The sequence below is a fragment of the Salvelinus sp. IW2-2015 genome, linkage group LG1 (assembly GCF_002910315.2).
Source record: "Salvelinus sp. IW2-2015 linkage group LG1, ASM291031v2, whole genome shotgun sequence".
Lineage (NCBI taxonomy): Eukaryota > Metazoa > Chordata > Actinopteri > Salmoniformes > Salmonidae > Salvelinus > Salvelinus sp. IW2-2015.
Genome location: NC_036838.1, coordinates 27360468 through 27432556, shown reverse-complemented (window position 1 = coordinate 27432556; position 72089 = coordinate 27360468). Strand labels below are relative to the sequence as shown.

Sequence of the window (72089 nt, the reverse complement as noted above, 5' to 3'; positions counted from 1 at the left end):
TTCAGTCTCCTGAGGGGAAATAGGTTTTGTCGTGCCCTCTTCACGACTGTCTTGGTGTGCTTGGACCCTGTTAGTTTGTTGGTGATGGGGACGCCAAGGAACTTGAAGCTCTCAATGCATTCCTCTACATCGTGCAGTGGCTCAGGCGGTGAGTGGCGGATGGCATAGAAGCAGCTTTTTTATGTAGAGGGACTATCGGCCCGATAAATTGGCTCGTCAGAAACCAGTGTAATGTCACAGTGTCAGTCAGTGCTGGGACTGAGGCCAGGGTGAGGACTCAGGCCAGGGTGAGGACTCAGGCCAGGGTGAGGACTCAAGCCAGGGTGAGGACAAGCCAGGGTGAGGACTCAGGCCAGGGTAAGAATTCAARGACAAAACACTTGAAGCCAGGCAGCAGTTTGAGTTGTGATCATTTTAACACAGACACAGAAGCTCCTCACTGAACATCATCTGCACAACATTACAACATCATGGATGATGTGCCAGAAACTCTGAACACTCTTAGTGTTCCTTACTGTCTCAATGGGATTAGGGAAAACTGCCAGGGAATCAGGGAATGTCCTGCGAATGTCCTGTGATATAGGGCGTTCCCTTACTGGGAGGATGTTTCTGGAATTACGCTCACAACACATTGTTCTGTACATCACTCATGCTACATGTGATGTGAGCATTCTATACATCATGGGACATGTCCACGCTTTCCTGTAATGGCCTCTTTGCCACACAACAGGTCAAACCTTTATAGCATAANCATGTGATGTGAGCATTCTATACATCATGGGACATGTCCACGCTTTCCTGTAATGGCCTCTTTGCCACACAACAGGTCAAACCTTTATAGCATAAGCACTCTCAGCTCCATCTTTATATTGCAAAGGCATATTCAGCATTGTTCCAACTGCTTCTATTCATGCACTTGTGCGTGCTTAAGCTAATACGTTCTGCTGCCTTTGGTCCCTGTCAGTGAAAATATTGAGTAACCATCTCTGTTTTATCAGTTGTAGAGGTGGTTATCTCCTCTTTTGTTTGTTGTGCTTTTGTTTTTGTGAATGCCCCCCTCTTCAGTATTCACCCTTTTCTGTGCCATCTCTGCAATGCTAAAAAGCCTTCCACCACTGTCACCGTAGCAACTGTCACTGCCAGGTCGCTCAAGATCCAAGGCAAAATTCCACGTCCGTCCAGGTACCCAGGAGATTACTTCAAAACCGGCCAATAGGGGCAACAGTGAGCGCTATTACCATCAAGCCGGCTCCGAGATTTGCTTGTTCAATCCCAGTGCTAACCCTTACCTTAACCATTCAGAATTAATGCCTTCACTTAACCGTCAAGTTGTTTTTGTTTTAATCCTATCCCAAACCTTAGCCCTTACCTTAACCATTCAGAATGAACCCCTAAACTTAACCTTCAAAGTTTATGGACAAATGTCGGATTCGGAAGTGAGACTGTGAGAGCTTGTTGACTGTCACTGCTGCAATGCTTGAACTCACTGCTGTCTTTTCCTGAGGTAATCGGCTTGTGGTGTGTTTATTGTGTGTGTGTGTGTGTGTGTGTGTGTGTGTGTGTGTGTGTGTGTGTGTGTGTGTGTGTGTGTGTGTGTGTGTGTGTGTGTGTGTGTGTGTGTGTGTGTGTGTGTGTGTGTGTGTGTGTGTGTGTGTGTGTGTGTGTGTGTGTGTGTGTGTGTGTGTGTGTGTGCGTGCGTGTGTGCCATGCGTGTGATTTGTCTGCCTGTCTGTCTAGGTATATGTCTGTCTGTCAGTCGTCTTTGTTTATCGTTGATAAAGGTTGTCTCTGGTTGTCTCTGGTTGTCTTTGTTATAGTTTAGATTATGCCAGTAACCTCTTCTACATGTCTTAGAGACAGTATCTGTCTCTAAGGGTCACATTGATTCTGTAAAACTCATTATCACTTCACACATCCTGGCTGAATCTCAAAATCTGTTTTGAGGTGTCAGACGTGTGCCAACATCACKCTCACACACTCCTTGCAGGTGATGATCAGAGCTTCACAGAGAGCTGAATGACTGACTGGAAGATAGGAGATGGTAACATGGACACAGATCTGTTTGTGCTGACCCACTCCTACGCAAATGTATCTGGGACTAGGCTAGAGGGATTTTCGATTTCAGCCTGTTTGGAGCCAGTGTGGCCTACAGAGGAACTTTGGTGTAAGCATCAGCTGACCAAACACGAGGACTATCACTGATCTCTAAGCAACCGAGCTGGACTGTATGATAGGAGGGTAGATTTGGCCAGTGTGGGTTTGCCTGCGGTGGACAGAGTTGGACAGAGCAGAAAAGCTCTGTAGCCAGCTGGCCTGGAAGTTGAAACCCTCACCAAACAGGGGAGGACCATCACTAACTAGGTTTCCATCCAACCATTTCATGTGGATTAAAAAAGTAATGATGGAAAACGGAAATGTCGGTACAATTTCTTCAATGTCCACAGACAATTTTTTCGTTCGACATGGTMGGACCTTTTAMTGTCTGTAAAATGAATTATGCAAGGAATGCAGATGGAAATACCATCTGCATTCAAATATTGATATAATAACCATCATGTCTCAGTAAACTTGGAGTCACGCGGTAATATGTTGTGTGGTCCTCCCACTATGACTCGGCAATGCATTTCAGGTAATTAGGCTACAGATMAAATCAATTATGATGAACTTCACAAGGTGGTGAAGATGCACGGTGATGAGCTTGATGCTCCTTTCCAATAAATATCGAGGSTCTTATTATGGTGACATGATGATCAATGCTTGACTGCTGTTTGACAAGTAAAAGTAATCTTGCTCTTATCCATAATAATCTCATCATGTAGACTATCCTACCTGCACTGTATATGCGATTTGTTGGCTAAAGCCAGAGTGGGCACATTTGCTATATAACGCAATTTTTGTTGTCGTTGATGAAACCATCGGTAGAGTTGAAAATGCGCTGGAAACCCATTTAACGTGTATATTTTTRCGGTACAAGGGAAAGTACTTTTTATGTGCACTACGTTGTGCACTACGTCATCACACACAGTCAGTTTGATGGAAACATATCAATGTTGGAAAAAGGCCCCTGTTGTTTCCAATTGTCTCCAATTGGATGGAAACCTAACTAGTGTTGGTCACCCACTTTTGGTCTAAAGCAAATGTTGGTAGATCTGCCAAACATCAGCATCCATCCATTTCCCAGTGTTTCAGCTCCGCTCGACAACTCCACTGTATAAGCCACTCTACCATGTCATGGTAAGTGAATTCACAGGAATTTTTGGSCCCATGCCAGAAAGGAGATGATATCCTGATATCAGTTGTGCATCACATAAAAACACATTTTCGCTCATACTTTAGATCTGCTACTAAAGGCAGCCTAGAAGCAGCAGCATCATTGCGGGTCACTCTTCCTGTCCCCTCCAGGTTTCCATCCTTCCTGTCTCTTACCAGCGGGAGCAGGAGGGTCTGAATGTACACACACACACACACAACCCCCTCCCCCGCCACCCCCTCCCTACACACACGGTTCTAACTACATCCTCTTCCTGATGGGATCACATCAGTCTCCTTCAGACCCTCAGCGGGGGGAGCAAGGACCAGAGGACCAGGCCCACAGCGGGGGAGCGAGGACCAGAGGACCAGAGGACCAGACCCACAGCAGGGGGAGCAAGGACCAGAGGACCAGACCCACAGCGGGGGAGCGAGGACCAGAGGACCAGATCCTCTGCCTGCTGCTTCTATTTATAGGACTCCCCTGGGCTTGCGCCATGTTTGTGTGTGTGTGTGTGTGTGTGTGACAGGCCGGGAGTCCATGAATGGTATAAATATAGACCTCTGCTGCGTTTTGACTCTCCTCCTCATCTTGCCAGGCATGAATAATTGAGAGGAGAAAGGAGATGGAATGGGAATGGTTCAGGAGATGAAGACGAATGGTTCAGGAGATGGAGACGAATGGTTCAGGCAGAGTGGCTTTCTATCCAGTCGCACACACTGATTAGTGACATACTGACTGATACTGTGCTAGGTGTGTGTCAGAGAGGGAGAATGAGAAAGAGAGACTGGAGGGTGGGTGTGTATGTGTGTGAGAMTCCTACGCAGATTATTTGGTGATCACAGCTGCATTCTATCCCTGTAGTCTCCGGGGCGATTTGGCCACAGCTGTATCAACAATGCCCCAGTCTTGGCTGGTATTTGGTCTTCTTGGCTGGCTTGTGCGCTTGTGCCTGTGTTTATGCATTTGTGTGTGTGTCTGCTTGTGRGTGTGTGTGTTTGTGAGTGTGGTTGGGAGTGTGTTGCTGTGTGTGTCGTTCAAGCCATCACGCTGTGGGAAATGTGGAAGACACGATCTCCTCCCGTATCCATGGTAACCCTGTCCCTCCAGAAAGGCAGGAAGGGAGGGAGGAAGGGAGGAGGAGAAAGAGAGKGGCCTAAACTGCTATTCACAATTAGGAGGTTGTATTACGCCACATTATCTAACGCTCAACAGTATCACACAGTGTCACTCGGATGTTGCCAACCGCTGCATGGCTTCTAGCAACCTGGATGAAAATAGTATGCCATTTGCAATGAATCATCATATCCCAATGCATATGCTGTGATTTTACAATGAGGCGTTCAAACACGGAGCAGCTTGCAAAAATCTTGTGAGTCATGTGCTGCTGGCAGTTCCCTGTACAGTGAGCTCTCAGAGGGGTTGTGAAGAGCATGGATGGATAGTTCCTCCAGCTAAACATATCACTGTCACGATCAATACAACTGTTTCATTCGAACATGCAGTCGCAGACCAGTTCAGGTTGACTGACTTTCTAACCTTCTAGGTTTCTAAACAGTAACCATAACAACAAAGAGTCTCTAGTTTATGTGTCAGCTGAGAAAGGAATGAAATAATGAGAGGGGGAAATAGAAAGGTCAAAGAAAGACAGAGAGAAGAGAGGAAGCAGAGAAATGGAAAGAGCGAGGAGAGAGCTGAAGGCAGCGAGAGAAAGAGAGAGAGAGAGATAATGCTTGCGTGTGTATGTGTGTGTGAGACTGTCAAACTTGCTTTTCACAAGCAGCTCCAAGTAGCTACCTCCTGTCGAGCATCAAGGGGGTTGTCATGGCGAAGTCAGCCCGGCCCCCCAGCCTCTGAGAGCATGGCATGATGTACCCATGGCCGACATAGCCATCCCTGGCCTAGGGAATGATGGGAAACTGGAGGTCAGGGCTCGACCGGAAATATATTTTGATCTCAACCTAAGTATCTTGGTTTTTTTCTCCTCTTTTACTCTCTCTGCCCTATAGGCTACATGAGAGAAAGAGAGAGGGGGAGATAGAAAGAGAAACAACATGAGCGATATCCCTGGGTAGTCTCACAGCTCCTTGAGTGCCTGTTGTGTACTGTGAGTTTAGTGACGATGACGGAGGAGGGATTCTCAGGAACAGCCTGGTTAGAGCACAACGCACACACGTATAGCACTCAGCTGGGCCTGCTAATGAGAGGGATGCCAGTCTGAGCACTGGGAGTTTCTTCCTGTTGCATGGCCCTCTGGGACGGCAAAACACTTCCCAGGGTGTACACTCCTGTATAACACAGGAGTGCACATCAGAACAGTCTGAGCTGTAGCACACTCAAAACACACAAGCAGGACTGTGAGCTCTATATTCCAGGTTCAAGGTTCAAAGTTCAATAAAGCTGGGGTTCAGAGGTGTGTGAGACATGCAGACAGAGACAGTCAGGCACCTGACCCTGAATAACGCACGTACAGGCAGACACGCACGCACATAGAGCAGAGGATGAATCATAGCTACTGGGACTCGACAAGCATGGCATCTCCTGAGAGAGGGGAGTACACAGTCTGTATGAGAGAAACAGAGAAGCAACTGAAAACCGAACTGTTGTCAGGAACTCAAGGAGTGAATTAACATGGAAAAAAGAGCTAATTTTAAAAGGGTTTGGATGCTTGCTTTTCTGTGTAATGCAGGAGCATCTTGAAGGAGGAAGTAGTTGTGTTAAGTGGTACACATCCTGTAATAATACACTGTAGAACCATTATACTGTCAAGCCTTTTAGAGACAATCAAAGTGGAGCATCCTGTACAGAAAACTCTGTTTGCATCCCCAACAAATCAAATGGAGAAAAAAATGGTCACATGCACCGAATACAACAGGTTAGTCAAGTTAATTTGTAAAGTGACTATGCATAGATAACAAACAGCGAGTAGCAGCAGTGTAAAAACAAAGGGGGGGGGTCAATGTAAATAGTCCGGGTGGCCATTTGATTAATTGTTCAGCAGTCTTATGGCTTGGGGGTCGAAGCTGTTAAGGAGCCTTTTGGTTCTAGACTTAGCGTTTCGGCTTGCCGTGCGGTAGCAGAGAGAACAGTCTATGACTTGGGTGACTGGAGTCTTTCACAATTTTGGCACCCTGTTTCCTATGTAGTGCATCAGTGCTCATAGGGCTCTGATCGAAAGTAGTGCACTATGTGGGGAATAGGGTTCAATTTGGGATCCTGTGAATCTTATCATCATAAAAGATCTTCAGGGTTTCATGAATAACACTTTCAATGAGCTTCCATTTAATTTTTTTATTTAACTAGGCAAGTCAGTTAAGAACACATTTTTATTTACAACAACGGCCTAGGAACAGTGGGTTAACTGCCTTGTTCAGGGGCAGAACGACAGATCTTTACCTTGTCAGCTCGGGGATTCGATCTAGCAACCATTCGGTTACTGGCTCAACGCTTTAACCACTAGGCTACCTGCCGCCCCATTTCCTTTGGCTTAGGTCGTCATTGTTTCAAGGAAACATCACTCGAGTGCGCATCTTGTCAATGACACAATAATACATAGTATATTACATTACTCCAGTACAATATTAGTGACTATTAATGGCTGTATGCTGGCAGACTACCCATTCCTTCAGAGCTGTTTGGTGTTGTGTTGTCTGCTTATCTGGACTGATACACCCACCAACAATGTCTGGGGAATCTTCAGAAATAGCTTGTTGGAGGTTGGGACAACCTTGTCTAATACAATGTCTAACAGAACATTCTGTCTACTATACTGTGTGATGAGAGTGCTGTGGTGGGCCTGGTGTGGTGGATATATGACAGTTGACGAGAGGGCTCCGGGTGTGTGTAGTCTCTGAGTTGCAGGTGCTGTCAATCTGGTGTGTCACAACCAGCCATATCCAAACCCCTGGCTCTCAGCTCTGTCTCTCTCTCCCTCCATCTCTCTCGCTGTCTCTCGTCAATATTCACTCACATAGCCCATTGACACACAGACAGCATAATACATATAAACAAACAGCAGCAAATATTGGTGCGCTCGGCTCACGCTTACTCATTTTAGACAGATCACCTGGGGCTACATAGCCGCTATTTTTAGACAGACAGAGAGTTTCATCATGCATGTTGCCTTAGGGTCCAGAGTAGTGCATATCACCAGTCTGCCTTGTTGTTTACTGTCTGCTGTCACAAACAGTAGTACAGCCAATTACTTTCTCTGTGTGTGTGGTGTGTGTGTGTGTGGTGTGTGTGTGTGTGGTGTGTGTGTGTGTGTGTGTGTGTGTGTGTGTGTGTGTGTGTGGTGTTGTGTGTGGTGTGTGTGTGTGTGTGTGTGTGTTGTGTGTGTGTGTGTGTGTGTGTGTGTGTTGTGTGTGTGTGTGCAGGTTGCCGCTTGAAGCAGTTGTTTACTTCCGACTTGTCATGTTTGTCTATTACAGTGGGATTACTAACTACCCACGGCTCTCACCGCTGAGAGAGAGAGAGAGAGAGAGAGAGAGAGATGAGAGAGAGAGAGAGAGAGAGAGAGAGAGAGAGAAGAGAGAGAGAGAGAGAGAGAGAGAGAGAGACAGAGAGAGAGACAGAGAGAGAGACAGAGAGAGAGACAGAGAGAGACCAAGCAAAACAGAAAGGTAAAGAGCATCATGTGTAGAGGGAATTCCCGTTAGTTGGCAACAAGGGCAGGAGGTACCAGAGGGAACACAACACAACACTGGCTTTCCTCCTATAGTGGAACGTGACCTCATAGCCACAGCAGCAGCAGAGGCAGCAATGTGCCAATATTAAACTCCTTGTCTTAGCAACCTTTTTATAGCAGCCTCCCAATCCTATTAGCTCTATCCTTTCTTGTCCTCACGGACACCTCTTTCCCACAGGCCACACTCCCGGGGGCCACACACACACATGCATAGACACACACACAGTCACGCTCCAGGGGACCGACATACACGCACACACAAACACACATGCACACACACACAGACACACACATTGTATATTTAAGTGGACACATGGCGCAAGGATGTCTTTTATCGTCATTCTCCATACCTACACACACTTTTACAGTAATAGACACACTAACATATGTGTAACATACAGTTTATAATGGACACTACTGTATAATCTTACACAGCCAGTCAGTCATAATTTAGATGGCGCCGACAGAGGTGGGCTGCCTCGCTTCTAGTTCTAAGGAAACTTTGCAGAATTTTGTTTTTATTATTTCTTACATTGTTAGCCCAGAAAATGTTTTGTGTTTTTACATACAGCCGGGAAGAACTATTGGATATCAGAGTGCCGGTAATTCACCAGCATTACCAGCATTACAACCAGGAATAAGACTTTCCAGAAGCAAATTCTTTGTTCGCACCAGCCAGGGCAATTGAACTGATTCCAGAGGCCGACCCAAAACAACGGCGGTGGAAAAGAGGGAATTGGAGGGGTCTTCTAGTCCGACTTAGGAGGCGCACACACCACCCACCGCTTCCGAGTATATTACTAACTAATGTTCAGTCCCTGGATAACAAAGTTGACGAGATCAGGGCAAYGGTTTCTTTCCAGAGAGASATCAGGGATTGTAACATACTCTGTTTCACAGAAACACGGCTCTCTCGGGATATACTGTCGGAGTCGGTCCAGCCATCTGGATTCTCAGTTCATCGCGCCAACAGAGATAAACTCCTCACTGGGAAAAGGAAGGGCGGGGGTGTATGCTTTATGATTAACGACTCATGGTGTAATCATAACAACATACAGGAACTAAAGTCCTTCTGCTCACACGATCTATAATTCCTTACAATCAAGTGCCGGCCATTTTACCTACCAAGAGAATTCTCATCAGTTATAGTCACAGCTGTGTACATTCCCCCTCAAGCAGACACCAAGACGGCCATCAAGGAACTTCACTGGACTATATGCAAACTGGAAATCATACATCCCGAGGCTGCATATATTGTAACTGACGATTTTAACAAAGAAAATTTGAGAACAAGGCTACCTAAATTCTATGAGCATATTGATTGCTCTACGCGCATGCGCAATACCTCGACCACTGCTACTCTAACTTCCGCGATGCATACAAAGCCCTCCCCCACCCTCCCTTCTACAAACCGACCACGACGCCATCTTGATCCTTTCATCTTATAGGCAGAAACTCAAACAGGATGTACCAGTGACGAGAACGATTCGACGCTGGTCCGACCAATCGGAAGCCACGCTTCAAGATTGTTTTGATCATGCGGACTGGAATATGTTCCGGTCAGCCTCAGAGAACAACATCAACCTATACGCTGACTCGGTGAGTGCATTTATAAATAAGTGCATTGGAGATGTTGTACTCACTGTGACTATTAAAACCTACCCTAACCAAATAAACGTGGATGGATGGCAGCATTCGCACAGAACTGAAAGCGCGATCCACCGCATTTAACCATGGAAAGAGGTCTGGGAAAATGTCTGAATACAAACAGTATAGCTATTCCCTCCGCAAGGAAATCAAACAAGCAAAATGCCAGTACAGGGACAAGGCGCAGTCGCAAGTCAACGGCCCAATGAGATGTATGTGGCAGGGTCTACAGGAAATCACGGACTACAAAAAGAAATGCAGCCATGTCACGGACACCGACGTCATGCTTCCAGACAAACTAAACACCTTCTTTGCCCGCTTTGAGGGTAATACAGTGCCACGGTCACGGCCCGTTAACAAGGACTGCACCCCCCCCCTCCCCCGTTCTCCGTGGCTGATGTGAGTAAAACATTTAAACGTGTTAACCCTTGCAAGGCTGCTGGCCCAGATGGCATCCCTAGCCGCGTCCTCAAAGCATGCGCGGACCAACTGGCTGGTGTGTTTACGGACATATTCAATCGCTCCCTATCCCAATCGCTCCCTATCCCAGTCATGCTTCAAGATGGCTACCATTGTTCCTGTACCCAAGAAGGCAAAGATAACTGAACTAAATGACTACTGCCCGTATCACTCAATGCTTTGCATCAAAGCTGGGACCGAGAAGCTGTTTTTCAGTCTATCTCAAGGCCATCAGACTGCTAAACAGCAATCACTAACTCAGAGAGGCTACTGCCCACATTGAGACCCAATCACTGGCCACTTTAATAAATGGATCACTAGTCACTTTATACAATGCACTCTAAAATAATGCCACTTTAACTTGTTATGGCTGCAGGGGCGTATTGAAAAACTGGAAAATATGTGCCCATTTTCAAACGGGACTCTTACTCAATTTTTGCTCGTACAATATGCATATTATTATTACTATTGGATAGAAAACAGTCTCTAGTTTCTAAAACCGTTTGAATTATTTCTCTAAGTGAAACAGAACTCTTTTACAGCCCATTTCCTATCCGGAAGTGAGATTTCCAAAATCGATGTCTCTCTTCAAGAGCTTGTCTATAAAAGGGCATGTCACTTAAGACTGTAGAAAACGTCATACGCCTTCCCTGGGTGTCATGCGGAAGTGAGAGCAGAAATGACTTGATTATCTCGTCCTGGGATTGAACACAACCTCTTGGAATGAGAGTTGCGCACTTTAATTTTTTTCTGGGCGCGAAGTAGGACCTGGACTCGGCTCCTGGAAAACCCTCGTTAAAGGTGAATATGATCTCTGGCTTCGATTTTATTTGATACATGTCACAATATCATCCTAAAGTATGTTTTTTCAATTAGTTTAATTATATATTTGAAATTTATTCTGGACTTTAGACGTGATGCGACGCAAGAATTTTGTCAAGACGGAGAGGTTAGCACCGCACGGCCAGTGTGCTTGCTAATTCAAGAGGGAAATCGTTCGTTCTGGATCCAAATAAAGACGTTCTGAACAAAGGACCCCTTGGAGAACATTCTGATGGAAGATCAACAAAGATAAGGACCCAAATTGGGATGCTTTTTCATATATCTGTCGAACTGTGCTATCGCTACCGTTTGACTAGAATCAATGCTGCTGTGTGCTAGCTATTGTAGTAAGCTAATATAACGATATATTGTGTTTTCGCTGTAAAACACTTCAAAAATCGGAAATATTGGCTCTATTCACAAGATCTTTGTCTTTCATTAGCTATCCACCATATATTTTTCTGAAATGTTTTATGATGTGTAATTAGTAGTTGACGTTGGTGTCTGTATTTTCTCTGGCTACTCCCGTGCGATTTCTGACTGTAGCTATGATGGTAGCAGTAATGTAAAACTGATTTATAGCTAAAATATGCAAATTTTCTGAACAAAACATAGATTTATTGTGTAACATGTTATAGGACTGTCATCTGAGGTAGTTTTTTCTATGTTATTTAGGTTGGTTCTAGGTTAGTTAGGTTGGCTTGTGCATGCTACTTGCATCCTACTTGTGCTGTGAAAAATGTCTGTCCTCTTTTTTATTTGGTGGTGAGCTAACATAAATATATGTGGTGTTTTCTCTGTAAAACATTTAAAAAATCGGACARGTTGGCTGGATTGACAAGATGTTTATCTTTCAAATGCTGTATTGGACTTGTTAATGTGTGAAAGTTAAATATWWWAAAAAAATAGATTTTGAATTTCGCGCCCTGCACTTGAGCTGGATGTTGTCATAGGTGTACCGGCGTCGGGCTGCAGCCATAACAGGTTTTAATAATGTTTACATATCTTACATTACTCATATCACATGTACAGTATATACTGTATTTTATACCATCTATTTCACCTTGCCTATGCCTCTCGGCCATCGCTCATCCATATACTTACATTTAAATATTCTCATTAACCCCTTTAGATTTGTGTGTATTAGGTAGTTGTTGGGGAATTGTTAGATTACTTGTTAGATATTACTGCACTGTCGGAACTAGAAGCACAAGCATTTCGCTACACTCGCATTAATCTGCTAACCATTTGTATGTGACAAATAAAAGTTGATTTGATTGGATTTGATTTGAGAGAACACCCCATTTTACTTGCCCTAGCAGAGCTGGTTAGGCTTTTTTCATGTTATCCAGAGCGTTGGTGACTGTAAATCTGCTGCTGGCAACAGTTGAATCACGCTTTGTTGCCGAGGTTTATTGACACCGGGCATATTCAACAGGTATTGAGCGTTCAAAAATGCATCAGTTATTCTGTGCTCTGGCACACTACAATGAGAGTCTTCTGTTGAGAAATGTAGCTAGATAGCTAGCTAGGTAAACAATGAATCCCAATGCATGACGTAACGTTAGTTAGCGAGCCAGCCAGGTCATGTTAGTTAGCGAGCCAGCCAGCTAACGTTAGCTAGCTAGCTAACAGTACACTTTAGCTTGAAATGAAAATACTTTGTCAAATTTAGAGTGGAGTCTTTTGTTAAGACATGTAGCTAGCTAGCTAAACAATGGACCATAATGACAACTCATGACGTTACTACCCTGCATGAATCTGCTAACCAACCAGGTTCTATGGCTAACGTAAACTCACTCACTTCTGTACATCGCCTTGGTCCGTACAATTGACCTTATTTTAGCGCCCCAAAAACGTAATACTTCCAGATCAACTGTAATGTCAATACCATTGTAAAGCACAATTTCTCCCCTTTCCAACAGAATCAATTACATGACCAAAACGCTGCCCGTTTCTGCATGATTCAAGACGGCAATGAGCCCCGTCGGGTCTTTTTAAAAATGGCGGGTGGGGAAGCGAAACTAATGCGTGATAGTGAGAAGGAGAGATGTTGTGTGGGAAAATTGCTTTTTTTRCACTCGATCTGTCCAACTTATCACCTTATCGCCTCTAAAATGTAAATTAAACACTATAAAGAGTTTATATAATGTGTTATTACATATCTATTTGAAGGTTTGTGTCGAATTTGAGTCGGGTTTTTAGGGCAGTGCTAAAGTGATCTTAGAAGTAAACAGCGGCTTTGAGAATGATGATCGCATGCAAAGATGACACAAAAAATGACTAGGTATCCCCCCCTTACCCCCGTCACTGTCCATTTCTTGTTTTTAAAGCATGAGAGAAGTGTTACACCTGGTGGAGAGAGATTGTAAGACAGAAATAGTTGCTTTATGCGTGCTGTACGTTACGACATGACAAGTCACGATGTAACGGAGGGTCCGTTTTTTCAACTTTTCTCCAATACTATAGAGCCATTACCATGTCGATCAACGCTTGAATAGAAACGTAGTTCACACCCCCGATTTTGAAGTCAACACAGTCGCTACAGTCCCATTAGTTTTCTTTGTAGCCTCGTTTGAATGTTGCACACATTTGCACGGAATGGGGTGAGTTTACGTTATAACTAGTCAAGCAAATGTGTCTGAGATACGAAGAATGAGATCATACACATAACGTCAGCTAGCGACCCAGCCAGCTAACGTTAGCTAGCTAACGGTACACTTGAAATGAAACCACTTTCTGTCAAAATTAGAAACGTGTAATATCTGAAAATCTTTCCAGTATACATCATGGTTGGACGCTTCTCCTGTCTGATGCCATGCATGGTTGCCTTAGTTTGACGATGTAATCCAGACTCGTGTTTTCTCCATCTCCTTAGCTATCATACTCGATTTCAAAACACGGTCCTCCAGAAAGTGGAGAGCATACACATAACGTTAGCTAGTGAGCCAGCCAGCTAACGTTAGCTAGCTAACAGTACACTTTAACTTGACATTAGGTTTATGCAGTTTTACTACGCGATACATWTTTTTTATAAAGTTGCGTTCAACACGATTACCTAAACATGCTGACTCATCTCTCGGCTTGTCCAGCCCACTCATTATCTCAGCCAATCATGGCTAGCGGGAAGGTTGCTCYCTTTTTCTGTGGCGAAACCAACTAGGCTCGTAATTTAACAATTGTATTCATATTTACAGATTGCATACAAGTTTGATATTAAAGCACATGAAAGTTCACATGTTTGAGAAGGCATTTCTGCCCAAAAACATATTTTGATCCCAAACAAATTTTACATTCAAACAGCTCTCCTGTGAAATCGTGACTTGCGATATACACCGAGTTTCCTGAATCGGGTCACAAATGTCAGTTGGCTTTTCATAGCTGAGCATTCAGAGTTAGAGACAGCAGGTGCGGTAGAGAGAGTGAGTCGAAAACAGCAGGTCCAGGACAAGGTAGCACGTCCGGTGAACAGGTCAGGGTTCCATAGCCGCAGGCAGAACAGTTGAAACCAGAACAGCAGCACGACCAGGTGGACGGGGGACAGCAACGAGTCATCAGGTCAGGTAGTCCTGAGGCAAGGTCCCAGGGCTCAGGTCCTCCGGGAGGGGAGGGTGAGGGTATTTGAGGGAGCATACTTCAATTCACACAGAACACTGGATAAGACAAGATAAATACTCCAGATATAACAGACTGACCCTAGCCCCCCGACACATAAACTGTTTAGCATAAATACTGGAGGCTGAGACAGGAGGGGTCGGGAGACACTGTGGCCCCGTCCAACGATACCCCCAGACAGGGCCAACCAGACAGGATATAACCCCACCCACTTTGCCAAAGCACAGCCCCCACACCACTAGAGGGATGTCTTCAAACAACCAGCTTACTACCCTGAGACAAGGCTGAGTATAGCCCACGAAGATCTCCCCGACGGCACGAACCCGAGGGAGGCGCCAACCCGGACAGGAAGATCACATAAGTGACTCAACCCACTCAAGGGACGCACCCCTCCTAGAGACGGCATGGAAGAGCACCAGAAAGCCAGTGACTCAGACCCCATAATTGGGTTAGAGGCAGAAAATCCCAGTGGAGAGCGGAACCGGCCAGGCAGAGACAGCAAGGGCGGTTAGTCGCTCCAGTGCCTTCCCGTTCACCTTCACACCCCTGGGCCAGACTACACTCAATCATAGGACCTACTGAAGAGATGAGTCTTCAATATAGACTTAAAGGTCGAGACCGAGTCTGCATCTCTCACATGGATAGGCAGACCATTCCATAAAAAATTGAGATGTATAGGAGAAAGCCCTGCCTCCAGCTGTTTGCTTAGAAATTCTAGGGACAATTAGGAGGCCTGCGTCTTGTGACCGTAGCGTYAGTGTAGGTTTGTACGGTAGGACCAAATCGGAGAGATAGGTAGGAGCAAGCCCATGTAATGCTGTGTAGTTTAGCAGTAAACCCTTGAAATCAGGAAGCCAGTGTAGAGAGGCTAGCACTGGAGTAATATGATAAAAAAATGTTGGTTCTAGTCAAGATTCTAGCAGCCGTGTTTAGCACTAACTGAAGTTTATTTAGTGCTTGTTATGACTGTTAAACAGCCATCACTAACACAGAGAGGCTACTGCCTACATACAGACTTGAAATAATTGGCCACTTTAATAAATGGATCACTAGTCACTTTAATAATGTTTACCTATCTTGCATCACTCATCCCATATCTATATACGGTATTTTATACCATCTATTACACCTTGTCTATGCCGCTCTGTCATTGCTCATCCATATATTTATATGTATATATTCTTATTCTAATCCTTTACTTAGATTTGTGTGTATTAGGTAGTTGTTGTGGAATTGTTAGATTACATGTTACATATTGCTGTACTGTCGGAAACCCTCTCTCTGGCTCTGAGACACAGAGGCACAAACTTGAGAGAGAAACCCACCAGCCCAGCAGAGGCTAGTATCCCCCAGCTTCACACCTCTGGCCCATGGGAACTCTGTTGCTAGGGGCAACTCTCTCCTGACCTGTGTCATGTGACCTGGCCAGCCAATCAGTGGCCTAGCCAGGGGCAGGAGAACCCCCAACACAATCTCTGCACTCTTCAGTTGCATTTTGGAGCCCAGGTTGAGCACATCCTCTAAACCTGGCTCCACACCAACTCATCAGCTGGACCTTTCTTCCTGGACAACCCTACACCCTGGACCTCCTACCTGTGTGTTAGTGTGTCACTAACATGTTATGATTCATGTATATATTTAATATGTCTGTACGTTATAAGCTCCATAGTACGATAACTGCATGTTTATACATGCCTTATTGATGTTAGTATGTTGGTATTCATGCCTGGGTACAAGTCATTTTATTGTCCCCTGTTTATGCCCTCATGGCATAGTTTGTGTGTCTTAGCTATTCAGGTCATGTGGTAAAATCTCTCCCCATTAGTTTATTTTACCTTCATTTAACTAGGCAAGTCAGTTAAGAACAAATTCTTATATATAATGACGGCCTACCCCGGCCAAACCCTAACCCGGACAATTGTGCGCCGCCCTATGGGACTCCAAATCACTGCCGGTTGTGATAGAGCCTGGAATCGAACCAGGGTCTGTAGTGACGCCTCTAGCACTGAGATGCAGTGCCTTACACCGCAGCGCCACTCGGAAGCCCCTATGGGTCAAGATGGCTGCCAGCCAGTCATTGGTCACACTCACCCAAAATGGCTTGTCTATGATGTCATCACGTCCCAGTCACTTCCTAGCCCCATCCAAAATGGCCACTTAACTTTGGCCAGTTTACATCTTAGCATCTGAGCATGCTTTCGCTAACAATTAGCCCCACTAGCTGCTAACTGTACTTCGCATGGGGTTTACACAGCTCTCCATGCTGGCCTACAGCTTGAGGCCTACAGCCCTGGCCTACTAGCCTAGTTTGCTGGTCTCTATTGCACTGTATATAATGTATGCTATTACCTATAGCCTGAGACTACTACCCTAGCATGCTAGCCTCCACTGTACATACACTTTCAAATCCAAATTAAATCAAATGTTATTGGTCACATACACGTGTTTAGCACATGTTATTGCGGGTGTAGCGYAATGCTTGTGTTTCGAGCTCCAACAGTGCAGTGATATTTAACAAGTAATATCTAACAATTTCACAACAATACAAACAATTCACACAAATCTAAAGTAAAGGAATGGAATTAAAAATATATAAATATTTGGACAAGCAATGTCGGAGTGGCATAGACTAAGATACAGTAGAATAGAATACAGTATATACATATGAAATGAGTTATGAAAATATGTATGCATTATTAAAGTGACTAGTGTTCCATTATTAAAGTGGCCAGTGATTTCAAGTCTATGTATATAGGGCAGCAGCCTCTAAGGTGCTAGTGATGGCTATTCAACAGTCTGATGGCCTTGAGATAGAAGCTGTTTTTCAATCTCTCGGCTTCGATGCACCTGTACTGACCTCGCCTTCTGGATGATAGCGGCGTGAACAGGCAGTGGCTCGGGTGGTTGTTGTCCTTGATTATCTTTTTGGCCTTCCTGTGACATCGGTTGCTGTAGGTGTCCTGGAGGGCAGGTAGTTTGCCCCTGGTGATGCATTGGGCAGATCGCACCCCCCTCTGGAGAGCCCTGCGGTTGAGAGCCCTGCGGCTGTTGCCGTACCAGGTGGTGATCCAGCCCGACAGGATGCTCTCAATAGTAAATCTGTAAAAGTATGTGAGTGTTTTACGTGCCAAGCCAAATTTTTTCAGACTCTGTGTGGTTGGACCATTTCAGTTTGTCAGTGATGTGTATGCAGAGGAACTTGAAGCTTTCCACCTTCTCCACTGTGGTCCCGTCGATGTGGATAGGGAGGTGSTCCCTCTGCTGTTTCCTTAAGTCCACGATAAGCTCCTTTGTTTTGATGATGTTGAGTAAGAGCTTGTTTTCCTGGCAACACACTCCCAGGGCCCTCACCTCCCTGTAGGCTGTCTTTATTGCTGGTAATCAAGCCTACTACTGTTGTGTCGACTGCAAACTTGATGATTGAGTTGGAGGCGTGTGTGGCCACGCAGTCATGGGTGAACAGGGAGTACAGGAGGGGGCTGAGCATGCACCCTTGTGGAGCCCCTGTGTTGAGGATCAGCAAAGTGGAAGTGTTGTTTCCTACCTTCACCACCTGGGGGCGGCKCCTCAGGAAGTCCAGGACCCAATTGCACAGGGCGGGGTTCAGACCCAGGACCCAAAGCTTAATGATGAGCTTGGAGGTTACTATAGTGTTGAATGCTGAGCTATAGTTAATGATCAGCATTCTTACATAGGTATTCCTCTTGTGCAGATGGGATTGGGCAGTGTGCAGTGCGATAGCGATTGTATCGTCTGTGTATCTATTGGTGCGGTAAGCATATTGAAGTGGGTGTAGGGTGTCAGGTAAGGTAGAGGTGATATGATCCTTGAGTAGCCTCTCAAAGCACTTCATGATGACAGAAGTGATTGCTACTGGGCGATAATCATTTAGTTCAGTTTCCTTTGCTTTCTTTGGTACAAGAACAATGGTGGACATATTGAAGCATGTGGGGACAGCAGACTGGGATCAGGAGAGATTGAATATGTCCGTAAACACTCCAGTCAGCTGGTCTGCGCATGCTCTGAGGACGGCAGCCTTGTGAGGGTCTACACGTTTAAATGTCTTACTCACGTCAGCCACGGAGAAGGAGATCCCACAGTCCTTGGTAGCGGGCCGCGTCAGTGACACTGTGTTATCTTCAAAGCGGTCGAAGAAGGGGTTTAGCTTGTCCGGAAGCAAGACGTTGGTGTCCGCGACGTGGCTGGTTTTCCCTTTGTAGTTCGTGATTGTCTGTAGGCCCTGCCAAATACATCTTGTGTCTGAGCAGTTGAATTGCGACTCCATTTTCTATACTGACGTTTTGACTGTTTGATTGCCTTACGGAGGGAATAACTACATTCGGCCATATTCCCAGTCACCTTGCAATGGTTAAATGGGTGCTTCACGCTTTCAGTTTTGTGCGAATGCTGCCATCTATCCACGGTTTCTGGTTAGGGTAGGTTTTTAGTAGTCATAGTGGGTARAACATCTCCTATACACATCCTGATAAACTCAGTCACTGTATCAGTGTATTCGTCAATGTTATTCATAGAGGCTTCCCGGTACATATCCCAGTCAGCGTGATCAAAACAATCTTGAAGCGTGGATTCCGATTGGTCAGACCAGCATTGAATAGTCCTTAGCACGGTTTCTTCCTGTTTGAGTTTCTGCCTATAGGAAGGGAGGAGAAAAATGGAGTCATGACCAGCTTTGCAGAGGGAGGGGGCAGGGGAGGGCCTTGTAGGCATCCCGGAAGATGGAGTAGCAGTGGTAGAGTGTTTTAGCAGCGCAAGTACTACAGTCAATGTGTTGATAGAACTTCAGTAGCGTTTTCCTCAAATTTGCTTTGTTAAAATCCCCAGCTAAAATAAATGCGGCCTCAGAATATGTGGTTTCCAGTTTGCATAAAGTCCAGTGAAATTCTTTGAGGGCCGTCGTGGTATCGGCTTAAGAGGGAATATACACGGCTCTGACCATAACCGAAGAGAATTATCTTGGGAGGCAATACAGTGGTATTTGATTGTGAGGTATTCTAGGTCGGGTGAACAAAAGGACTTGAGGTCCTGTATGTTATCACAGTCACACCATGAGTAGATAATCATGAAACATACACCCCTGCCCTTCTTCTTCCTATCTGCGCGATGAACTGAGAACCCAACTGCTGTACGGACTGAGACTGAGTATGAGTATATCCCGAGTGAGCCATGTTTCCATGAAACAAAGTATGTTACAATCCCTGATGTCTCTCTGGAAGAAGATCCTCGCCCTGAGCTCGTCAACTTTATTATCCATAGACTGAATATTAGCGAATAATATACTCGGATGAGGTGGGTGGTGCGCACCTCCTTAGTCAGACTAGAAGTCCAATCTGAATACATCTTCTCCGCCGGAGGTGTTTTGGATCAGCCTCTGGAATCAGTTCAATTGCCCTGGTGGATACGAACAAAGGATCCAATTCGTGAAAGTCGTATTCCTGGTCGTAATGCTGGTAATGCTGGTGAGTTAGCACCACTCTGATATCCAAAAGTTTCATGGGTTAATAATGTAAGAAATAACACATAAAAAAACAAATACTGCAAAGTTGCCTAGGAGCTAGAAGCACGGCTGCCCAATCTGTCGGCGCCATTTTACATTTGGGCTACTACCCAAAGCCTGTGCCCTGCTAGCATATTATGCTAGTTTATTTTGTATATCTTGTTAATCATGCTAGTCACTAATTGTATCCTGTGTATTACCCTATGCTATGCTAGCCCAACTTTACAGTGCATTCGGAAAGTATTCAAACCCCTTGACTTTTTCCATATTTTGTTACGTTACAGCCTTATTCTAAAATGTATTAAATCGTTTTTCCCCTCATCAATCTACACCCGAAATACCCCAGAATGACAAAGCAAAACAGCTTTTCTTTTTGCGAAATAATGACATTTACATAAATATTCAGACCCTTTACTCAGTACTTTGTTGACGCACCTTTGGCAGCGATTACAGCCTTGAGTCTTCTTGGGTGTGACGCTACAAGCTTGGCACACCAGTATTTGGGGAGATTCTCCCATTCTTCTCTGCAGATTCTCTCAAGCTTTATCAGGTTGGATGGGGAGCATCGCTACACAGCTATTTTCAGGTCTCTCCAGAGATGTTCGATCGAGTTCAAGTCCGGGCTCTGGCTAGGCCACTCAAGGACATTCAGAGACTTGTCCCAAAGCCTGTGTTGTCTTGGCTGTGTGCTTAGGGTCGTTGTACTGTTGGAAGGTGACCCTTCTCCCCAGTCTGAGGTCTTGAGAGCTCTGGAGCAGCTTTTCATCAAGGATCTCTCTGTACTTTGCTGCGTTCATCTTACCCTCGATCCTGACTAGTCTCCCAGTCCCTGCCACTGAAAAACATCCRCACAGCATGATGCGGCCACCACCATGCTTCACCGTAGGGATGGTGCCAAATTTCCTCTAGACGTGACGCTTGGCATTCAGGCCAAAGAGTTCAACCTTGGTTTCATCAGACCAGATAACCTTGTTTCTCGTGGTCTGAGTCTTTAGGTGTCTTTTGGCAAACTCCAAGCAGGCTGTCATGTGCCTTTTACTGAGGAGTGGCTTCCGTCTGGCCACTCTCCATAAAGGCCTGATTGGTGGAGTGTTGCAGAGATGGTTGTCCTTCTGGAAGCTTCTCCCATCTCCACAGAGGAACTCTGGAGCTCTGTCAGAGTCGGGTTCTTGGTCACCTCACTGACCAAGGCTTCTTATTGCTCAGTTTGTCCAGGTGGCCAGCTCTAGGAAGAGTCTTGGTGGTTCCAAACTAAGGTCACTGCATTCTTGGGGACCATCAATGCTGCAGAAATGTTTTGGTACCCTTCCCCATATCTGTGCCTCGACACAATCCTGTCTCAGAGCTCTACGGACAATTTCTTAGATCTATGGCTTGGTTTTTGCTCTGATATGCACTGTTAACTGTGGGACCTTATATAGTTAGGTGTGTGCTTTCCAAATTATGTCCAATCAATTGAATTTACCACAGGTGGACTCCAATCAAGTTGAGGAAACATCTCAAGGATAATCAATGGAAACAGGATGCACCTGAACTCAATTTCGAGTCTCATAGCAAAGGGTCTGAATGCTTATGTAATAAAGGGAAAGGGAAAGGGAAATACCTAGTCAGTTGTACAACTGAATGCCTTCAACTGAAATGTGTCTTCCGCATTTATACATGCTGTTCTCTTGTTTGTTCTTGTCAACAACCACTATCACTATTCAATACCATCAGTCAACTTCCTGTCTGCTGTGTGTGTGCGTGTGCCTATCTTGAGTGTGGCAATGAGGTGTGAATTGTATCCCTGTCTCCTACTGGTCATTTCCATCCTATTACCGGGATGCTGGGACAGTTGCACCTATATCTAAACCAGCACCTCTATCGGTGACCACGACATGGTGGCGCTCTCTTTCAGTCCTTATTTAACGCTTTCGACACCTTTTAGAGTCCATGCCCTGAAGATTTGAGGATGTTCTGACGGCAAAAGGAGGGGGGTGGGCAACTCAATATTAGGAAGGTCTTCCTAATGTTTGAAATACATCAAAACTATGTATATCAAAACTAATTTCACACATAATAGGGTTAGCCTAAAAACATGATTAAATTGACAAAATTCTGATGAGTGAGTGCCAAAAAAGTGACGTTGACAAGTTCTCCTACAGAGTCACAAGCAGGTCATAATGTATCAGAAAAAGCAGATTCTGCAGTTTCCAAATCACATAACCTTGCCAAACAACTCTTAAAGCTCTATTTCAAAATATAACAATTGACAGAATTACTGCTATTACATGTGCTCTCGCAACACTCAAAACAGAGTAATATATTTAGACTTAAAWTATTCCATTCCGTTCTTTTGAAATGCGTTTTCTTAAATTCATGAATGCATGCCCTAAGACCTGACCATAACAAAATAATAATGAATGATCTGAGTTGTGGTGTTTTTTAATGGATTTTAACACTTGAATTGTGTTGTTTTAGTTATCTTTCTTTTGTACATATAGCCTAGTGTTACATAAACTAATTAAAATGCTGTTGTGTTCCTTGAAATACATTTTCTTTCATATTTTAATGTTGCCTAAGACCTTCATAAATACAACCAAATTATTATTGTTCCGATAGCATATATGAAATGTATTTATTTGTCACGCCCTGACCTTAGAGAGACTTTTTATGTCTCTATTTGGTTTGGTCAGGGTGTGATTTGGGGTGGGCATTCTATGTTTTGTTTTCTATGATTTTGTGTTTCTATGTTTTGGCCGGGTATGGTTCTCAATCAGGGACAGCTATCTATCCTTGTCTCTGATTGGGAACCATACTTAGGTAGCCCTTTTTCCCTCCTTTCGTTGTGGGTAGTTAACTTTGTTTGTGGCACTATAGCCCCTAAGCTTCACGGTCGTTTRTGTATTGTCTATTGTTTTTGTTGGCGTCATTCCAAAGTAATAGTAATGTARGCTCACCACGCTGCACCATGGTCCGCTTCTTCCAGCATCGGCCGTGACATTATTAGACCTGTTGACTTTCAAAAYACACGTCATTGGCAATATCAAGGCACGAGGCGAGACCCAAATGCAGACACAGGAGGCAGATGGTTGGAGTCTTACAATGTTTATTAATCCAAAGGGGTAAGCAAGAGAATGGTCGTGGTGACCATGTGACTATGCATATATGATAAAACAGAGAGTAGCAGCAGCGTAAAAGAGGGMTTGGGGGAGGGCACACAATGCAAATAGTCCGGGTAACCATTTGGTTACCTGTTCAGGAGTCTTCTGGCTTGGGGGTAAAAACTGTTGAGAAGCCTTTTTGTCCAAGACTTGGCACTCCGGTACRGCTTGCCATGCGGTAGTAGAGAGAACAGTCTATGACTGGGGTGGCTGGGGTCTTTGACAATTTTTAGGGCCTTCTTCTGACACCGCCTGGTGTAGAAGTCCTGGATGGCAGGCAGCTTTGCCCCAGTGATGTACTGGGCCGTATGCACAACCCTCTGAAGTGCCTTGCGGTCGGAGGCCGAGCAATTGCCGTACCAGGCGGTGATYCAACCGGTCAGGATGCTCTCGATGTTGCAGCTGTAGAAKCTTTTGAGGATCTCAGGACCCATGCCAAATATTTTTAGTTTCCTGAGGGGGAATAGGCTTTGTCGTGCTCTCTTCACGACTGTCTTGGTGTGTTTGGACCATTCTAGTTTTTCTATGAGGACACCAAGGAACTTGAAGCTCTCAACCTGCTCCACACTGAGCACGCACCCCTGGGGAGCTCCAGTGATGAGGATCAACGTGGCAGATGTGTTGCTACCCACCCTCACCACCTCGGGGCGCCCGTCAGGAGTCCAGGATCCAGTTGCAGAGGGAGGTGTTTAGTCCCAGGTTCCTTAGCTTAGTGATGAGCTTGAGGGAACTATGGTGTTGAACGCTGAGCTGTAGTCAATGAAAAGCATTCTCACATAGGTGTCCTTTTTGTCCAGGTGGGAAAGGGCAGTGTGAGTGCAATAGAGATTGCATCATCTGTGGATCTGTTTGGGCGGTATGCAAATTGAGTGGGTCTAGGGTTTCTGGGATAATGGTGTTGATGTGAGCCATTACCAGCCTTTCAAAGCACTTCATGGCTACGGGCGTGAGTGCTACGGGTCTGTAGTCATTTAGGCAGGTTGCCTTTGTGTTCTTGGGCACAGGGACTATGGTGGTCTGCTTGAAACATGTTGGTATTACAGACTCAATCAGGGACATGTTGAAAATGTCAGTGAAGACACCTGCCAGTTGGTCAGCACATGCCCGGAGCACACGTCCTGGTAATCCATCTGGCCCCGCAGCCTTGTGTATGTTGACCTGTTTAAAGGTCTTACTCACGTCGGCTACGGAGAGCGTGATCACACAGTCGTCCGGAACAGCTGATGCTCTCATGCATGCCTCAGTGTTGCTTGCCTCGACGTGAGCATAGAAGTGATTTAGCTCGTCTGGTAGGCTCGTGTCACTGGGCAGCTCGCGGCTGTGCTTCCCTTTGTAGTCTGTAATAGTTTGCAAGCGCTGCCACATCCGACGAGCGTCAGAGCCGGTGTAGTATGATTCAATCTTATCCCTGTATTGACGCTTTGCCTGTTTGATGGTTCATTGCAGGGCATAACGGGATTTCTTGTAAGCTTCCGAGTCCCGCACCTTGAAAGTGGCAGCTCTACCCTTTAGCTCAGTGTGAATGTTGCCTGTAATCCATGGCTTCTGGTTGGGGTATGTACATACAGTCACTGTTGGGACGACGTCCTCGATGCACTTATTGATAAAGCCAGTGACTGATGTGGTGTATTCCTCAAATGTCATCGGAAGAATCCCGGAACATGTTCCAGTCTGTGATAGCAAAACAGTCCTGTAGTTTAGCATCTGCTTCATCTGACAACTTTTTTATAGACCGAGTCACTGGTGCTTCCTGCTTTAATATTTGCTGATTATCCATGTCGTCATTCAGCCACGATTCCGTGAAACATAGGGTATTACAGTTTTTGATGTCCCGTTGGTAGGATATTCGGGATCGTACCTCGTCTAATTTATTGTCCAATGATTGCACGTTGGCGAGTAAATTTGACGGTAACGGCAGCTTTCCTACTCACTTCTGCGGGTCCTGACGAGGCATCTGGCTCTTCGTCCTCTGTACCTGCGTCGCTTCCTCTTGCGAATAACTGGGATGTCGGCCCTGCCGGGTGCTTGGAGAATATCATGTGAGTTTTGCTTGTTGTTGAAGAAATCTTTGTCTAATCCGAGGTGAGTGATCGCTGTCCTGATATCCAGAAGCTCTTTTCTGCCGTAAGATACAGTTGCAGAAACATTATGTACAAAATAAGTTACAAATAACGCAAAAAAACCCACATAATAGCACATTTGGTTGGGCACCCGTAAAACTGCCGCAATTTCTTCCAGCGCCATTTTAAGGCGCGGTAAAGCCAAATTCAATGTTCCAACAAATACTTATAAAAATATTTTTGGGGGATACCTTAAGGATGGTCATACATTTTTAAACAATTCCATATGTAGCTTATGTTAGCTTAGTAGAACCCCCCCCCCCCCCCCCCCCCGCTCAATGCAATCAGCGATTTATATAGAGGGGGACTGGAGACCCTTCGTGGCAAAATCACTGATATCAAATAACTTGGCAAATGCACAGTCTCTCGAATTTTTTTTACAGTGAGCTTGTTTTGGCCATTTTACTTGTTTTTGCTGCCACGTTGGCTAGTGAGTCTTACTAGCTAGTTAATGGTGAGAAACCTACACAGTGTAACCTAGCCTGATAAGCAGATGTTTTGTTTTTTGGGGGGTAAATAATAAAGCACAATTCATTAATAGCCTAAATGAAATTGATTTTAAGTACAGCACTATATTTTATGTAAGTGTCATCAATGTATTATTATTATAATATTTATTGTCAATATATATCCCTTTAGTTTTCCCACACCCTCCCTACTGCTTGCTATGAATTCTATCTGGATGGTGTATGTATGTTTAGGCCAGGGCCTGACTAGGTGTCGGTATTCATTATGGATGCCGGTACAGTTTATACACTGCTCAAAAAAATAAAGGGAACACTAAAATAACACATCCTAGATCTGAATGAATGAAATATTCTTATTAAATACTTTTTTCTTTACATAGTTGAATGTGCTGACAACAAATCACACAAAAATGATCAATGGAAATCAAATTTATCAACCCATGGAGGTCTGGATTTGGAGTCACACTCAAAATTAAAGTGGAAAACCACACTACAGGCTGATCCAACTTTGATGTAATGTCCTTAAATCAAGTCAAAATGAGGCTCAGTAGTGTGTGTGGCCTCCACGTGCCTGTATGACCTCCCTACAACGCCTGGGCATGCTCCTGATGAGGTGGCGGATGGTCTCCTGAGGGATCTCCTCCCAGACCTGGACTAAAGCATCCGCCAACTCCTGGACAGTCTGTGGTGCAACATGGCGTTGGTGGATGGAGCGAGACATGTCCAGATGTGCTCAATTGCATTCAGGTCTGGGGAACGGGCGGGCCAGTCCATAGCATCAATGCCTTCCTCTTGCAGGAACTGCTGACACACTCCAGCCACATGAGGTCTAGCATTGTCTTGCATTAGGAGGAACCCAGGGCCAACCGCACCAGCATATGTCTCACAAGGGGTCTGAGGATCTCATCTCGGTACCTAATGGCAGTCAGGCTACCTCTGGCGAGCCCATGTAGGGCTGTGCGGCCCCCAAAGAAATGCCACCCCACACCATGACTGACCTACCGCCAAACGTCATGCTGGAGGATGTTGCAGGCAGCAGAACGTTCTCCACGGCGTCTCCAGACTGTCACGTCTGTCACATGTGCTCAGTGTGAACCTGCTTTCATCTGTGAAGAGCACATGGCGCCAGTGGCAAATTTGCCAATCTTGGTGTTCTCTGGCAAATGCCAAACTTCCTGCACGGTGTTGGGCTGTAAGCACAACCCCCACCTGTGGACGTCGGGCCCTCATACCACCCTCATGGAGTCTGTTTCTGACCGTTTGAGCAGACACATACACATTTGTGGCCTGCTGGAGGTCATTTTGCAGGGCTCTGCAGTGCTCCTCCTTGCACAAAGGCGGAGGGAGCGTCCTGCTGCTGGGTTGTTGCCCTCCTACGGCCTCCTCCACGTCTCCTGATGTACTGGCCTGTCTCCTGGTAGCGCCTCCATGCTCTGGACACTACGCTGACAGACACAGCAAACCTTCTTGCCACAGCTCGCATTGATGTGCCATCCTGGATGAGCTGCACTACCTGAGCCACTTGTGTGCGTTGTAGACTCCGTCTCATGCTACCACTAGAGTGAAAGCACCGCCAGCATTCAAAAGTGACCAAAACATCAGCCAGGAAGCATAGGAACTGAGAAGTGGTCTGTGGTCACCACCTGCAGAACCACTCCTTTATTGGGGGTGTCTTGCTAATTGCCTATAATTTCCATCTGTTGTCTATTCCAATTTGCACAACAGCATGTGAAATTTATTGTCAATCAGGTGTTGCTTCCTAAGTGGACAGTTTGATTTCACAGAAGTGTGATTGACTTGGAGTTACATTGTGTTGTTTAAGTGTCCCTTTTTTTGAGCAGTGTATTTAGGTGCAGGAACTCCTCAATACTTTTTACCTAATATTCTAGAGGACATGCAGGAACCCAAGCAGAAGAAAAGTTGAGGTGCCGGTTCTCAGTTACGGTGAGCTCCTGCCAAGTCAAGTACTGTGTTAAAGGAAAATACAAATGATGTCCTATTTGGAACACTGACAAGTACGTTGCTCAATCTGATTGGGGGGGCCTGGCTCCCCAGTGGTCTGGCCTGAGCCCACCCTTGGCTACGCCCCTGTGGTTGGGTCATCCATTTGTAAACTAGTAATTTTGTAAGACTACATGTAGTATGGGTGAGCAAGGACGTAATACAGGTGAGTAATACTACAGATTCAGATTCAGTGTTTAATAGTCCACATGTGCAGGGTTGCAGTGTGATTGGAAGAGTAAGTGAAATAAAATAATGAGTTAATGGTCATAAAAAATATAAAGATGAGTTGACGAGTTGTCAGGGTGAGTTAAGGATAATGAACGCTGAGTTGTTGGCTAGTAGCCTAATCTACTGATGAGTAGTAGGCCATAGAGTAGCTGTTGCCTAATCGAGTGTGTGAGAGAGAAGAGAGACAGGTGTAAATCTGGACTTTAGAAAAACGTAAGCCTATAGGCATTCAAATATTGCTGAAGCAAGTCGTCTGACTCGAGAAACTATAGGACTGGACTGGCTGGAATTTTCTGGACTAACTGGACTGGACTAGACGGGACGGAACAGCAGGCGGGACAGTTGTGTGTGTGTGTTTACGAGACACACACACACACACACACACACACACACACACACACACACACACACACACACACACACACACACACACACACACACACACACACACACACACACTTGGGAGCAAATTAAATACGAACAGCAATTACCCATCATAACAAACACACAGTGGTTGGAACAGAAGCAGCAGCATGGTATCATTTTAATAGATCTAAATCCATGTATTAAAGCACATACATGTCAATTTATGCTTCTCTGAATCATTATTTCTTAGTCAAGTCACTACAGAGGCCTATTGTAATTGTAATGTCTGGGCTGGCTCTGGGAGATCATGTAGAGAAAGCATCTGCTCGATTTGTGCCTCTCAAGCTATGGGATTGAGAAGTGCTGATTCCATCATCTCCTTCTAATATTCGTGTCAATGGAAAAGGACTGAAGGGCCAGCTAGAGTGATATCCTGAATGGTCAGCTAGAGGGAAACATGGATAAGTCACTGTGAGTAATGTGCAGCCAGGCAGACAGACCGGAAAGTGTTCCCCATTGTGTGCGTGTGTGTGTGTGTGTATGCGTGTGATGTAGGAGACTATCGGCTTTTTTAGACCTGTCACACTGGACTAGCCACACTGAGCCTGAGGCTAACTTTCAGTTAACGTTTCATACACACACACACACACACACACCGTAAACACCAGTGTACACCGTTTAAGATGAGGGAGGACGATTATTTTTTTTCATGAGCATGTCCATATTTCTATTACAGCATATTGGATGACTGTCATTCATATTCCATTCACCCAGTTCAATGTAACATCAATAGGTTTAGGCTACTACATGATACTCTAATTTTCCCTGTACCCATCATGAGGTTGCCACAACCTAGCCTATGAATTAAGGTTTACAACAAAGGTGCACASAGGTCGAGAGAAAGATTTGAGGTGACAGACATTTACACATTCAATACCACCTTGCACACTCTTACCTGTATCTAGCTGATCTAGGGTGTAATCATTAGTCCAACAGTTGCAAACAAYAGTTTCTATTGGACAAATTCAGGTATGTTTATCCCCGTTTCGTTCCGTTTGAGAAATGTTTTTCAACAGAAGAATCAGTGGAATGAATACACCCCTAATCACACGTAAACACAGTTCACTTTCATAGCAGCCAAGTTGTATTCCTTCTCGCATCTACTCGCTCTCCTCCTCTCACCTTTACCCTTCGCTTGTGTACTTCAATGCACAACACATCAGCTGTATGTGACAAGGCTAAYTAAACTTTTCAAGCCAAACCATATCATACCTCTACACACAGCCTACATCATTCTCACCATATTAGCTAAAGTAACATCATAATCAACGTGGCTAATAGAACTAACGCGTTAGTAAACAATCATGCAGTACATTGTACAGTCAGTAAGCAGTTTAGCAGCTATGCCCCGGTGGTAATATAAATTGGTTAAACCAAAAATGTACCTTGACTTGGAAGAGTTCCAATGTTGTGTTGGATAGTCATAGCGAGCTATCTAACATAGCATCCCTTTGTTTGAGCCAGGTGTTTGAGTAGGCTAAACTAGCTAGCTGCATTTGCTAGCTTCTTCTTCATTCCTTCATTGAATACATAAATGGTTATACATCTCCTCCAGCTTCTGAGGGTTGAGCCCCTYAGGACTGGAGGCCCTGGCCTTGCTGGGGGAAATATCTAAAAAAAAACAATAGCTTTTTAAATGTTTCACTATTTTTATGAAGGATGGTCCTCCCCTTCCTCCTCTGAGGAGCCTCCACTGGTATACACACATGTTCCATACATGCTCTGGAGAGATGGATTATATCCAATGTTACTACAGTTAACCTCAGGTTAAAGCACTACCGTTGTTGGATAACATCAAGATCAGASAACAGTAACCTTGGGACCTATCTTGGGATATATATCATACCATTGGAATTGATTTGTATTTGAATACAGTCGGAATACTTTTGAATAAAGCAAGTTACGTATGGCTTGTTTGTTCTAAAAAAGGTTTTGTATTCAAACTTTTAGATAGAAAATMAAACATAGACTTATGAAATGTATAATGCCAAAAATTATTTGCATGAATTTACATTTAACAATATGACTTTTCTACTTTCGGGCTTCCTTGTGCTCTAAAAGCTGTTTCCATCCATTGTTTGACCTTTTTGTATTTTGTATTTTGGTTGAACTGTCACATTGTTGCCATTCTGCTGGCTAAGCATTATCTCACACTCTAACGCTCACTCATAGCTAGCAGGCAATTGTAGTCAGATAAGTGGGTCATGAGTTAATAACTGTTCCAAGTCAGTCCCCCTGCATTAGGCTGAGCTTCCAACCAAACACACACAAAGACTTGTCAGCTTTTTTATTGTGGGGTGCTTGATTGGTACCAGCACACTGGCTTCAAGACAGCATGCATTTGTTAAATTAATTTCTACAATAACACTGGACATACATTGACTATGCAGGGTGAAGATGTATTTTTTCCCCTTAACAATAAATCATACATTAAAATTAAARATGTGACATGTGTAGACACAAAACAGAAAAAGAAACATTTCCAATTCACATTGTACCATAAAGTTGTTGGTTGTTTTGCCATGCAAAGTGCTCACATAACCTGTCTCTGCTCTGATACTTTCTCTGATAATGCACTCAGAAATGCACTCACTGAACTTATCAGTAAGTCGCTTTGGATGAAACCGTTGGCTAAATAGCATATATCTGATATACAGTACCAGTCAAAAGGGGTTTTCTTTATTTTTACTATTTTCTACATTGTAGAATAATAGTGAAGACATCAAAACTATGAAATAACACATATGGAATCARGTAGTAACCAAAAGTGTTAAACAAATCAAAATATATTTTGAGTCCGTATAGGGGTGGCAGCGATGAGACAAGACTGTAACTACCAATTGGATACCATGAAATTGGGGTAAAAAATAAAAAAATAAAAACGTCTTTCCTTCTTAATGCGTTTGAGTCAATCAGTCAGTCCCATACGGACTCGGGAGAGGTGAAAGCCAAGAGTCGAAACACAACCCAGCCAAGCCGCACTGCTTCTTGACACAATGCCCACTTAACCCAGAAGCCAGCCGCACCAATGTGTCAGAGGAAACACRGTACACCTGGCGACCGTGTCAGCGTCTAATATGTAATATGTAACTAATATGTAACACTGTAAACACATTAGTTCATTATAAAAGCTAACATTTTGATAAGAATACCTGTCATTGAAATTACACTGAACAAAAATATAAACGCAGAAGTGTTTGGTCCCARGTTTCATGAGCTGAAATGAAATCTCKMAGAAAAGTTATATGCACACAAAAATCTGACAGGTGTYGCATATCAAGAAGCTGATTAAACAGCATGATCATTACACAGGGGAACCTTGTGCTGTGGACAATAAAAGACACCTTTAAAATGTGCAGTTTTGTCACTTAACACCATGCCACAGATGTCTCAAGTTTTGAGGGAGAGTGCAATTGGCATGCTGAGTGCAGGAATGTCCACCAGATCGGTTGCCAGAGAATGTAATGTTAATTTCTCTTTGGCAGTACATCCAACCAGCCTCATAACAGCAGACCACGTGTATGGCGTCGCGTGGGTGAGCGGTTTGCTGATGTCAACGTTGTGAATAGAGTGCCCCATGGTCGCGGTCGGGTTATGGTATGGGCAGGCATAAGCTACGTACAACGAACACAATTGCATTTTATCGATGATGATTTGAATGCACAGAGATACAGTAACGAGATCCTGAGGCCCATTGTGCCATTCATCGACCGCCATCACCTCATGTTTCAGCATGTTAATGCACGGCCCCATGTCGCAAGGATCTGTACATAATTCCTAGAAGCTGAAAATGTCACAGTTCTTCGATGGCCTGCATACTCACCAGACATGTCACCCATTGAGCARGTTTGGGATGCTCTGGATTGACATGTACGACAGCGTGTTCCAGTTCCCACCAATCTCCAGCCACTTCGCACAGCCATTGAAGAGGATTGGGAAAACATTCCACATGRCACAATCAACAGGAGTATTTTTCGCTGCTAACACAGGTGTAATAAAGGCCTATTTATTTATTTTCTACTTCTTCTTTTTTTTTTATCAGGGCAACCCTACTTCCAGCAGCTATGCACGACATGGTTTCTMAATGTAAAATGAGAGTCCCGGTGATCTGCTATAGGAAGATACAASTGTTTTACCAGTAATATGGGTCAGGGGCCTCATTTATAAACATTGCATTTGCACAAAATATMCCCCAAAACATGCATGCGCCAGCTTTCACGCAAAAATGGGCATTTATAAAAACGGAACTTGACTTGAGAATGTGCTTAACCTCCCGCAAACTTCAGTTTAGACCATACGTAGGCCTACGCACAGTTTCTAGTGGTTAAAGAATTGSATTGAAAGAAGCCAAAAGTAGTAGACCATTGTGCAAATGGGGAATATATGATGACACTCTTATTCGTCACAAAAAAAACAGGTAGCTTAATATAATAACAAGATTCAATCATGTGCCGTGTCAGAGGCMCGAAAATCGGTTTATTTGATCTTTGCGTTCTAAAATAATTTGAAATAGGCATCTAATTTCCTATTATTTACTTAATTTCCATGATCATTGCATAATACATTCCTCAKCTTTTCTGACTTTGATGGTTTCCAACACTGGACAACTGAGGAGTGGAAAAATATTGCCATGAACATGACTGCGAGTTCAGTTTACTAGAGTGGTTTGCGTAGTCCCCAGACTTCAACCCAATGGAGCATCTTTAGAAGGTACCGCCATCCAATCTACAGCAACTGTGTGATGCACACACCTTGTAGAATGCCGAGAATAATTTTCGTGCAGGGGAAAAAGTACATGCAAAACAGTATTGAATTCAAAAGATCTGTTTACAGGTGATGGTTTTTCAGGCGGAGTTAAAATGCTCGTTCACACGCACACAGTTTTAGGATAGGTCTGATTTATAACGGGAAAGATGCGTATATATTGCGTACGTCAAGTTAATGTATCAATATTTTTGTGCGTGCGCAGTCTTTTCAGAAATGGCGCAGGCAGATATTTAATGTAAAATGTATGCAGCGGTTATAGATGAGGTCCCAGATCTTCTGAACTGGTTGGGTTAGATGCAAGCCGTTTTCGCCGTAGTAATGGCGCAACCTTTACACTAATGAATCTGCACTCGGCAACAATTATTATCTGGGKGATTTTTTTCAGAGATGTCCAGTACTCCCAAAATAAAACAAATTTTTGCATTGCAAAATATTAGCACTATAGAGCCCTGATTATGATACTGATAATCTATTTGATAATGACACTGAGTCCCATACTCACAATTGGCACCCTATGGGCCRTTGTCAAAKGCAGTGCACTATACAGTATAAGGTATTGGGTGACATTTGGGACACAGACAATGTCTCTGGCTGTCTTTTGACCAATCAGATAAGCTCGGAAAAATAGCTGATGTGAAAAGATCTGATGTGATTGGTTAAAAGACTAGTGGAAACAATTTTAGAATTGGGCTGCCTGTGTAAACTCAGCCTTTGTGTCGCAGATTCTCCTCAATGATAACATCTCTCRTTTTTCTCCAGATCCTAGCCATCATCTCCATCCTGTTTATCGGGCTGTCCACCATCGCCCTGTCCCTCAACACCCTGCCTGAGCTGCAGGACACAGACGAATTTGGACATGCCTCAGACAACCCCCAGCTGGCCCACGTAGAGGCCGTCTGCATCGCCTGGTTTACTATGGAGTACCTCCTCCGCTTCCTCTCATCGCCCACCAAATGGAAGTTCATCAAAGGTGAACACTTTCGTTCTTAATATGCATTCATGATGTGCTACTTTTAGTGTCCGTGTCCATTGTAATGTACAGTATTTATTGGTGTTGTATGTTTTGTGCAAGTAAATGTCCCCTTATAAGGATGAATAAACTACTGTCTTATCTTARCTTTAAGGTCCCCTGAACGTGATCGACCTGCTGGCCATCCTTCCTTACTACGTCACAATCTTCCTGACKGAGTCCAACAAGAGTGTTCTACAGTTCCAGAACGTCCGGAGGGTGGTTCAGATCTTCCGGATCATGCGTATCCTTAGGATTCTGAAGTTGGCGCGTCATTCCACAGGGCTGCAGTCTCTAGGATTTACCCTGAAGAGGAGTTACAATGAGCTGGGTCTACTCATCCTCTTCCTGGCCATGGGCATCATGATCTTCTCCAGCCTCGTCTTCTTCGCAGAGAAGGACGAGGATGACACGAAATTCAAAAGCATCCCAGCCTCCTTCTGGTGGGCTACCATTACTATGACCACGGTGGGTTATGGGGACATTTACCCTAAGACTCTGCTGGGTAAGATTGTGGGTGGTCTCTGTTGCATCGCAGGGGTGCTGGTGATAGCCTTGCCCATTCCCATCATCGTCAACAACTTCTCTGAGTTCTACAAGGAGCAGAAGCGCCAGGAGAAAGCTGTGAAGCGGCGGGAGGCACTGGAGAGGGCGAAACGCAATGGGAGCATCGTCTCCATGAACATGAAGGAGGCGTTCGCCCGCAGTGCCGAGCTGATGGACGTGGTGGTGGAGAAGAGCGAGAGGCCGCTAACGCAAGACAACCACCTGTCCCCCAGCCACTGGAAGTGGACACCTAAGCGGGCCACCACCGCCTCCGAGACCAGCTCGGCCCACTCCTTCAACCCTGTGGAGTCGCAGACCGGTTCCCCCAGCAAGGCCAGGGCCTCCAGTCCTCAGGGGCTCAACCCTCAGAAGCTGGAGGAGATGTATAACCAAATGGCCAAGACCCAGTCACAGCCCAACCTCAACGCCAAAGACAAGAGCTCCAGGGCTGGCAGGCAGAGGGATAGGGATGAGATGGAGCTGGGGACCATCCCTGGGGGTCCAGGGGAKCCTATGCTAGGGGGTCGAGAGGMGGTGGGGGARATGAAGAGCCTGTCTAGTATTGACAGCTACATCAGCTGTGCTGCAGACTTCCAAGAGAATCCACGTGGTGTCTACGCCCATAGTCCAGCCTACGGCCTGGCCCTCCTGGCCCAGGAGACCAGCCGCTTCTCCCACATCAACCCAGTCACGGCCCTCTCTGGGCGGGTCAGCACCAATCCTGGCCTCCAGACCACCKTGGAGCATGAGCCCTTGCTGGATCCACTCTCTGCTGTGAAGCCTGCAGGTTCTGGCAACACTCYTCACTTTAACAACCCTCTAAAGGGTGGTGGCCTTTCCTACAAGGTGAACTACCGGAGCAGTGGAGGGGAGTCAGTGCCAGGACCAGGCCCAGGCCCTTCCCCCAGCAGCGGTGGTCCTCTCTCAGACAGTTCCGTCCTGTCTGACCGCTCCCTGCTCAGCCCAGAGGCGTCCATCTACACCACGGCCAGCAGCAGGACACCGAACAAGTCCCCTGACAGCTCCACCCTGACCACAGCCCTGACCTCCACACCGGCCGTCTTCACTTTCCACGACTCCTCCATCAGTAAGTACATTGACGCCGACACAGACGAAGACGAGCACCTGCGGGACATGTCGGAGGCCACCAGCCCCTCGGAGCGCCTGCTGGCCGGCTCCAGTCCCCCCAAACACAGCAGGAACACCAACAGCGGCTACAACCAGAGAGGCATCAACCACCTGGCACCAAGCACCACCCAGCGGATGCTGGGGCAGAACTGCCTATTCCCTGGCCTGGATGAGGGGACGCGGGGGAGCGGGGGCCACACGGAGAACCATGTGGTTCCAGAGCTGCCCCGCAGGTCCAAAGGGGACAGAGGAAGGTCTAGTGCCATGGACAAGAGTCTCTGAGCTACAGAGATAGGGCAGAGCAGAGGACAGCACGGKCAGCGTTAAGGGAGCTGGAGCAAGGAAGACTTATGTCAGGGACATCCAGAGAAACACAGACAYGGTACTGTGTGGAAGGCAGAGAAAGTGATAGAGAAAGAGAAAGTAAGAGAGTGAAGGAAAGAGACCCACTGTGCAGAATCCCTTTACAAACTGACAGAAAGGGCCAGGAAGGGAGAGAGATTCAGGGCAGCGTTTGGGCTGTGGTGTGGTGTTCAATACTATGGGAAAAGACTTGCAGGACAGATAAAGAACACTTTCCCTCTTCTCCCTCCCTTCCTGTTAGCCACAGTACACAAGCTACCACAGAACTGGGCAGAAAACTCCCACAAACCCAACTGAGCAGGGGCCCCACAGGGAGACGTGGGAGCAGGTCAAAGCAGKGCATGCTGGGAAGGGACATGGTCTGTTGGTTGGTTGAGGCTGTGGTGGTCCATTTCAGTGGCTATGGGGTAAGAGGCAGGATGAGGGGTGAGGTGGGAAACAGCAAGACAGTCATCCCCTATATTCTCCCACAGGTCTATATATATCAGCTGACCACTGTCCCATTCCGCCCCAGCCCAGCTCACACTGTAGAAAACTACACTCTTAGAAAAAAGTTTTSCAAAAGGGTTCTTTGGCTGTCCCCATAAGAGAACCATTTTTGGCTCCAGGTAAAAACCTTTTCTGTTCCAAGTAGAAACGTMTTGGGTTCCATGTAGAACCAWCTGTGGAAAGGGTTCTACATGGAACCCAATATGGTTATATTTTGAAACAGAAGGGTTCTACCTGGAACCAACCTTTTAGGTTCTAGATAGCACCTTTTTTTCTAAGAGTGTAGGGAGGAGTTACGGTAGACGCCAATAAGCTACTTACTAGTGCCCCCCTAGACCCAAACCTGGCCTTAGTCATATGTGAGTATGTGTTTAAGCCTGTGTGCGCGTGTGCGCGTGTGTGTGTGTGTGTGTTTGAGTGAGTTGGCGTGTACGTGTTTAAAAGATATCCACACTTTTAGATTGTCTTACCTGATTTATTTTTATATAGATAAAGGAGGTTACCTATAGGAATTTGTGATTTGCTAGTCTGTTGTGTCATGACCATAACTGTTTGAGTAATTCTGTATGACATATTTCTAGACAAGTTACAGTTGCTGGAGGTTTACAATCCAGACTCATCTTAGGGAAAACCACAGTCTGTCAAAAAGAGTCTTGTTCTTCTTGGTACCGTTTCTTTATCACATAGTAAGAGTAGAGGACCACATTTTGATCTGACATTTCTGTCTGTGAATGTCTTGATTGTGTGTTGTTTTATTTTTATCGTATTGGGTTTGAGTCAGAGGGGTATGGTTGAAAGAAACCTAATCTTTTTGGTATTAAAGTCAGGAATCATAAATATCCCTGAAGATTTTTTGCATCAAACACACATTTAGGAGAGCTCTCCTCCAAGACATGCATGTACCAAACAGCCTGCCTCTTCCTCCCAGTCATACCACCAAGACACAAGGGGCTCGATTCAATCCATATCGGGGAAATTCAGCGTAACTGCGTTATTGAAATTGAAAAGCAATGTTTCCGCGTTAGCAGGAAATGCATTCATGTTAAACACTGCAAGTGTCAGCTCAATAGGAAATTACATTTACATTTCAAGTGCGCTTTCATTAACGCTTCAGCAATACAGATTAAATAGAGCSCAGAGTTCAAAAGAATCACTTCAGCTGAAGTGCTGAGATGTGTAAAAGAAAAATTACCTGTTTATTTTTATGGTACTTTATAAAGAATGTGGTGAACGGATTTATGAACCTATATTTCCAAATCCAAGCAAACATTTATGATATATGTTCATTTTTAAAGTGAAACATTGATAATGCTGACATAACATGCATCATCATAATTTTCCTTTCAACAACATAGAGCCAAAGAGTGGTCCATTTAGAACTGTAGTTGGAATGAGCGAGAGAAAGATCCCCCATACAGTACTCCTTAGGTTGCAGTATAAGTCTGAACAGATTATTAATTCAAAAGAGGGAAGAGTGTTACTTCTCACTTATCCAGGAAACCTAGTTACAGGTTTTGATTGAATAGCATGTCTAGTCTTTTTGAGTGCATCTGCATTCATCCACACACAGACATACAGACATATTGAAAGGACAGCCCATACACAGGTATACAATATCTACAAGATAGCTCCAGGCRTGCCCAGTTTCCATAGTAACAAGCTCCATCCTGGCAAGGCTGATGCCAGAGCTGCATAGCTCTGCTAATTGGGGTGGGAATGTCTAATTGTATCAAAATGCATGCATTCTTTACGTTTACACAGTTTGCACACTCAAACATACAGTAGTTGTTACACAGGAATGCACGTAGACAAATAAACATCCTGTAACCACCCATTCCCCCCCTGCATAGTTTTGAATAAATGTATGATAATGCATTCTGAAGAATAGACATCACAGTGCATAGATATCACTGAAGATGCTTATAAATAAAAAGACAGACCCACAACACTGTCCACATACATGTCCATGTGTTTGTCCTTGGCTCTCTTCCTCTTCCTCTTTCTGAGAAAAGTCAGCGTGAAAAGGTGAGAATGTCGCATCTCCAGAGACGCATTTTTCGCACCCATTCCTGTCTGAGCTGGATCCGAGCGAGGGGAGCTCTGTGAAAGGAATAGTAATGACTGCAGAAAGGGCAGAACCACTGAAACACTGTGTGTGTGCATGTTATTGTCATGTTTAAAGGGACTGATGCTCAGCCAAAGGCTTCCACTTTGTTAGCTAGGTTTCTATCCAATTGGCGACAGATTTTCATAAGAATATTCTAAAATCCACATAACAACAATATGCGCATTTTCCCACCAGAGATGTGTTTCCATCAAATTGACTTGTTGCGGATAAAAGCATGTGCGTGATGATTTAGGCCTAGTGAACACACAATTATTTTGCAGTTAAATTCCCATGTACCGAATAAACAAAATCTATGTTTAATGGGTTTCCATCGCATTTTCAACTCTACTGATGGCTTTGTCACAACAAATGTAGCGTTAAATAGCAAATGTGCCCACTATGGTTTTGGCATATGCGCCAATAGGCTAATTACCTACATGATGATGAGTATATTATGGACAAGAGCGAGATAATTTTTATTTGTCAAACGGCAGCCAAGCATCGATCATCATGTCAACAGAATGAGACCCTTGAAATGTATTGGAAAGAAGGAAGCTCATCACCGTGCACTTTCACAACCCTGTGAAGTTCATGATTTATTTCATCCGTAGCCTAATAAACTGCATGCTTTCCCAAGTCATAACCGGAGGACCACACAACATATCGCATGACACAATTTACTTCGATCTTGTGGTTATTATTAATATTTGAGGATAAAGTGTTTCCACCACCAATTCTTGCATAATTCATTTTACCAGCACAAAAAGATCCCACCTTGTCTGGCATATTCTGTTTTGTCGACATTTGGAAAGTTTACCGACAAATTTTCTGTTTCCATCAGGCCTGTCATGACCTTTTTTTTAATTCGACATGTACTTTAAATTTATCTGGAAACTTGGTTAATGTTAACATCCCACTGGGCACCACCTTGTTGAATCAACGTTGAACCAACGTGGAATAGACGTTGTACTGACGTCGGTGCCAGTGGGATATGATTTGAAACTGTAGCGTGGACATACAATGTCACTGTTTTAATGTTCATTATGTTCACAATGCACTTCAAATCCATCTGGTTAAATTGGCTGTCATCTGTATAGCGTTGGCTTCTTGTGCACTGTCTAATACTGAGTTGTGTMACTGTCCCATATGTCACATAACCAGGCATCATGTTATGCTCGCACTGTAAGAATACATAGTGGGAGTCGGGGACAGTTTTATCACGTAAAATATCTCTTTAAAAGAAAGATGACAATCAATTCGTCATGAATAGACACGATATACATTGTAGCATTGCTATGAGATGATCCTGTGGCGAGTCATCGGTTGGAAAGACTAACTGGAAAACACACCATGGACACTTACAGAAAGGAAGTAGCCACCGATAGCCTTTACATATTTGTTTTGGTAGAACGATTCTGGACAATGTTCTGACAAGGTGAAATGTGTTTACTGCTATACTGTGACCACTGACCAGTGTGTTTAAAAAAAGTTCATGTAAATTTGCTGCTAGTCTTTGTATTTTTTTTTTCTTCTTAAAGGGCACTTTATACATCAGTCTCTCTCCGTCTCTGAGTGAGTCACCCAACATCCAAACGTCCTGTAGCGTACAAGAGCTTTAACTTTTACTGTAGTCCTGAACAAAAGGGTTTCTGATGTCAAAGGATTTGTAAGCGTTATGTTTTAATGAGAAAGCACAATCAAGTGACTTCTTTTATTMATCTTTTTTTGATAAGATATGAATAACATACAATTTAGGAATTAGACAAATGCCATTGAAATTGATGTTGGGATTTCAGGGTTAGGGTCCATTTGAAATGCTTGGTAAATTGGAATTCAATTCAATAATTGGATTTGGAAATTGAATAGATTTGAAAGAGATCCCAACGAGTCATTCCCAACCAGTCATTGTAACATACAGAAATTCCAGGGAACTGAAGGGGAAAAAAAGATTTGACAGACTTTCAGACTACCCCCACCTCTTCTTCTACTGTTGTTTTTGTAGGTCTCCAGGCTACTGTTTGTTTTGTAATATTTTTACCTGTTGACTTTCTAATGCTGTAAGTTGTTGCTGTATAAATGTTCTGTTGTTCGATCGATGCATGTCGTAACTTTGGAGCCGTGACGGTGTGAAACATGCACAACGCCAGTTTAACTGTCCTGTAAAAAGTGTCTCAATGTCCCAAGATCTTTCTATTTCTTTTAAAAAAGGCAACATTCCCCTTGGATGACTGAAAATTCAATAAAAGTCTAATTAATGACTGGGCTGAGTTTTGGTTATTGACATGTGTTACAGGCATTATTGAAGGCTTTCGCTAATACAAAGAAAAACTGCACTGACAGTTACATACACTTAGGAAATAATCTACAATAGTATTTTTTCAGAAGAAAGAGTCTGTCCAACCAGAGAACAAAARGACCCGAATCAGCCACATAAACACGATTAAATTGTTGGCAGAGGTTTCATATCAATTGTTAGGTTAGACACTGGTATGGTCGGGTCCATACGGATGCACACAGCACTGTCGGTGTTGCTTTTTGATTATGCCTGATCCATGTGCTGTCCGGTCTGTCTGTATGGCCATGAAGAAGTTGTAGACTCAGGTCTGTAGACTAGCCAGTAACACAGGGTTATATGAAGAGGAAGCTGTGGACGGTGGGACAGGAGCAGGAGTCTAGTCTCCCGACACGCCTCCACACGCCACGACACCTGGGGTTACCCACCGCCTGCCACTGCAGAGACTGCCTGCCACTGAAAGAGGGGGAAGGGAGAAAGAAAGACTGTCGTTTACTAATCTAGTCTAGACTAAGACTGCCACCTAGTGGCTGAAATCTGACTCTTCAAACAAGAAAAGCAACATTGGGTTAGAATGTAAACACGATTTAAACGGAATGTCCTAATATCTTTACCACATATGTATAGCCTCAAGCTCTCTTCTCTCCCCTCCCCTCCACTCCTTTGCTCYTGGGCCCTGCATGTCTTACCTCTCCTCCTCGTCCTTATCTCCATCTCCAGAGCAGTGTGTCTGCCCGGCAGCGAGGGCTGGAGGCTGGCACTCCACACAAACTTGGTGGCCCTCCCTCAGGTACTGCATCCAGCGGGTGTGTGGCCCCACACTACGCTGGCACCCAGGGGTCAGGGAGGTCAGCTGGAACTGCACACAGTACCTGGATAAGTATACACATTACAGACACGCATACAGACATACAGTGGCAAGAAAACGTATGTGAACCCTTTGGAATTACCTGGATTTCTACATAAATTGGTCATCAAATTTGATCTGATCTTCATCTTCATACAACAATAGACAAGAACATGGTGTGCTTAAACTAATAACATACAAATTATTGTATTTTGCTTGTCTATATTGAATACATCATTTAAACATTCACAGTGTAGGTTGGAAAAAAGTATGCGAACCCCAAGGCTAATGACTTCTCCAAAAGCTAATTGGAGTCAGGGGTCAGCTAACCTGGAGTCCAATCAATGAGACGAGATTGGAGATGTTGGTTAGAGCTGCCTTGCCCTATAAAAAAAAACTCACAAAATGTGAGTTTGCTATTCACAAGAAGCATTGCCTGAACAAGAGAGATCTCAGAAGACCTAAGATTAAGAATTGTTGACTTGCATAAAGCTGGAAAGGGTTAAAAAAGTATCTCTAAAAGCCTTGATGTTCATTAGTCCACGGTAAGACAAATGGTCTATAAATGGAAAGTTCAGCACTGTTGCTACTCTCCCTAMGAGTGGCCGTCCAACAAAGATGACTGCAAGAGCACAGCGCAGAATGCTCAATAAGGTTAAGAAGAATCCTAGTGTCAGCTAAAGACTTACAGAAATCTCTGGAACATGCTAATATCTCTGTTGACGAGTCTACGATACATAAAACACTAAACAATAATGGTGTTCAGGGGAYGACACCACGGAAGAAGCCACTGCTGTCCAAAAAATACATTGCTGCCCGTCTGAAGTTTGCAAAAGTGCACCTGGATGTTCCACAGCGCTACTGGCAAAATATMCTGTGGACAGATGSAACTACAGTTGAGTTGTTTGGAAGGAACACACAACACCCCYTGTGGCCAAAACAATGYCACAGCACACCAACATCAAAACCTCATCCCAACTGTAAAGTATGTTGGAGGGAGCATCATGGTTTGGGGCTGCTTTGCTGCCTCAGGTCCTGGACAGCTTTCTATCATCGARGGAAATATGAATTCCCAAGTTTATCAAGACATTTTGCAGGAGAATGTTAGGCTATCTGTCCGCRAATTGAAGCTCAACGGAAGTTGGGTGATGCAACAGGACAACGAKCCAAAACACAGAAGTAAATCAACAACAGAATYGCTTCAACAGAAGAAAAMACGCCTTAAGGAGTGGCCCAGTCAGAGTCCTGACCTCAACCCGATTGAGATGCTGTGGCATGACCTCAAGAGAGCAGTTCACACCAGACATGCCAATAATATTGCTGAACTGAAACAGTTTTGTAAAGTTGAATGGTCCACTATTCCTCCTGACTTTTGTGCAGGTCTGATCTGTAACTACAGAAAACGTTTGGTTGAGGTTATTGCTGCAAAGAGGAGGGTCAACCAATCATTAAATCAAAGGGTTCACAAACTTTTCCCACCCTGCACTGTGAATGTTTACACGGTGTGTTCAATAAAGACATGAAAACATATAATTGTTTGTGTTTTATTAGTTTAAGCAAACTGTCTATTGCTGTTTGTTGTCTATTGTTTGTTGACTATTGTTGTGACCTAGATGAAGATCAMATCAAATTWTGACCAATTTATGCAAAAATCCAGGTTTTTCCAAAGGGTTCACATACTTTTTCTTGCCACTGTACACCCACACACAAAGTACAGTGGAGGCTGRTGAGGGGAGGACAGCTCATAATAATGMCTGGAACGGAGCAAATGGAATGGCATCAAACCATGCGTTTGCTGTATTTGATACCATTCCACTCCAGTCATTACCATGAGCCCYTTCTCCCCAATTTAAGGTGCCACCAACCTCCTGTGCAGTACACACACATTCATATACACACAGGGGTCAGAAAATATGACAGGAATACTATGGAAGGAGACAAACACATAGACCAGATCTCTCACCCTTCGACATCATCGTTATCAGGGATGTCCCTCTTCTTCCTGGCATTGCCATAGCCACCGGTAGTGATGAGAGCCGGGACTGCAAAGACAATATCCATAAGAACAAAACCACGACAACAATAGCACAGGTTTAGCTCCCACACACACATTTTTTTATTTAACCAGGTAGGCCCATTGAGGTCAGAAGACCTATTTTGCAAGGGAGACCTGGGAATGTGACCTTTACTTGAAGACAGAGGGATATCCGACAGAGACAAGAGGCCATTAAACACATATGGGTTAAGGTCCTTACCAGAGCATTTAGATATATAGCCTAAGGCAATARACACTGAGTGTACAAAACGTTAAGAACACCTCTTTCCATGACAGACTGACCAGGTGAATCGAGGTGAAAGCTATGATTCCTTACTGATGTCACCTGTTAAATCCAGTGTAGATGAAGGGGAGGAGACAGGTTAAAGAAGGATTTTTAAGCCTTGAGATAATTGAGACATGGATTGTGTATGTGTGCCATTCAGAGGGTGAACGGGCAAGACAAAAGATTTCAGTGCCTTTGAACGGAGTATGGTAATTGATGACCGGRGCACCAGTTTGTGTGTCAAGAACTGCAACGCTGCTGGGTTAAGCTCAACTGTTTCCCGTGTGTATTAAGAATGGTCCACCACCCAAAGGACATCCGGGAAACTTGACACAACTGTGTGAAGCATCCCTGTGGAATGCTTGACACCTTGTAGTCCATGCCCAACGAATTGAGGCTATTCTATGGGCTAAGGGGTTGCAACTCAATACAAGGAAGGTGTTCTAAATGTTTGGTACACTCAGTATATGGCTGTGGTGCTTACCTAGTGATTTACCGCACTGTCGGTGGTGTTCCCTGTACTCTGCACAGCCGGCGTGCTCCTCCACGTGTGGACAGGGTTTCCCCCCATTTCGGGGCTCCTGCAGGACTTCCCTGCTCCTTATCCGAACTGTGGCCCTGCAGGGCTCACCACAGCCAGACCACGCAGTCCACTCACTCAGCACACAGGACACCGCTAGGAGGGAGGGGGAGGACAGGCAAGGCCAGCTCCAGGCATAAGCAACATACATTATTTTTTTGGAACTCTCAATTTACTGTTGAGAGTTAGAATAGTAGAATACACAAGGTGTAGTTTTGAAATTTGGTTGTGCATCATCACTTTTGCTTTTGTTATGTCAGTCAATGAAAGTCACTCAATTATCATTCACACAAAAAATGTAGATTGGTAAGTTAGTCTAGTCAGCGTGCCCAGGGGTCAGCTGCAGGTAGCCTAGTGGTTAAGAGCATTGGGCCAGTAACCGAAAAMGTCACTGGTTTGAAACCCCGTGCTGCCTAGGTGAAAAATCTGACGTGCCCTTGAGCAAGGTACTTAACCCTAATTGCTTCTGTAAGTCYCTCTGGCTATTAGCTTCTGTTAAATGACTAAAATGTAATGGCTCTGACCTCTAGGGGGCCCCCATTGATTTTGTTAGTCAATCTCACTCAGATATAATTTTAACATGGCATAAGTCGTGACAAAACGTGTAGAATTTTCTACTAACTCTCACATAGGGACCCCAAAAGGCTAGAGCGGGCCCTGAGGACAGGACAGCATGAGAACATGGCAGGGGTAAATGAAAGCAAGTACAAGCACAACTCTATGGTAGAGTGCCCTCTACTGTATGCATTTGCCACTGAAAAAGCATTTTGCATTTTTAGACAGCTAAATAAAAAGTAAATTGGTATAGAATTATAAGCAAGGTATATACTCTATGAATTAAAAACAAATCATACGGCTCACATGACAATTAATCATCACACTTTCAGGAGAATCTCAATTACTTTTACACCAAACTGGGGCAAAATGACCATATCCAGTGTTGTCAAACACAGGTCTTATGCTAGTGTGTTGTAGAAATTGACACACTTTGGGTAACATATTATACACTACATGACCGAAGGTWTCTGGACACCTGCTCGTCYAACATCTCATCACAAAATCATGGGCATTAATATGGAGTTGGTCCCCCCCCTTTTCTGCTATAACAGCCTTCAATCTTCTGGAAAGGCTTTCCACCAGATGTTGGAACATTGCTGAGGGGACTTGCTTCCATTCAACCATGAGCATTAGTGAGATCGGGCTCTGATGTAGGGCGATAAGGCCTGGCTTGCAGTCGGCTTTCCAATTCATTCCAAAATGTCTCTATGGACCTCACTTTATGCACGGGTCACTGCCATACAGAAACAGGAAAGTGCCTTCCCCCAGAGCCGGGCGGGCCTATACGCTCAGTACGCAAGTTGCGTAGGGCCCCGCAAATTACGCAAGGGCCCCGCCTCCCCCTCGTGTCAAAGCGGGTGTCAATGTTTACACTCGATGAGAGGATGAAGCGGAACTATCCTTCTGGTCACGAAAAGAGAAGGAAAAAAAACACCACGAGAGTGAATTGTGGGAACAGCGATTATGTAAACTTGTTTCCTCTCCAAGTTTGATGTCAGAGCAAATAACAGTAACGTTAAGTTGATGTGCTAGCTTGCAGTGCATCTCGCTCTAGTCTGTCTGTCTTGCTAACCTTGCTGAGCAGTGCATCTCTTGGTCTGTCTGTGTCTTGCTTGCCTGCCACTTCCGGGGCTGTGTCCTGTGACTTTGTGCCTGACAAAAGTGAGAGTGAAATACTAACTATTTAATACGTTTGAWAAACGCCAACGGGCAACAATAAACAGCAGCTCGGAAAAGATAACCYRGTCGYGCGTGAACATGTGTTCATATGCGCGTGCACGAAATGAAACTCGCGCTTTCCAGCAGCAACCTCTGTCTGGACCAGTCCAGACAATATATGGGRGATGGCACTCCTCATAGGCGCACATCATTTTAAAACAAGACAATGATTATCTAGTCTCTCAGTCAAGGTTTAGTTACAACTRTGGACTAATGCAAGATGGAAAGCAATGGATTGACATTGACTATAGATTTATATATTAGATTTATATATTGAATTTAAAATGTTGATTAGCTGGGCATACTGGGCAATATGGATGCACATCTCTAAGTAAACAATAACCATCAAGTATTCAGGCAAGCCATAGTATAAATAGTATTTTATATTTTAAAATGTATGAAATCAAATCTGGGGGAGCCAGTTTGAATGGGCCTGATGCAGCTGATAAAATGTATAATAGTATTGTTATCTATAATCTACAGGTGCTTAAGTTTGTTAGTAGAGGAGATGTTGGATCATCAGCCAGTACAAGCACAGACTCAGTTGATCCACATCCAGCCAGTACTAGCACAGACCCAGTAGAGCTGGCTTCAGCCAGTACTAACACAGACCCAGTACAGCTGGCTTCAGCAGTACTAACACAGACCCAGTACAGCTGGCTTCAGCCAGTACTAACACAGACCCAGTACAGCTGGCTTCAGCAAAGTACTAACACAGACCCAGTACAGCTGGCTTCAGCCAGTACTAACACAGACCCAGTACAGGCTGGCTTCAGCAAGTACCAACACAGACCCAGACAGCTGGCTTCAGCTAAGTACCAAACACCGACCCAGTACAGCTGGCTTCAGGCAAGTACCCTAACACAGACCCAGTACAGCTTGGCTTCAGCAAGTACCAACACAGACCCAGTACAGCTGGCTTCAGCAAGTACCAAAACACAGACCCAGATACAGCTGGCTTCAGCAAGTACCAACAACAGACCCAGTACAGCTGGCTTCAGCCAGTACAACACACAGACCCAGTACAGCTGGCTTCAGCAAGTACTGAACACAGACCCAGTACAGCTGGCTTCAGCAAGTACAACACAGACCCAGTACAGGCTGGCTTCAGCAGTACTAACACAGACCCAGTACAGCTGGCTTCAGCAAGTACCAACACAGACCCCAGTACAGCGTGGCTTCAGCAAGTACCAACACCAGACCCAGTACAGCTGCTTCAGCAAGGTACTAACACAGACCCAGTACAGCTGGCTTCAGCAGTACCAACACAAGAACCCAGGACAGCTGGCTTCAGCAAGTACCAACACAGACCCAGTACAGCTGGCTTCAGCAAGATACCAACACAGACCCAGTAACAGCTGGCTTCAGCACAGTACCAACACAGACCCAGTACAGCTGGCTTCAGCAAGTACCAACACAGACCCAGTACAGCGTGGCTTCAGCAAGTACAACACAGACCCAGTACAGCTGCTTCAGCCCAGTACCAACACAGACCCAGTACAGCTGGCTTCAGCCAGTTACCGAACACAGACCCAGTACAGCAGGCTTCAGCCAAGTACCAACACAGACCCAGTACAGCTGCTTCAGCCAGTACCAACACCAGACCCAGTACAGCTGGCTTCAGCCAGTACTAACACAGAGCCCAGTACAGCTGGCTTCAGCCAAGTACTAACACAGACCCAGTACAGCTGGCTTCAGAAAGTACTAACACAGACCCAGTAAGCGCTGGCTTCAGAAGTACTAACACAGACCCAGTCAGCTGGCTTCAGCCAGTTACTAACACAGACCCAGTACAGCTGGCTTCATGCCAGTACTAACACAGACCCAATACAGCTGCTTCAGCAAGCTACGTAACCACAGACCCGTACTGGCAGTTTCAGCAAGTACTAACACAGACCCAGTACAGCTGGCTCAGCAAGTACTAACACAGACCCAATTACAGCTGGCTTCAGCAAGTACCAACACAGGACCCAGTACAGCTGGCTTCAGCAAGTACCAACACAGAGCGAGTACAGCTGGCCTCAGCAAGTACTAACACAGACCCAGTACAGCCGTCTTCAGCAAGTACTAACACAGACCCAGTACAGCTGGCTTCAGCCAGTACAAGGACAGACTCAGTTGATCCACATCCAGCCTCAGCAAATACTTAACACAGACCCAGTACTGCAGTTTCAGCAAGTACTAACACAGACCCAGTACAGCTGGCTTCAGAAAGTACCTAACACAGAACCCAGTACTGGCCAGTTTCAGCAAGTACTAAACACAGACCCAGTCACAGGCTGGCTTCAGCAAGTACTAAACACAGACCCAGTACAGCTGGCTTCAGCATAGTACCAACACAGACCAGTACAGCTGGCTTCAGCAATACCAACACAGACCCAGTACAGCTGGCTTCAGCAAGTACCAACAGAGACCCAGTACAGCCTGGCTTCAGCAAGAACCAACACAGACCCAGTACAGCTGGCTTCAGCAAGTACCAACACCGGACCGAGTTACAAGTGGCTCAGCCTGAGTACTAACACAGACCCAGTACAGCGCGTCTTCAGCAAGTACTAACACAGACCCAGTACAGCTGGCTTCAGCCAGTACAAGACACAGACTCAGTTGATCCAGCATCCAGCCTCAGCAAATACTAACAACAGACCCAGTACTGGCAGTCTCAGCAGTACTAACACAGACCCAGTACAGCTGGCTGTCAGCCAGTACTAACACAGACCCAGTACAGCTTGGCCTCAGCAATACAAACACGACCCAGTACAGCTGGCTTCAGCAGTACTAACACAGACCCAGTACAGCTGCCTTAGGCAGAATACTAACACAGACCCAGTACCTGCAGCTTCAGCCAGTACTAACACAGACACCAGTACAGCTGGCTTCAGCCAGTACTAACACAGACCCAGTACAGGCTGGCTTACAGGCCAAGTACTAACACAGACCCAGTACAGCTTGCTTCAGCCAGTACTTAACACAAGGACCCAGTACAGCTTGGCTCAGCCAGTATAACTAACACAGACCCAGTACAGCCTGCTTCAGCAAGTACTAACACAGACCCAGTACAGCTGGCTTCAACAAGTACTAACACAGACCCAGTACAGCCATCTTCAGCAAGTACTAACACAGACCCAGTACAGCCATCTTCAGCAAGTACTAGCACAGACCCAGGGGAAGTACAGGCAGCCTCAGCCAGTACCAGCACAACCAGAGGTGTACAGCCAGCATCAGAWACAAGCAGCTCAGACCCTAATAGAACAGTTGCTGCTCCACCAAATGACCCAGCAGATTGGCCCCCAGGCTTAACAGATTTGATGAGGACTGAGTTAGTGCGCAGAGGTCCATTCAAACCAGGACTGGATTTTTCAAACCTTAAAGACAAGTCAAGAGGAGGTTTCCYTTCAGGCTTATTACAGAGACGGCTGTCAAATGGGGAAAAGATTACCAGGAGCTGGCTTTCATACTCAATCAAAAACAACGCTGTGTATTGTTTTTGCTGTAAGCTCTGTCGTGGCAGAATCAGATTTAGCTAAGTAACATAGATAAGATGTTATTTTCATCATATGCTTGTGAGATACTTGTCATTAGAATGGGGCCCTCTGGACTATAGGAATTGACAGCTGCATTTTCCCTTCTGAGCTAGCCGTAACGGTGACTTGTCGGGCAGAGCGAGGGAGAGGTCAGGCTTGTCTTCATAAGTAATTATCTGTAACTATTCTAATCATGTTGACGGATGGCGTTATTAAATGGGGAACCAGTTGTTATCTCATAACAAATGTCCCTGTACGCCAGTCACCTCCTACTTTTCTCATATGGGGAAGGAGTTTGGCAGTGTTTGGAACCATTGTATTTCCCCTCTGAGGTTGCCCTTATCGTTGATCTAGTATATGACCTAAGAGGCTCACTGTCTTTTCTGAGCTTACCAGGAGGGGGTGTATGGAGATGGAGTATCTCAAAGACAATTGAATATGCCATTGGATGAGTAATGGTTAGTAGACAGTGAAGTACCAAGCATGAGATTGAAACCTTGTCTTGGGAGATCAAACTGAACGATGATTTATAGCGATGCTGTCTAGCATAGGATACTCCTCTTTCAGGTAAAGGATTCTTTGTAAGTTGAGAGGGGTGTATCTTGCATAAAAATTAAACTAAGAATTGTTTTGTAAGGACTCTCAGAGAATTCATTTATAGACACTGAATTGATCTGAGAGTCAAAAAAGGGCTTTGGTGAAGCTTGTATATATATTAAAGATGGAATATATAATTTAACTGTGACTTGTGTGTGGTTGGCTCTCTCTCTTTATTGAGTAATACAGGAAATTACCACGACAGCTCTTTTCTACAAACGACTACAAAATAATAAAGGAAGGCGTGAATGACTGATCAAATATCAACGCCATTCTGAAACACCATGAGGGTAGTCCTGAACACACAAACAATATGTTTAAGTGGAGAGAACTTGATCTGCGCCTAAGTCGGGGACAGACTCTTGACCAGARACAAATGACAATTTTGGAGGCTGAAAYAATCAGATGTCCTTACACGTTTAATAAGTATCACCCAGAAACCTGGGATTCAGACGACAAACTCTTCCAACCAGATAATGGAAACMTCCTAAAAGGAGGTTGAATTACTGGCAAAATTTGACCCTGTTATGGAAAATCATCTCAGCAAATTTAAAGATGGAGACACACATGCTCATTACCTTGAGAAGCGCACATAGAATGAGCTGACACAGATTGTGAGCGACAAGATTCTGGAAGAAACAGTAACTCAAGTAAGAGACTCAAAGTACGTCTCCTTTATCTTGGACTGTACACCTGACAGTCACCAGGAGCAAATGTCAGTTATTCTGAGAAGRYTGGCTTTAAAGGGAAAGCCAGAGATCAAGGAGCACTTCCTCGGCTTGGTGAATGTTGAGTTTAACACAGGCTTGAATCTGTCCACTGTCATCTTAGATAAGCCGAACAAGCTGAAGATCCCATTTGAAGATTGCAGAGGGCAGAGGGCAAGCTCATGATAATGGGGCCAACATGAAGGGCAAGGAGTACAAGCCAGACTGCTCAAAAAAAAATCCCAGAGCCGTGTTCGTCCCATGTGGAGCACATACTCTAAACCTTGTCATTGCAGATGCTGCCAAATCTTCAAAAGATGCAGGTTTTTTTTGGGGGGGGGCATGTGCAAAATCTCTTCACCTTTTCAGCTGGCACACAAAGATGGAGTGTTTTGAAGAAACACGTGAACATAACTGTGAAGTCATGGAGTGACACGAGATGGGAGAGTAGGCTCCAAAGTGTTCATACAATCAGGTATCAGGCTTCAGAGGCATTACTGGAAGCCAGACAGTGGAGGCACAAGCACTTGCAGAGGAAGTTGGGTCCTACRGCTTCTTGATTTGCTGTGTCGTATGGTGAGATACTGACAATGACAAACAAGGTGAACAAGCTCCTCCAATCCGCCTCAATGCAGTTGGATATCGCAGTGAATTTAATCTCAAATGCAAAGGCCTCCCTCACTACATACTGGCAAACTGTATTCTGAGGCCCAGAAAACAGCCAAACGCATTTGTGAAGAAATTCATGTGGAGGCTGTTCTGAAAGAGAAGAGACTGAGAAACAGCAAGAGGCATTTCAGCTATGAGGCTTCTGATGAACCAGTGACTGAGGCACTGAAAAACCTTGAAGTCAACTACTTCAACATTGTGGTCGACTCTGCTGTGACATCCATGGATGAGAGATTTGAAACACTCAACCAGGTGAAAACCAAATATGGAGTGCTGCTGGCCTTCAGCACTACCTCAGATGTCCATTGAATCTTTAAAGGCTCACTGCATGGAAGTTGAAAACACTAACCTTCAGAGATGACTGTGACATCAGTGGAATGGATCTGGCACACGAGATTCAGAATGTACCTCATCTGCCATCAGATAAGATGACTGCCTTTGAGCTGCTTTCCTTTCTCTGTGAGAAAAAACCTGGAGGAACTCTATCCTAACCTTTGGATAACCCTAAGAATTGCAGTCACCCTACCAGTAACAGTAGCATCGTCAGAGAGGAGCTTTTCAAAATGAAAGCTCCTCAAAGCTACCTGAGGTCTTCCATGTCACAGGAATGTTTGAGTGGTCTGGCCATCATGAGCATAAATCATGACGTGGGGAAACATGTCCTATGATGACATCATTGATGATTTTGCCTCAAGGTGCAGAAGAGGAATATTTTGATGGTAAGATTTTAATTCAAACATTCAAATGTTTACACACTTAGTAACATTTAAGATTGTATGGCAGAAGTGCATTTGTGTAAATGACTGGTGCCCATGCTGAAAATGCCCAGGCTGTAGAGGGAACCAAAGTTAAATCACACAGCTGTATAGGTTTTATTTTACTATTTTGAGACATATCGCTGCAGCCATAGCCTATAGGGTTATGTTTACATTGTATAGACAAAGCTAATTGTATAATATTGTGGGGACTGGACTAATTACCAGGCAGCAGAGCCAAAGCTRAGTAATATATTTGATTATTTTCTACATTTTATATTTTCTACAATTTCTTATTTATGTTAATATTCACTTATCTTAAGATTCTATAGAAAATATTATATTCAATAAATATTGTTTGTTTTTACACCTCCTTCTGTTCTGTATAGGTCTACTTATTCTTAGACTGACAGATGGAGCAAACTGTTTTAAAGGAGGGAGGATTGTAAGTGGGAGCACTGGTAGTGGGAGCACTGGTAGTGGGAGCACTGGTAGTGGGAGCACTGGTAGTGGGAGCACTGGTGTGACTGTGAGACAATGGTTTACATGGCTCACGGGTCAGGTAAGAGGGCCCCCTTAYCAGAAWTTTGCTTAGGGCCCCGGGAGGTCAGGACCGGCTCTGCCTTCCCCAAACTGTTGCCACAAAGTTGGAAGCACWGATTCATCTAGAATGTCATTGTATGCTGTAGGATTAATATTTCCCTTCACTGGAACTAAGGGGCCTAGACGGAACCAAGAAAAATAGCCCCAGACCATTATTCCTCCTTCACCAAACTTGACAGTTGGCACTATGCATTGGGGCAGGTAGTGTTCTCCTGGCATCCGCCAAATCCAGATTCGTCTTTCGGACTGCCAGATGGTGAAGCATGATTCATTTGATGGGTGTCCACATACTTTTGTATAGTGTATGGGAAACTTACCTGGGCAGGCGAATTCATAATCATGACAGCAGTCCAGAGTAGAGGTACAAGCCTGGTCGCAATAGCAGGTGCCATACGAACGGTCAYCTCTCCATCCCTTACTGACGCACGACCGGTCGTGCCCAGTGCAGCAAAAACCCGTGTCCTGACACCCTGCCTCGTTCGGGACGACCAGCAAAACTAGCAGCACGACACAGGAGTAGAGCCAGCGGCCGGTAACAGTATAACTGAACTGATGCATGACRATTGGCCTAGACTAGTATTTCTGTGGGACTTAGCGCCGCGGCTGACACCTGTAAAATCACAGAGCTGTGTTCACACGCCGAAGTTGATACTAGGGGACTTTCGATGTCGTTTATCTAAGTATTTCGATTTTTTTGAAAAGATAGGCTATCATTCTGAAAAGTTTTTGACACAGASTTTGTTCAGCAACTATCCCCATAATGGGATTCCAAGTGCTATCGGGCAATATACTGCAATGGCTTTTGTCAAGCGCATATCTCTCTCTTTCGCTCTCTTAAAGGGACAGTTCGTTTCTCTGACCACAGCGCTCCCTACAAGGAAGCTCATTTGCCTCAAAACTAAATTAAAGAAAACAGTACAGCTGTGAAGCATAGGCTTCTTGTTCATATTTTTCATAATTTGCATATATCCTATTCTGCGGGGCTCTTAATTTAAAATAACATGGTCATTCAGCAGGCTACTGTTTACTATATGGTGATTTTATAATTGCATGATATGTGGATGTGCGTTTAACAATGTTAATGAATGATCACGGTAGGGATGTATGTGCATGCCTGTGAGAATATTTACTTCAACCCATAAGGTTTTATTATGATATGTAGCCTACAGTGACAGTATGTGGCCTCATGTCCATTTTCCCTGGATTAATTAGTGGGAGGCATGAGTAACTTGTTTGCTTTGCACAGCCCATTCTTTCTACCCCTGTTAGCTTAAGCTGCCAGCTTTCCTGGCCTCTTGTGCCTCAACATGTGAAAATAATGGATTGATCAAATTCCTAAGGCCAGGACCATTCATGCAGAACAATAACAACACTGTGGACAGTGCAGCAGCATGGGTCTTCCGCTCAAATACATATTTCCCAGCTACTCAGTACTCAGTGTGTGCTTGAGGACGTGTGGGCGTGGCGGGGCAGTTTCCCAGGCATTGACCTGAATGCAGGCACAGACACACACACAGACACACAAACACACAAAAACACACAGACACAAACACACAAAAACACAAAAACACACACACACACACACACATATACACACACACACACACACACACAGAGAGAGAGCTAGAGTGCGGCCCCATAAAGGGGCCCTGTCCTGGTGTAGTCTGGGAGTTCTATAGAACCTCTGCATTTACCGCTCTAATAAACACAGATCAGCTCTAACTGTCATAGACAATCCAAAGGCACAATTCATAGTCCAATCAAATGTTACTTGGGTAGTTCCCCCATTTCAGATAAGCATGACACATAGTAAACTCATCCAATGGTCCGTTTCTACATGGCACCTGTTAAAGGACTTGTATTCTGGATACTTGCACATGTTAAATAAACCACAAGTAAGCCAAGTAAGTTATTTGGATCAACATTTGGATCATGTTTACAATCTGAAAGTGGCTTAGAGTATGTTTTTCTTGTACAGCAGTGAACAAAATGCTGTAACAGATACCTGATGCAGTAAAGGACACTAAATAGGGCCTATTGACTTCTCTCTGAGTGGCAGAAATATGCGTAGCTGCAATTACTCCGCCTCCATCGCTCTCAAACTACTTCTGTTCTTGTCTCCACGTTTCTGTATCAAGCATCTTATCAGATCTCTCTCGTTAACCATTAACACCTGGAGGTGAATCAGACGCCAACACCCATCCAGCCGAAACCACCACCACACAATCTAGGATCAATTTAGCCTTTTATATCATAATGAATAAGAGGGGGGACCTGATCCTAGATCTGCATTCCTTCTCCGAGACACTTTACAAATATGGGCCCAATTCTATAATGTAAGTTTATCAGCGGTTTTTATGAGAGGTTTCTATTTAAGGGCACCTCTTGCCTCATTTAACGACTTGACAAGTATGTTGACTAGCCTTTTAGGTAATATACTACATTATCTCATGTTTACATAGTCCAGCTTCTTAAAAGCATTTTGCATTATAAGGTATTATCATAGTCCTTATACTGACTCACAATATAAAAACATATCAACTACAAAACCTAAATCAAGATTACAGCATTGAGGAAAACAGGGTTTGATTTGATTATCCCCACAGGTAGCAATATGTAATGATTTAAACCCTGACTCAGGCTTTAGGGCCTATCCTGCTATCCCACTGGCCTGAGGAGGACTTGGCTGGTTGGCACACCATCAGGCAGCACTACGTGCCAACAAGGCAGCCTGAGCCTTGGATTCAAATCACCTGATTTACAAGCCAAGATTTAGACCTACGGCAAATGGAGGCTTTGATAKGTTATTTGCACCGTTTTCAAGTCTATCCCAACAGATGCCAGGCCACACCAGCCAATCTGTAGTTTCATATAAAGTTGACCTGGTTCCAGTACTGTAAGTGAAYGCCCGTGTCTGTTAATTATTATTTATCTGACTGGGCCAGCCAGTTGTCGTTCAAGGTGTTTACTTCAGACATGATCCTTCGCTTTTGTTCAACCACACCCTGATGAATAGTCTGGCTGACACCAGCTCTTACTCTTCGCTGTGTAGTCGCGTGGGTCGCGTCCGCCAGGCTAGTTCCCCTCCCATAACCCTCTGCAAAGTAATTACCTGAAATAGCCTTTAGTCTTTACATTCAGATTGCCCAACCCTGATTCACGTGCTTGCGTTTGTGTCTTGTATTTCCATTTGTTCAGTCAGTCTATGCGTGTCTGTAACCTTAACTTCATGTTAGATGCTTAGGAGATTTAAGGTTAAACAAGGGAGGTAGCGTTCACCTAAACATTGCAGGAACTTTATAGAAACATATGTAAGCAGACAGGATGTAAGCATCTATAATAAGGTCTACAGTTCATGTATGCATAATCTTCTTATGACATTTACATTTCATACATTCTGGCTAGTGACTACAGTACTCAACACTAATACTGCAGTACTCAACACTAATACTGCAGTACTCAACACTGTGAGAAGAGAAATAGTTGAGAATAATCTTTATCCATAACCTTGAACGAGTCCAGTAAGCCTGCCATTTGCTGTCATATCTTGCAAGTGTGTGTGACGAAGGGTCAAATGGGGTTGAAAGTGTATGTGCATGTTGATACTGTAAGCATCATAAAACTATTGGACATAATGGCAGATATCTATTTTGATTATTTGTTATTGACAAAATCAATAGTGTTGGTACTGTCATTTAAAAAAAACAATTTGCTCTTAACTGCCTGGTAAAATAAATGTGTTTCTTATTTGCACATAAGAAAATTGGGCTGAGAATTCCTCAGCCCAATTTTCTAAAGTAATAATTAATATGCAGTACATGGTGTCCCTCTCAACAAACATATTTTTTATAGGGGGCTCAAGGAGGTATTTAAGCAATAAGGCCCGAGGGGGTGTGGTATWTGGCCAATATACCACAGCAAAGGGCTGTTCATAAGCACGACGCAACGCGGAGTGCCTGAATACAYCCTTTTGCCGGTGTATATTGGCCATATACCACAAACCCCTGAGGTGCCTTATTGCTATTATAAACTGGTTACCAATGTAATTAGAGAAGTAAAAATAACTTTTGTCTAACCCATGGTGTACCGTCTGATTTACCACGGCTGTCAGCCAATCAGCATTCAGGGCTCGAACCACCCAATTTATAATTCCTTTTAACCTAATCCTGAAGGAGTTTTTAAATAAAGTGAGAAGGCAGGCCGGAGCCACAGAGTAGAGCAGAGGGAAGGTAACATGCACCAGCTTGGCTGTCTGCACCTTTAGCGTTCTCAGTTAGAACACTCCGTAGACTCTCAGACACACTTTTATTTTCTACCTTWTATTTAACGAGACAGTTCAGAACAAAGTGCTTGCATCTGAGCACAACAGACCTTAGCTAGCTGCTTTCATACTTGAACATAACACACTCGGTACAGTCAGGACATCAAACCCCCAGGACCACCAGAGAAGATCATCTTTCTGATGGACCTCCAGATGATGCTCCTGGATGTGAWCTCCTTTATCCTGCGTGGATCCGTGCGGATCGTCTTCCAGCCGCTCACCAAGCCCATCGACGGCTGAGCTTGTCCTCATCACAGGGTCAGGGGGCGCCTTGGGACGTCTCTTCGCCCTGGAGTTCACCAAACACGGGGCAGAGGTGGTGCTATGGGACGTCAACGCTAACAACAACGAGGAGACTGCCAGGTTAGTGAGGGAGGCGGGGGGCAAGGCGTAGCCCTACAGGGTGGACGTGACCAACCGGGTGGAGGTGTACCYCACGGCGGACGAGGTGCGGACGGACCTGGGCCGTAATGTCACCATGCTAGTGAACAACGCCGGGGTGGTTGCCGGGGAACGGCTGATGGACTGTCCGGATGAGCTGGTGGAGAGGACCATGAAGGTCAGCTGTCACGCCCTCTTCTGGGTAAGACTGCTGCTGCTACTGTTGTTACTCTGTGGGCCAGATAACACTTTATAGAACGGGGACAGGGGACTCTTATCAGCTGGTGGAGGGAGAGGGTGGCATGCGGCTATCATCCAACTGTAATCTCAGAACCCAGAACCAAATCTGGTGTGTGCTGGCCAGCTACTCAGTTTGACATACTGTATATGTTAACAGTCTGTCACAAGAGACTAATCACACTGTGATACACTGTAGGGATGATGACAGTTAAATGCTGTCCATATAGTACCATATAGTTCTGTAATCAGTCAGGCTTTAGGATGTGGGCTTGAGGTTTCCATGATTTATTGTCATTGATGATAATCAGARGGATTATTATAATCTATAAATATACAGGCTCCCATCACCAGCAAATAGCATCATTTTGCACAAGTTTGATATGCAATGTGAAGTAATATGAARACTAATAGGTTTTATGTACAAATGTTTCTCAGAGCAGGATCCTACAGGCTGCGTTCACACAGGCAGGCCAATTCTGATATTTTTCCACTAATTGGTCTTTTGACCAATCAGATATTTCAGATATTTTGCCCATAATTGGGAAAAATATCAGAATTGGCCTGCCTGTGTAAATGCAGCCATAGTGTTACAAGGGCTATATGGGTAACATGAAGAAGACAAACCTACTGGTATGTGAAAACAGACTATCAGACTATAACTCGTAAAATATGAAGGGTTTAGGTTTACTCTTAAATCTTTGCATTGCGAAAGAGAAATTCCAAGCCGTTTTATCCCTGTGTGCGTCAGTTTTATCCCTCCCTATACCTCAGCTATAGTCGGACGTATACAGTGCAGTTTATTGTTCTTAATGCGTCACATGACACGTGTGAAATGTACAACTTTAATAAGTTCTTATCCRCTTAGCTGAGCGACAWCATCCCATACAGTGACCCTATTAAAGTGACACACACARACAGCCAATTAAAGGGCTAGGGGATTCCCTCCCTGATCCTCTTACAGTGGGGAACAGTAAGCCTGCTTCACATTAAGCAACTTTTTTAAGAAGCTTAGTGAGGCAGAACTCCCATCAGGACTGCAGTACAATAATACTGCCTCATTTTGCTCATTCAAAATGTTCATGGACTATTTTGATATTAATCTCATTATTGCGACTCCTGATAGTCAGTAATTGTGTTCATCGAATAGCAGTCTCTTTGTGTGTGTGTGTGTTTGTGCATCTGGTTGTGTATGTTCGTGCCTGCGTGTGTGTCTGTCTCTCTGTGTGTCCGTGCGTGCCTGTGTGTGCCTGCCTGTCTGTCCGTGTTTGTCCATGCGTGCACGTGTGTACATGTCTGTGCGTGCGTGTGGACCTGCCTATCTGTGTGTGTCTCACAGATGACAAAGGCCTTCATTCCCCAGATGAAAGAGCAGAACCATGGACACGTCGCCAGCGTCCCGGGTCTCTTCAGCACTGCCTGTGTGGAGGTGAACCAGGGAGGACACACCACCTAAGAGTGAATATTACTGATGTCTATGACTGTCTTGTTGCTGTTTATTACCGTAAATATTATTTAACTTCTTACGGCTGAGATCCCGTTAACGGGATCGATATGACAACAGCCAGTGAAAGTGCAGGGCGCCAAATTCAAAACAACAGAAATATCATAATTAAAACTCCTCAGACATACAAGTATTTTACACCATTTTAAAGATAAACTTGTTGTTAATCCAACCAGTGTCCGATTTCAAAAAGACTTTACGACGAAAGCACACCAAACGATTATGTTAGGTTTGCACCTAGTCACAGAAAAACCCTGCCATTTTTCCAGCCAAAGAGAGAAGTCACAAAAAGCAGAAATAGAGATAAAATTAATCACTAACCTTTGATGATCTTCATCAGATGACACTCATAGGACTTCATGTTACACAATACATGTATGTTTTGTTCGGTAAAGTTCATATTTATATCCAAAAATCTTAGTTTACATTGGCGCATTATGTTCAGTAATGTTTTACCTCCAAAACATCCGGTGATTTTGCAGAGAGCCACATCAATTTACAGAAATACTCATAATAAACATTGATAAAAGATACAAGTATTAAACATGGAACTTTATCTAAACTTCTCCTTAATGCAACCGCTGTGTCAGATTTCAAAAAAACTTTACGGAAAAAGCACYCCATGCTATAATCTGAGTACAGCCCTCAGAGCCGAAATAAGCCATAAAGATATCCACCATGTTTTGGAGTCAACAGAAGTCAGAAATAGCATTATAAATATTCACTTACCTTTGATGGTCTTCATCAGAATGCACTCCCAGGAATCCCAGTTCCACAATAAATGTTTGTTTTGTTCGATATAGTCCACCATTTATGTCCAAATACCTTCATTTTGTTCGCACGTTCAGTCCAGTAATCCAAATTCATGACGCACAGGTCAGACGAAAGGTCAAACAATTCCATTACAGTTCGTAGAAACATGTTAAACGATGTATAGAATCAATCTTTAGGATGTTTTTAACATAATGTTTCAACCGGATAATTCCTTTGTCTTCAGAAATGCAATGGAAAGCAGGTCGCTCTCACGTGAGCGCACATGTTCAGCTCATGCCAGACACCTGACTCAAAGAGCTCTCCTTCCCTCATTCCTCACAGTAGAAGCATCAAACAAGGTTCTAAAGACTGTTGACATCTAGTGGAAGCCTTAGGAAGTGCAATATGACCAATATCCCACTGTATATTGGATAGGCAAACCTACAAACCTCAGATTTCCCACTTACTGGTTGGATTTTTTCTCAGGTTTTTGCCTGCCATATGAGTTCTGTTATACTCACAGACATCATTCAAACAGTTTTAGAAACTTCAGAGTGTTTTCTATCCACATCTACTAATAATATGCATATCTTAGCCTCTGTGCCTGAGTAGCAGGCAGTTTACTCTGGGCACCTTTTCATCCGAGCTACTCAATACTGCCACCCAGCCATAAGAAGTTAACCAAGAATGGTATTACTACAGTTAGTACTGTGTAGAGACATACTGTAGGTAAAAGGGTAGCCTATGGTAAAGTATCTTAGCCTCTGTAACGTAGCCTACTGTATGTACAGTATGTGTTACTGTGATGTTCTAAATGTGTTCTGGACCCATATTCACAAAGCATCTCAGAGTACGAGTCCCTGATATACAACCTTTTAGATCATACTGAGTAAGATTACATGGACAGGATGGACCTGATCCTAGATCAGCACTCTTACTCTGAGACTTAATGAATATGGGCCCTAACGTCTCAGTGGTGTTTCTGTTTGTACCATGATTWTTGCGCCAGTAAGTTTGCGGCAGTGGGCTTCCACGAGTCCCTGGCCCACGAGTTGCTGACTGAGGAATTTGATGGAGTCAAGACCACTCTTGTGTGTCCCTATATTGTCGACACGGGCATGTTTGACGGGTGCAAGATCCGGTGAGAGAAACTATGGGCTGGAGAAAGGGCAGCACTAAAGAGGGACTAAGGGCAACTTTGTTCTGGGTTAATCAGACTGACATTGCAGGTGTAAGCCTACTTCATACAATAGTACAGTGGTTCATCATTTGACACTGAACATAGGCTTACTACAGTATGTTTCAGAATGTTGTAGTTGTACTTCTAACAATGTGATGCTGTAAAACTCTATGCTCTCTGCTGCATCCCTCAGGGATGAGGTAGCACTGTTCCTGGCACCGCTGGAGCCGGAGTACTGTGTGGAGCAGGCCACGAACGCCATCCTGATCGACCAGTCCCTGGACRGCATCCAACTTCACATCAAACGTAGTGCTTGTACAGGACACCCTGGCATGATACTGACAGGTTTTACCTTTGACCTGTGTAACTGCACACTTCCTRTTCCTGCAGACTGTTGCCGTGGGAGCCCAACGTGGTGACCTATCGGTCCATGGGGTCAGACAAATGCATGTACCCCTTCATAAAGAGCAAGAAGTACAACCTGACCTACCCTGATTGCAGCTAAKTAACTCTCCCTGTCAATTCAGTCTCTACAAACAAAATCTAAGGGCCAGTTTCACAGACACATATTAAGTCTAGTCCTGGACAAAAARTCTCCATTGAGCATGTTTTTTTATTCCAGGAAGAAGCTTAAACTGTGTCCGGGGAACAAACCTTGAGTGGATAGACAAATATTTAATGGGATAAAAATTATGTAATGGGGAAATAAAATGGCCACACTTTCTTCTCCCAAACTATTCRACCAACCCTAACTGTATGACTGTGACTATGGCCCAACAGAAGGTCAGTCTGCTTTTGTAACACACTCAGTTATTCCCAGGTGGTTTATGGGCATCGCCAACCAGCCAACCAATCACCCATTCCCCTCGACTGGTTTAAAAGCAGGCTGGCACCATCGGTCCTGTTCAGCTCGCTTTAAGCAACCCTAGCTGTGCTGGAGAGGACAATGTGAAAAGAAAATATCTGAGCCAGCACAGTATGTCTCAAGTCTGCACAATAGTGTGAAAAGGTTACATGTGTGACACCTGTGATTGGTGGTCCTCTGATTGCATGTGATGGAATGGAAGTAATGGTCATTGGCCAGCAATYAAGTCTTYCAGGACAGGGTGGTTGTACCATGTGTTTGACAGGTCAATAATAATGTGTCAGCCGTTTGTTTGGCTTACCCACCATCCTGCTGCCACAGAACTGATTACGTTGAGTAAAAACACTGAGTGACTGGGTTTGTTTTTCCGTCACTGATATCACAGCCCTATAGGGCTAGACATGCTTTGCCAGAAAAAACACGTCTGTCGAGAGAGTACAAAAAAAAWACGTATTTCCCTTCCTCTATCCTCAATACCATTTTCTCATGGAACAAGAGATGAACAAAAAAAATAAAAACTGATGGTTTTGTTTTGTGCGTTACAGCACACAAGTTTTACTTACATTCCATGGGGAGCAGAGAGGTGGTTTGACACCGAGGGAGGGGGAGAGACGAAAGGGGGGGGGAGCAACACAGACTTATACTGCCCRGCCATCTTTCAGTGGGGATAGACAACATCACACGCACAAACGCTACAATTAGTCTCAAAACCTTCCCAGTCCTACATGGTAATGTAAATAAACACTGTTCACTTGTGGTGGTTGTTATAAAGCACTCTAGGAAAATCAACAGTGGTTTGCTAGCTGCATCCTATCCTTCTATGGGGTAACATACTTCACAAGTAAACACTATTGTAACAACTACAGTAGACCTGGGTTCAAAAGCCATTTGAAATCATTTCAAATACTTTAGCTGCGATTGATTGAGCTTGCCTGGCACAATGGAACCAATGGAATAGTGGCAAAACTGCAAACCAGTCCATCTGGCACGCCAGTCAGACTAAAGTAAACGCTGAAAATGTTTCAAAAAAAACGTTTGAAGCCATGTTTGTGAACAACCCGCCAAGAATTCCAGGCCCTGGGTTAAAGAACAATAAAATATTTAAAAATGAGAGAAAGAAAGTTGTTAACAGAAAAGGYAAAAAAAGAGAGAAAACGCTTCTACTCAAAAACAAAGCTTTTCACAGTTAACATTATCCCATTCCATCTCAACAGAGCGGACTGCCATTATATCGGATACGATGCAGCTACACTTTTCTATTAAGCAGCAAAAAAAAAAAAAACGTGTACAATTAAACAACATTAAGGAGGAGGAAATGAAACTAAAACAATTTCTTCTATTAATCTTGTTTAACTGTGAACATTTCAGAACATTTAATATAACATGAACACTAGTGATGCTTTAGAGCCTACAGTTGCCCTGAGCTTCCTGTAGAATTCTAAAACAGCCTATCACAACACAGTGTCAGAGTTTTCTTTTAGTGCTTCTTGCAAACAACCAATGGTGTGTGTCTGTCTACACAGTGCCATCCAGAGTCTGTTGTCCCAAGGTGCTTGAGTTAGCCTGTTTGATGAGGAGAGAGTCGCTGCCGCCCATGTCCTGTTTGCCACACCTACAGAAGCAACACAAGCCAGATCAGCATTACCAAGTCATACAGACCAAATTCTCCAGTTGGAGGGAAACAAGGATTTCGGATAAACTTTTAAAGTTTCGCAACCCTATGAAAGAAATGTATTATTCAACCGTAAGTGTTCTCGTACTGGTCCACATCTGACCCATTCAGATGCGTGGTCTTACCCAGAGGTTGGTCCGCTCCCTGTCCTGTCATTGGTCTGCTGCTGGTGCTGCTGCTGGTCCAGCTCTGACAGTAACTTCAGGATACTCAAGGCCGCCTGTGGATGGGGTTGGAACATTTGATATAGCCTATATCATAATTTCCCTAGTGCTTGTGCCAGTATGTGTCTGATTTAAAGCATCCGGGTCGTGTTCAGAGGGTACAAGTGAAAAAGAGAAGTATATTCTGAACATGTCCAATATATGAAAATGTTTAGCTACGGTGTGCCCTAATGGACAAGATTCTGGTCTAACCATCAGAGCACCTTCAGTGTGGTTGAATATGTGTGTCTCACCATGTCGTGACAGGACTCCACGTCCTTGCCAATGCCATGGCTGATAAGAGGCGGCTGGGAGGAGCAGTTGATCAGCGATACAAATTCATTCTTGTTGTTTTTGGGGAAGTCTTTGTAATCCACCTGCAAAGAAAAAACAAATGGTTTTTAATACTAACACTCCAAAATACATGAATAAAAATGTGTGTGTCTGTGTGTGTTTGTCCGCACATGCTTGCGCGCCTCTGCGTCTGTTTACCTGTAGACCTTGTACGTTGGCTAGGTAGCTGAGCTGTTCGGAGGGTCTGGTCATGGGTCCGTGAGGTACTAGATGAGCCATACTGTTCTGACTCTTCAGGATGGTATCGGCGGTCAGGGAGGTACCAGTGTACAGCAGCTCGTTGGCGATCATGGCCGTCAGGGTGACCTTAATATAATAACATTAAAAAGGTGCAATATGCAGAGATCTCTCCACCATTTCCTGCTTGCTAAAATTCTAATAGTATGCCTACTACTTTCAAAACAAGCAAGTGTAGAGAATCATTGTACCATCATAACTGCTGTGAAATATCTTTTAAATAACCAAAAACATTGTATTTTCAGCTGTTTGAAGCCAAAAGTAAGACACAAAAACTAAACTTAACAGGAAGTATAGAAAAAGGGAACATAGAACATATCTATTGCTTCTTACACTTGTTGTCAATAAGAATGACAGATCTATAACTAATTRATATGTGAATTTGGTCAGGTCGCCCAAAAAGTTACAGCTTTAACAATAATAATGTTTATTTGCATACTGCTTATCTTTATACAAAGACATTTACATAAAACAGAACATCAAAGGACTAAAAATAAATATACAAAGGAAACCGAGCAAAAATATCATCACCAAGGATAACGTCAAGAACTAAAACGCACACTAGACACTGACACACACACCTTGGCAGGGTTGGTCCGGGGGCCGTAGCCCTTGTTCTGGTGCCCCAGGCTGGGGCTGGCCCCTATAGCCTGGGCCACCTCTGCCACCATGGGCAGGATGCCTGCTGGGAGCTGCTGGTGGCTGAGGTAGGGCTGGCGGTAGTTCTCTGCCTTGGAGCCTGAGAGATAGGGGGCGCCAGAGAGACAGACACATGTAAAACACTGGGAAGGAGAACGGAACACCCGTGTAAAAGCTCCCTGATTAAAAAAAAATCTGTCATCCCGCACAACACCAAGCCCGCTGGAGGAAGATTGTGAATGACCTATGCTCCATAAAGAGACAAAAGGGTTTAAGTCAAGTCAAATCTCTTAATATAAAATCCAAAAGCAAAGTCTACTACATAACTCCGAGTACATATCAAAGCATGTGTAGTTCCAACCCTGCCCCTGAACAACTCACCCAGCGACTGGCTCTCTTCTACAGAGCCCGGCTCAAAGAAGGTCACTTTCCTCCCATCTCCATTTTTCTTCTGCGGGACCTTGGATTACATGATCAACAGAAAAAGCACACGTTGGCGTTGGCTGCTCAACGGTCATTCAAGTCAACACAAACTACCTCTGCTGTGTACTGCTGGCTAGATGAGCACATGAGTAGGGTCTACCTAAAACAGTTGCCTGGCTGGTATGCCTCCGGTGGCTCTTGGACATACTGTACCTTTTCGTCCGTTTTGAGCGCAGGTTTGTGGGGCTGAGGTGGAGGCACTTTGAAACCTAGAAGCTCAAGCATCTTCTCTGCTGCATTCCTCTTCGCTACCTTCTTACTGGGGCCCATGCCCTCCGCACAATGGCCACACACAGTCACCTGATGACCACAAAACAGGTCAGAATGAAAAAAAAGTGGCCCCCAAACCAACCATAGACACTTACAGAGATCTGTGGGAACTAGCCTAGATAGACATACGCAATATGGCGCTAAATTGCCCTCTGATAGGATGGGTGTCATGTTTGCCATATTTGTTCACACCTGTCCAATCCCCTCAGACCTCCACAAGTGCCCTAGGCCTAGAGAATAGGCACTGTGYGGTTGATTTGGTCAAGAGCAGGCTAGGCTATTTGAGCCTCCTGTTTTTACCTGCATGACGAACTCCCTTCGTCTGGGCAGCCCCCTCTCCGTCATCATGCTGTACTCTGGCTCCTTCTCTTTCTTAGCCTGCTGGATCTGAGCCAGTCTGCTGATGGGGTTCATGCCCTGCCCATACTCTGGACTGGTCTGCAGCTGGAGGGGGCGCGGGGTGGTGGAAGAGAAGGCAGGAGAAAAAGAGAGCGCGAGAAAGAGCGATATTGCGCATTACACACAAGAACAAAGATTCCTTAGAAACAATTTTCCAACTCTACAAAAGCTTTCTTCATCACCCCTCCTTTCCCTCCTGTTGCCCTTCCCTTTAAAAATGAATATCTTAGAAGCACTTGTTATTTTCTTATGATGTACAGTACCCTTTACTCACTGTTAGCTAGCAAATTTCCCATCTGGGATAACAAAGATGCTTTACTGCTCTCTACGCTCCCTGACCTCATCCCCCTGGTCCTTTCACCTTAATGATGGACTTGGTTTTCTTCTTAATGCGTGCTGGCTGAATCTTCTCCACGCTGGGGGACAGCTGGGGCAGTCTCCTCAGTTCCTCCAGCACGGCTGTAGCTGCCAGCTTCTTAGCGATCTTCTTACTCTTGCCCTCGCCCTCACCACAGAACTCYCCCACCGCCACACACACCATGAAGCTCTTCATGTGAGGCGGACCTGCCTCCTTCAGAACCTGTGGGTCGGAGGAGGAACGAGGTTAGAGAAAGACAAAAAAAAATTGAAATAGGCGTATCAATGGAAAGGTAGGTCATTGAGAGGACAAATGATTTGTTCAAACTGGACTTGATCAATCTAAATGACTGTTAGGCTATAGTCCTSCATTGGCTTAACTACCTCYAAGTTGACAGGCATGTTCCTCTTCAGTGCGATCTCAAACACCTGGCTGATTTCTGATTTATTGAAGTTCTCTGTGTCTTCTCCATTCGTCTGAAATCAACAAAGTTGTGTCAAAACATTCTGTCTGACAGTTGTGTATGTTACAGCTGAGTTGCTTTGTGTGGCAGTATTGAGTCACATATGTGCTCTTCCTTCACGTTGTGAAGCAGACAGGTGTAGTGATCCATGTAGCAGGTGTTGCCTTGTGGGTAAAATACTGTACATTTTCCCAAAGTTCCACCCAACTTTTTCCAGGAATTCCTGTTGGAGGATTCACGGAATCAGAAGGGAATAAGCAAGGAAGGAATAATAGAAATGGGAATCTTCCAACCAGGATTTCTGGAAAAACCCTGGAATTTTGGAAAAGTTACCAGAATATTCCAACCCTAGCGCTGACCCCAGGCCGCTCTGACCCCAGGCCGCTCTGACCCCAGGCCGCTCTGACCCCAGGCCGCTCTGACCCCAGGCCGCTCTGACCCCAGGCCGCTCTGACCCNTGACCCCAGGCCGCTCTGACCCCAGGCCGCTCTGACCCCAGGCCGCTCTGACCCCAGGCCGCTCTGACCCCAGGCAGCTCTGACCCCAGGCAGCTCTGACCCCAGGCAGCTCTGACCTCAGGCAGCTGCTGCAGCAGTATGGGCTCTTTCTGTAGAGTCTTCAGTGCCTTGGCAGCGGCGTCGTGTTTGGCGAGCTGCCGCGTGCGCCCCTTCCCGTGGAACTGTTGGCCCCCGATGTTCAGCTCCATGTGGTACAACACCGGCCCCACCGGGGGAAACGGGTAGTAGTACCTGACCACACAAAGAAGACAGGATACGCTCAGGTATAGCTTTTACTGAGATGACACCCCCCCCACCCCAGAGTGGACATACTGTTGCATGGAGCGTTGGTAAGGCCCCGGGGCCCTGATGTTGTAGTTGAAGCTGGGTGGTCTCATCCCGGGGTAAGGGTCTATGGGCTTGTACATAGGCTTCACCCCTAGCTTCATACAGAAGGCATTCAGCTCCACCGTGTGTGTCATGCAATCTACTGTGGTAGGGGACACACACACACACACACACACACACAGACAAAACAGAAAACAAACATTACAGAACAATAGGGACCAAAACATTAATACACCTGGTTATCAAACTCTTTTGAATGTAGACTACTTAACACCACTGACTATCAATGTTTCCCCAATCATGATACTTTCATGATACAGCAACTGATGACCTGAGAGCCTCTCAGAAATAAGCACACACACAGGGCCAGGCGTGCTGGGTTCTTGCCTGTGTTGTTGCGGGGGTTGTTCCTCATGCTAGGTTTGGGCAGTGTTGTCTGGGCCAAGGCTGTGGCAGCTGCAGAGTGCTGGGCCTTCTTTATACTGGTCCCCTCTGCCTCCCAGTGCTGATCCCCCAGTGATAACCGCACTGAGAAGATCTGGGGGAGGAAGGAAAGAGAGAGACAGAATAGATAGAAGTAGAGAGAGGGATATATATCTGTTATTGAAATGAACAAGTATTTAAGAGCAGGGAMGTAGACATTAAAAAGCACAGTGATGACTGATCTCCTAGGGTCATGTTCAGTAGGCAGAAAAAGGCCAGAAATTATGAGGTACTATCTGAAGTTAAACATGTCCAACAAGAAACATGTGCTTTTGTTTTTGTTTTCAGTTGCAAAACCCTTTGCTACAGTGAGTGTACCCTAATGAACATGACCCATGTTTGCTAGTGAGTGTCAGTGGTTGGGTTGTTGAGTTACCTTGGAATGAGCTGGTCCTTGCTCACAGAGCAGCTTATACTCAGGCTGGATCTTATTGAAACGGGCTAACTCATTCACCAAACACATGGGGGTCTTCTCTTTAGGGTTTGCCATGTTAGATACTAAAAACAAATTAACAAAAATAGATAAGTCCATTGAGAGAGGCACAGAAAAAAAGCTTTGGAGCACACACACAATGCACGCACACCGACAGACCTGTGGAGGTGGGGCTGAATGGAGTGGCTGAGCCCGAGGGCAGGGCTGAGCTCAGGAGCGGGTGACTGGCACTCTCAGAGGGCAGGGGGCCRGAGGCACAGGGGATACTGTACCCTGGCTGGGGCTGAGACAGCTGCTGCATGGGGCTGGCAGCAGGGCTCGACATAAGGTTACCCGGACACTGGAACTGGGACATACTGGCCAGTTTGGTTTGGTGGAGTCAGGCGGTAGGTAGGTTAAGTCGAGGTGGGAACTCTTCAGTACTGCAGCGATAGACGTTTAAGATTTATTTGATTGAGGTGAATGACTGCAAAACTCCACCTGAAAAGAGGATAACAAAGACAATGGCTTAYACTTAGAGGGGTAGCTTGTTCCCTACAATTTAAGGTTACGAGATGGTGCCACATTTGCATGACCACAACAACAAAAAACATTCAGTGCCTTGCAAAACTGGCCTTCAGCTGACTTTGTAGATCCAGCACTGACAGCAACAACAATACAGATTCATTCATTTGTAACACCTAATAACAACCATACATGAAAAGGTCATAAGGGTGCTGTAATTTTGCATCATAAGACTAAAATGAATGGGCCGCAATAAATCCAATAAACCGTAAGCTATTTAATCTGTTTCCCTGCAATACAATAATGGCTAACTAGTAACTTAGACATCATCTGGCTGTTGTGACAATCATCATTCTCTGCAGACAGTAGAACTTAATGCCCAACTTGCTGAGAGGACACGTTTATAAGAGAAAGTCGTTTGGAGGATCTTTGTAAGGTGTGTTCTGCWAGCCAGCCAACTAGCTGTCTGGCTATCCAACTGAACTAGTTCATGTTAATTTCATATACGAACATTACATACTAACTTTAAATGTAATTTTTGTTTCTGCAAAACGTTGTCAKGTGTAATTGATTGATCCGGTTTTGCTAGACAAGTTATTGCAGTTGTGCCGTTTGTTTGCACGCTTGTCAAGTCAAGTACCGGCGGTAGCTAGCTAGTTAGCCTAGCCAAAGTATCTGGCTAGCTAACAATCTAATTATCTGGTCGACGTCAACACATTTCACACTCATGTCATGTGTATTAGCATTTTAAATATTCTTCTAAAACATTCATTAGCTATATATTGTGCAATAAAAAGGTATGAATCCGGCATAAATCTGAAGCAATTCGCTTATCGAACTCCATCAGGAATTGATGGATCATGGATGTCGAGTCAGGTAGCTCGAGACGCTAGCTAAGCAAACTAGCTAACGTTAGCTAGTCAAGAGGCATCTAATAAAACCTCACCTCGTTATCTTTCTGTCCAGTTCTTGGTTACTCCATTGGATACGTTACTTTAGTGTTGTATTGGTTTGTTTTTGCTCCAATTGTGTAGGGTTTCCCGTGTGATTTTGGATCAAAATGTTGGTAGTGAAGAAGTGGGGGAAAGGCATACAAGGCAAACACTAAAGAGAATGGCCCAATCTTAGCTGTCTCTTCCGGGAAATGACATCGTTCAGCTAAGAGGAAGTATGCTTGGAAAGTGGGCTACTTTGTAGCTAACGAATGAATGAATGATCATATAATATACACTGCTCAAAAAAATAAAGGGAACACTAAAATAACACATCCTAGATCTGAATGAATGAAATATTCTTATTAAATACTTTTTTCTTTACATAGTTGAATGTGCTGACAACAAAATCACACAAAAATGATCAATGGAAATCAAATGTATCAACCCATGGAGGTCTGGATTTGGAGTCACACTCAAAATTAAAGTGGAAAACCACACTACAGGCTGATCCAACTTTGATGTAATGTCCTTAAAACAAGTCAAAAATGAGCTCAGTAGTGGTGTTGGCCTCCACGTGCCTGATGACCTCCCTTACAACGCCTGGCATGCTCCTGATGAGTGTGGCGGATGGTCTCCTGAGGATCTCCTCCCAGACTGGACTAAAGCATCCGCCAACTCCTGGACAGTCTGTGGTGCAACGTGGCGTTGGGGATGGAGCGAGACATGATGTCCCAGATGTGCTCAATTGGATTCAGGTCTGGGGAACGGCGGGCCAGTCTCATAGCATCATATGCCTTCCTCTTGCAGGAACTGCTGACACACTCCAGCCACATGAGGTCGAGCATGTCTTGCATTAGGAGACCCAGGGCCACCAGCATATGGTCTCACAAGGGGTTGAGGATCTCATCTCGGTACCTAATGGCAGTCAGGCTACCTCTTGGCGAGCACATTGGAGGGCTGTGCGGCCCCACAAAGAAATGCCACCCCACACCATGACTGACCCACCGCCAAACCGTCATGCTGGAGGATGTTGCAGCAGCAGAACGTTCTCACAGCGTCTTCCAGACTCGTTCACGTCTGTCACATGTGCTCATTGTGCTCAGTGTGAA

The 72089-nt window shown here is 44.7% G+C and overlaps 4 protein-coding genes across 5 annotated transcripts; 2 read left to right on the top strand and 2 right to left on the bottom strand.

Annotated features, from left to right (window-relative positions):
* Positions 1-33808: 33808 nt before the first annotated feature.
* Positions 33809-41050, top strand: LOC111963301 (potassium voltage-gated channel subfamily B member 1-like). Its single transcript, XM_070443550.1, has 2 exons — positions 33809-34120; positions 34275-41050. Exons 1-2 carry the CDS (start codon positions 33883-33885, stop codon positions 36113-36115), a joined length of 2079 nt encoding a protein of 692 aa, XP_070299651.1. The 5' UTR covers positions 33809-33882; the 3' UTR covers positions 36116-41050.
* si:dkey-7k24.5 (somatomedin-B and thrombospondin type-1 domain-containing protein) lies at positions 40490-54336 on the bottom strand. The gene is made up of 5 exons (XM_023987459.1): positions 53779-54336; positions 44738-44929; positions 43896-43974; positions 41775-41957; positions 40490-41541 (listed from the first exon to the last, which is right to left on the bottom strand). The coding sequence occupies exons 1-5, from the start codon at positions 54017-54019 to the stop codon at positions 41421-41423; spliced, it is 816 nt and encodes a 271-aa protein (XP_023843227.1). The 5' UTR covers positions 54020-54336; the 3' UTR covers positions 40490-41420.
* Positions 54337-56469: 2133 nt separating this feature from the next.
* On the top strand, positions 56470-62413 carry rdh20 (retinol dehydrogenase 20). The gene is given in 7 exon segments (XM_070446655.1): positions 56470-56565; positions 57882-58019; positions 58021-58365; positions 59740-59829; positions 61632-61798; positions 62031-62143; positions 62212-62413. Coding segments are annotated over 7 exon segments (1080 nt in total). The 3' UTR covers positions 62343-62413.
* Positions 62414-63970: 1557 nt separating this feature from the next.
* Positions 63971-71194, bottom strand: LOC111963878 (double-stranded RNA-binding protein Staufen homolog 1). 2 transcript variants are annotated; one of them, XM_023987441.2, is made up of 16 exons: positions 70992-71194; positions 69701-70021; positions 69485-69606; positions 69013-69163; positions 68611-68767; positions 68355-68529; positions 67701-67793; positions 67321-67539; positions 66861-67004; positions 66444-66590; positions 66189-66267; positions 65750-65907; positions 65070-65237; positions 64832-64954; positions 64500-64594; positions 63971-64314 (listed from the first exon to the last, which is right to left on the bottom strand). In XM_023987441.2, the coding sequence occupies exons 2-16, from the start codon at positions 69894-69896 to the stop codon at positions 64218-64220; spliced, it is 2124 nt and encodes a 707-aa protein (XP_023843209.1). In that variant the 5' UTR covers positions 69897-70021; positions 70992-71194; the 3' UTR covers positions 63971-64217. The 2 variants fall into 2 exon arrangements, with proteins under 2 accessions (XP_023843209.1, XP_023843216.1); XM_023987448.2 differs by having other exon boundaries at positions 68611-68764.
* Positions 71195-72089: the final 895 nt, after the last annotated feature.